We start from the raw sequence: 72089 nt of genomic DNA, 5'->3' as shown, positions 1-72089 counted from the left end.
GTGTTGTAGACTGCCACTAGATTGTCTTTTTGTGTCTTGAAGATGGTTAATCAACGCTAAATGTCACTTTCCACCTAGATGTATTTGTAATTATTTTCATCTACCATTGAGTGCTAGTGAGCATAGCTTTGTTTAGCTTTCGTCGGCATTTCTGGCTCTGAACGTTGTAAATTTAGCTGCAATATGTGAGCCTTATGATCATGAATAATCCAACTGGTTCCAGTAATCTCATTGAAGTTTGTAAAGATGCATCAATGTTTAGTTTAACATAAGGGACCACGATAATTTGATCAATGACATGTTTAGGTGAAACTATTGTTTGCTGAAAGCAGTAATCACATCGGGCTTTGCGGATGACATATAGGATATTCGCATGAAAGTTGATTTGATCGTTATTACCATCAAACAATGATTTACAAGAAATAATCGTCCCTCTTTCATCAAAAATAAGAAAAGAAATAATCGTCCCTCAATGGACGTGATATTCTTAGAAATAATATTAAAATAGAGCCATATATTTCTTGTGAAAGAGCAATGAAGTAAAGCATGTTCAATGGGACGTAGACACCTTGAACACTCTTAGGTTATTGTCAATGTATTTTCCAATATGTTGCTTTACAGATAGACTAAAGAACAACATGTCCAAAGAAAAAGGTTAATACGAGGAACAATTCTACTATTCCAAAAAAAAAAACGGTTGGACTTCTATATGTTGAGTTGGATTTAATTCGATTGCTATTTGATGGTACATATAGGGGTGGGAAAAAGATCCGGAAGACCGCTATCCGATCCGTTCGACCGAGATAAAAAGTGTCCATGGACACCCGATGGTCATAACGGTCAGTGTCCGACCGGCCCGAAAGAATTGGCGGACGGTCACGGTCAAAATTATATGTCGAAGGACCGACCGTTGACCGACCGGTACGAGTGACCGAATAGGTTAACTGACTAAACTGTCCTCATTTTTACAAGTTGACCGTTGAATTTTATAGACATATAAATATATGATGATCGTTGGCTATAGTCATATAGTCCTCTGGAAGACCAAACATTAGTGAATGACTTAATTATATCTTGTCAAATGATGATCAACTGTGTTTTTTCTTTTTTATATTACTTTTGATTTCTTGGCTAAACATCTTCATTTGTAAGTAATTTTGATTGTGGTAATAAAAATAAAGTTCTGAATTAAGTAAATTTATTGGAAAGTCCGGACCGAGACCGTCCAGTGTCCGACTGGACCGGTAAAATAAACGGTCTTGGACGGTCAATGGACAAAGAATTCTTGAGAGTGACCGTCCGAGTCCGCCCGAGTAAATAGGTGGTCACCAACAGTTTATGTCCGAGTCGACCGGTTCGATGAAGTTAGAGTCCGATACCGACCGGTCCGGACCGATTCCCACCCCTAGGTACATATTACCCATCGTGAACTTGTTAGATTTTGTGATCGACTTATGACCAGTATCCTGACCTTTAGTTCTAATATTAATGGACCTAATGTAATTGAAAGGGAAAACGACTATTTGGGTTCAAAATATTATCATAATAACCAAAAAAGCCATCATCTTTTTCAATTAACTAAAAGTTGTCATAATAATATTGATAATGATACATAAGATTTCAAATAATATGAGTAATTATGGATCAGGTCATTTTCTATTCTTTTAATTCCCAAACTACCCTTAACCTTAAAACCCTTTTTTTTCTCTTAAAAAAATCGAGAACCATTTTAGTCTTCTTCTCCTTCCGCACTTCACCAATCTTCTGTGGCATAAACCCTAGAAGAAGAACACTTCATTTTCTTCTTCTTCTTCCAGAGGACAATTGCATTTCACTAAACACAACAGTAGGAGCAATACAAGCAGCAATGGTATCCACTCCCCTCCAAACCCTAGAACAACTCTTTCTCTCTCTGTCTGTAAAGTTGTGTTTATGAATCGCAGGGTATTGATTTGGTCGCCAGAGGCAAGAGCAAGAAGACCAAAAGGACAGCCCCAAAGTCCGATGATATTTACCTCAGCTTCTCGTCAAGGTAATTTCAATTCTCTTTCTCTCTCTACCTCTCTCATCTTTTGAATATGTTTCCAATCTGAATCTGAAAAACTTATCCAACCATACATATGATCAACTCTACATATTCCCAGTAAGAAGAAGCGGAAACAATTTCAATGCAGTGATCTTTTGACTTGCATACTAGTGTTCTGTTTGCCTCTCTTCAAAAGGGATTAGAAAAAAGGAAAAAGTAGTTACTTTTATCCAAGATATCCCAAATTGGAACCCAACTTATCTATGGATTTCAGTCTTATTTCAACATTACTGCTTCTTTTTACACGACAATCCTCGTTTTTCTTAATCTTTCCAAATAAACTCTCTTTATCTCTCTAAATTTGTTTATGAACTCTTAGTTACCATTGTTGCCGCATCAAATACAAAGAAGCCGCAAACAGTTTCAGTTCTATTCTAGTAGCATCGTAAAACTTTCTCATTAGGTATTTGAAATCTGGGTTTTCAATTTTTGTTGGAGATGATTTCATGGGTTGAATTAACTTGTAGCTTGAGTGTTGTTGCACTCTATCTTCTTGGTAGGAACAGTGGAAGGTCATCTCTCTCTCTCTCTAGGCTTTTGCATTGATTACAGTGGCACTTCCACTCATTTTGGTAATCTTGGTGACCTTTATGTTCCAGGGATGCTGAAATTTTAAGATCAATTACTAAGGTTAACCCATTGAAAGACTTGGGTAGGTGGATTCTTTCTTCTTTTTCTGGTACTCATTAGAATTTGAAATTTGGATTTGTATCTTGGTCTTATATGTTGACTTCTTTCTGTTATGAAGAAAATTTATGTGCACTTTGCACAGGTATGCCACTGTCATGTCATCCCTATTCACCGTTACTATATCTGCAACTTCATTGTCGATTGTTTTGTTTCCACGAATTATCGTCTATATTAGTTAGTGATTCTTTTAGTTAACCATGTAAGTTTTTCTCATTAGAAGATTTATTTTCTTGTCAAATGAGGATCGAAGGATTCATGATAAAATTATGCAACCTTGAAGTCGAAGGCAAAGAATTTGTGAGCATTCCATTGATAAGATTTTAGATAGCTGTCTCCTTCATTTTAAGGAGAGATGTCTCTAGTACAAATCAGGTAAGAAGAAAACAAGTTGAGGTTTTATCTGCAAGACTGAAGCCTCCAACTTAAAGCTCCTGAAAAGGGATGAATTGAGGGATCTAATGAAATCGAATCTGAGTTATGATTGTTTGACTTGATAAGAAAAACATGAGATTTGAGATGATGAAATATAGATTGTAAACTCGGTGATATGGAATATGCTCATAAGGTGTTCGATAAAATGCTAAAAAAATGCAGTTATAGGGAATTGAATCATGTTTGGAGATATGAAACCTTCTAAAAAGAATTCGATAAACAGTGAATGGCTCCATTATTTGCCTCAATTTTGCATTGACTTATTATTCATTTGTTTCTTGCTTCTTGTTGTGTTTCTGTATATAATTCATTGATCAAGTTTTTCTCCCTCTCTCTACATTATTTCATCTTGAAGTATTAAAAAAACAATAAGAATTTTGAAGGTTTGATTTTAAAGTCGACCACACAATTTCTTCATGAGTTTTATATGATGAATGATGAAATCAATTCCAAACTGAAGATTTCGTAGACACATACTCGTAGTTTTTATTCTTGATTTGCAAACCGAGTTTGCACGATATGCAACTCATTTGTAGTTTACATTATGCAACCACACGTTTGCAAAACAGATTGTTGCAAACACGTTTGCAGAACAGATTGTTGCACACACGTTTGCATAACAGATTGTTGCAAACACGTTTGCATAACAGATTGTTGCAAACACGTTTGCATAACAGATTGTTGCAAACACGTTTGCAGAACAGATTGTTGCACACACGTTTGCAGAACAGATTGTTGCAAACACGTTTGCATAACAGATTGTTGCAAACACGTTTGCATAACAGATTGTTGCAAACACGTTTGCATAACAGATTTGTTGCAAACACGTTTGCAGAAAAACGTAAAGGAAAAAAAACACCGTTTTTTTGAGTTTTTTTGTTTTGAAAAAAAAGTATTGAAAGTGGATCTTGTTAGAAAGCTAATGAAAAATCATTTCTAAATATATAATTTTTATAGAAATCCGACATCTCAAACAAAAGTTATATCGATTTAAAGTTTTAAAAAAATAAAAGAATTTAATTACACAAAATGACAAAAAAGGGTATTTTAGTATTTGTACACTTTTTGACCTGAATAATAATTTTCAAATGTTTTGTACTTTTCTACTCATTTTCAATATTATTTTGACCTTTCTAGAAATTACCCCATTGAAATGTTGGGATCAAAAGTGTTAGTATGGATAGACTCATTCCAGTGATTTGTTCACAATTAATTGCGGAACTCCAGTGAAGTCACAATGGTAGTAACTGTGAAGAGGGGAGGATGATTTTTCTTGGTGGAAGTGGGGGCCATGATTAGGATCTAAGTAAAACTAGTTTTACTTTTTTTTTTTGTTGAAAGAAAACTAGTTTTACTTGTCAAGGCAATATCAAATACTGAAAATCGTCTCTCTATATATAAATACTATTTAATATGTTATGAAATTATTATGGTACTTTCAAGCGGTAATTTTGAATTATCAAATCTTTTATTAGACGCGTAGTTTGCAAGTACGTAGGTCTAGCATACTATTTAATATGTTACGAAATTCTTGTGGTACTTTCAAGCCGTAATTTTGAATTATCATATAATCCTAAGTAATACGTAGAATTAACAATATAGGTAACGTTTATTTTTTTGTTGAATCGCCTTAAACTTACCTTAAGTCTGATATAAAAATGTTTGTTTCGTATACAGTTTGAGTTACTGATTTGGGTTGATTTACTCAATATTAGTAGAAAAATTGAAGTTCAATCGAGTCAGATTAGACAATAATGAAAACAAAATCTATAGATAGATCTACGAACTATACATATAAGTTGAATAAATGTTGATTGTTTATTGTAGCAAACTGATATGAAAAATAATTGTCTGAAACATAGAAAATCTGAAGGTTTTGTAGATTTGAAGAGTCGACAACTTCACATAAAAGAATGGTTTAATGAAATTAAGAATTTCAGCGTAGATCTCACATTACCATACGGTGATTTCATAGATTAAGGAAAAAAATGCTTAGACTAAGCTCGATATAGACATATTTCTTGGAAATAAAATCTCCAGCTTAACTGTAAACGAGTCTTAAGAATTAGATTTCTCATTAACATTGTAATTTACAAAGAAAAACTTCCAATATGGAATATCGAATTCCACAAAGAATTTTGGGGCTTATAGCCCAAAAAACGGGTCCTAATAGCAGATATAGTCCTCGCTAATCCTATAAAGGGTTCAAAACCTAAAAAAAATAATATAAATAGATATCTAGTCCATTTGGTCTCATCTAGAGAGAAAACACAAATCCCTAGATTACATATTAATTTATAATACCTATACTAACCTTCTTTATATATAAAATTTGATTTACATTCTAAAATCCAAAATATCTTTTTCCCATTTTTATCTCCACATTCTCTCTCCAATCACGTTTAAATTGAAAGTAAACACTATCTTCAATATCTTCCTTAACTAAAATCTAGAAACTTTCTCTTTCTCTCTCTAAAAACGAAATCTCCAATAAACCTCCACTGAACTCAGCAGCAACAGTAGAAACCTCCATTGTTTCATCTTCATTACAGCAGCAGTAAAAATTTCCATTGTTTATCAGGTTTTAAACTGTGAAACTGTTTGTTCAAACCATTGATAAGATCTAATATTGCTTCTCAAGTTAAAGAATCATATTCTCTCTCTCTAAAACATCACATTTTGACAAAAGTCTTGTTTGAATCTGTTTAACTTTGATTACTATTTTCATTAACATACTCGATTTGCTGTTTATTTTTTTTCTCTAAGATATTCATAACTGTTTATGATCTTGATGTTTAATCCTTCTTTACTGATTTCTTCAAATCGATTATATTTTGTTTTCATCCGATTACTATATCATTTTTCATTAGATCTAGGTTTAAGTTTCTTGATTTTCTGATATTTCTTCACCTCAGATCTTTGGTTTCGTACAATTTTATGAACCAGGTGTTATTTCGTACCTTTATCATAACAAAATATACAATATAGGTAATTTACAGTAAATTTTCATATTTTCTAGTACATTACGCAAACATCTTCCGAACCATGTTTTTATAAGACTATGTAAAATACGCGTAATTGTTATACATTATATATAATTTATAATAAATTCTAAAACATCGTATAAGTGCATATAAATTATGTATTATTTATTTACCGTTACGCGTACTTTTCACACAAAACAGTAGCCTTGTTAAGCTTACCAAACTACTCATAACCTTCAAACATTGTCAAAATTTGACAAACATTATACATAATTTACGGAACTGTACATGTAGTTTATAATACAATATATGATTTTTTTTTTAATGTATGTGTATTTATGTGTGTAGATTTGATATAACAGATGAAATTTCAAACATAATCATCAAATTAAAGTAAGTCAACGAAACTAAAACCTGATGGCTCGGATAAAATATTTACTGAAGTTGGTCAATTGTTTCCTGGTGGTGCAAAAGCATTTGGATATGCTCTTCGACAATGTAACTGTTGTTTGTCCTGCTCAAGACTACAAATGGAGAGTACATGGATGAGCACCATTTTTGAACTAGAGAAGATTTTGTACATTTTTTTAGTAACAGAATGTAAACGATGTATGATGTAAAAGAAATTATGTGTAATTTATTGAACAAGACCCACATACATTTGATAAATTACGTTGTATACATGACAAATGATGGTTTCCTCGTCACAAATAACACATAATTTACGTATTTATTTCATAATTTGCATTCGATGTGTATTTATGTATGAGTAAAAACGAAAACAAATGCTGCTTTAATTTTCCCAGCAAAAATATACTATTTCCAAATCTGAAAGTTAAGTAAGAGAAAGTATATGTTTTGTATATTAACCCCCAAATCACGCTAAATTGATTCCAGAAAATATACTCTTTCCAAATCTGAAAGTTAAATGAGAGAAAATTGATTTGAATCGAAATTTTTTTTACATAGTAAGATTGAGAAAATTGATTTGGTTTCCAAATCTGTAAAGAAGGGAGAGAAAATTGATTTGAAAATATTCGTGGTGATGGCCTTTTGTTTTGATTAGGATTTTGGTTTCTGATTGATTCGGATAATAGGAAAAAGAAAATTTGATTTCCAAATCTATTTAGAAGAAAGAGAAATTATGATTTGTTTCAATCCATTTTTTTGCTAATAAATCCCCCAAATCACGCCCAAATCTATCTTCCCAAAATGCGCGAGCGTGGGACATTGACGGTTCTGTGTTTAGAAAGTGAGGGTTTTTATGTCCATAATGTAAAAGGACTAAATATCCATATTTTGGGAAGATTGGATCATAAACTTTTTTTGAACATTATTTTGGTCTATATACTCATGGACCCTTTCATAAACATGATACCAACAAAATATCAAATTGAGGGTTTAACACAAGAAAAATAAGGATATTACATATTCAAATTATCTGGGCAACTAAACAAACCAAGATAAAAATATACTTAAACCCCCCATTTTTTTCTCTCTGTCTGGCACAGATTGGTAGAAACTACTTTAAAGAATAAAAATAAATCCCCCTTCAAGAAAAAAGAGAAGCTTACCATAGGATGTTGTCGAGGTCTTCCACTTGCAACTTTTTTTTGTAGACTAAAAACAAACCGCCATCTGAATCGATAAGAGGTACAATATGTAGACTTTTTAAAAAAACTTGCAATTATCAGTTCATCACAGGTGGTTTGATGGTCATTGAAAGCTATTCTCTTTAAGTATCTTCCCAAGATTCTGAGTAATTAAAATTTTAGAAGGATTCAATTTTTTCCAGTTTCAACAAACAAAAAGAAGAATTTAAGAATTTAAAATAATTGGAGAAGATTGAGATTCGTTTAATTAACATGTAATGTTTTGCTTCATGGTTTTTTCTTTTGTTAATTAAGAAGAGAAGATAATTGGAGAAAACAAACCTCTCCAAAAATGATTATTTGTCTTGTTGCATTTATCAGCTTCACCAGCCAAATTCATGAACATGAATCAAACCTAAAATTGAGAAGAGCCCATCAACTAAATCATAGAAATACATCAAACAAACAAAAAGTAGTATCAAAACATAAAATTTAAGAGAACCCATAAAGCAAAACATTAGCCCTAAATAAAAAGAGGAGATAACAACCTTTTCATTAACTGAACCAAAGAATGATATCCAGTTCCAAAGATTTAACTTAAAATTGAGAAGAACCCATCAACCATATCACACTAATACATCTAACAAACAAAAATTATTAAAAAAAACAAATAATTTAAGAGAACTCAGCAAGCAAAACATTGGAACTTAATAAAAGAAAATATAACAACCTCTTTTTGAACTGAATCATAGAAGGACATCCGATTCCAGTTGACAAGAACTCATCAACAGAATCAACTAACACATCAAACAAACAAAAATTACTATCAAATAAAAAAGGGATATCCGAATCCAAATTTTTTACAACCACATATAAACTAAAATCTGTATCTTCTTTTCTTCTTCTTCTCAATTTTGTATTGTTTGGGGAAAAAATTGGTGGGGATTTGAAACTGAAAGATGGTGTTATTGTAATAGTAAAAAAAGAGATTAATGAGATTTTAATGAGGGGTGTAAATGGGGAAAAGAGTGTATTTTTCCTAAGTAAGAGTAACGGTTAAATTCTTTCATTTGTGGGTGATTTTTTCTTTTTGTTTAGGTATGTAATAGATCAAACGATCAATATTCAATAATAAACGAAACGAACGGGTGGATTTATTTACTGGTTTTGTCTCAGTCAGCACTCATCCACATATTTTATACAATAAATGATAAGTTTATAAATTTTGGATTATACTTTATATTAAATTTATTAAATAAATTTAATAAATTTATTAATAAATTTAATTAAATTCAGCTTTATATTTAGGTTTATACTTTCGGATTATAGAAACCACTTTTGAATCACTCTCCACGTCCTTCATGTCAACTTAGAAAATTAAATTTAATAAATTTCTATTATAAAATGATAAACTTGAAAAAATAATTAAATAATAGATGATAAATTAATAGATTTAGGATTATACTTTATATTAAACTTAATAAATTAATTAATTAATAAATTTAAATTCAGCTTTATTAAATAAATTTATACTTTATTAAATAAATTTCTTAATAAATTTAAATTCAGCTTTATGTTTAGGTCTATACTTTCGGATTACAGAAACCAGCTTTATTAAATAAATTGTAAAAATAATTAAAAAAATTTAAACAAGAAAACTATACTTCCATTAGTTAGTAGGCATTTTCTGAAAAGTGAGTACTAAAATTCACTATCATAATATCTTATTTGTTTAGTTATTTAACTATGTCTTCAGTAAAATCGTCAGACCATCCAATAGCTTATAAAATCTATCAAATCAATTACTTTACTTAAAAACCTCATTACACGCGCATCATTATAAAATAGCGGGTGTCTCAGCAATTTGTAAGCATTTACGTTTTTAAATACAACTATATCACAAAAATATGAATTATTTCGGAAAAAATTAATAAAAAAAACTACATTAAAAATTATATAATTAAGACAAAAATTTAATAAAAAATAAAATTACTATCGTTTGAAAAAATCAACGACTTCTCTCATTTGTATCTTTTGAGTCTTGAGGTCGGGGATGAAGACTACAGTTGAAAATAAACTTTAACATTGTCCGAAGTTCCGCGACATCTAAAAAAAGTAAACAAATTAAAAGTAAATATTCAATCTAAATAACGGTTAAATTCTTTCCTAAGTAAACAAAAAGATTAAAAAATTTAGGATTATACTTTATATTAAACTTAATAGATTTATTAATAAATTTAATAAACTTAAATTCAACTTTATATTTAAGTTTATAGTTTAGGATTATAGAAACCACCTTTGAATCACTCTCCATGTCCTTCATGTCAACCTAGAAAATAAATTTAATAAATTTCTATTATAAAATAATAAAGTTGTAAAAATAATTAAAGAGATTTAAATAAGAAAACTATACTTACACTGCCATAACATCTTATTTGTTCTGCTACTTTAAAACCGTCTAATAAAATCACCATTACAGTTACATAAAGAAAGGGTATTACTATAAGTTGGATCGAAATACGAACTAGTCGCTGTTACATGTTTAGAAATATTAATACTCAAATGCAAATAATAATTGTTTGGATCATATGAAGCCACATTTCCAGCTATTAGCTTATAAATTTTAAATTTAGAATCTATAAAATCTACTAATTTACTTAAAATAATATAAGACGAGTATCATAAAGTACCAAGCCAATGAGTGTCTCAGCAATTTGCAAGCATCTATATTTTGAAATACAAATAGATTAGAAAAATAGGAATCATTCTTGAAAAAATTAAAAAAAAACTACATTCAAAATTGTTTAATTAAGACGAAAAATTTAATAAAAATAATATTACCATCGTTTGAAAAATCAACGACTTCTCTCATTTGTATGTTTTGATTCTTGAGATCGGGGATGGAGACAACGGTTCTTTCTCTACTGAAAATAAACTTTAACATTGTCCAAAGTTCTGCGACATCTAAAAAAAATAAACAAATTGAAAATAAATATTCAATCTAAATAATAACAATATTTATTATATAAAACGCAAAGTTTTTTCCGACTGGGACAAGTCGAAAGACAAATTCGGTCGTTCGTTGTGTTTTCCATTAAGTTTTGACCATTAGATCTATTACCTACCCTAAAAAATCATAATTGAATCACCCACTCAATAAAACAAAGTAAAAATACCTAATTGCTAATCCACCCACCCAATATTTTATCATTTAGTTGTAGCCATCAGATTTTTAATCCAGAAATGCCCACACCTTTGATTTCCCCGTATTAAATATAGGCCATTAAAACAAAATGAATGATACCCCCACCCCACATGCTTGAATTTTTAGAGAAACGCTTAATTTTAAGAGAAACGTTTTAACGCAAAGTTTTTTGCTGACTGGGACAAGTCGAAAGACAAATCCGGTCGTTCGTTGTGTTTTCCATTAAGTTTTGACCATTAGATCTATTACCTACCCTAAAAAATCATAATTGAATCACCCACTCAATAAAACAAAATAAAAATACCCAATTGCCAATCCACCCACCCAATATTTTATCAGCTAGTTGTAGCCATCATATTTTTAATCCAGAAATGCCCACACGTTTGATTTCCCTGTAGTAAATATAGGCCATTAAGGAAATGTGAAGGAGTTTTTTTAAGAGAGAGAAGCTCCAAGTTGACGTCATTAAGGCGATTTTTTCTCTCTTCTTTCTCGAGTAACTCTAACCCTCTTTCACCTTCTTCAACACTTTTCACACTAAATTTAACTCCAATCCCTCTCTATTTGTTGATGTAGAGACTTCAATTTCCACCTAAACCCTATAATAATCATTAACCCTAACCCAATCTAGAAGATAACTCGGAGCTACTCTCATCTTGGAAATAAAATCAAGAAGAACAACAACGATCGGAGTTACATCACAACATGAACAACACGCGAGCTTGAACTGATCATCCATTTCTGGCCTCTAACACTCGGATCTGAGAAGTGACGCTTACTCACAACAAAGATAAGGATCAGCTAAACCCAGGGAAGTCCTCTTAAACTATTTGGTAGTTTTCTAGGGCTTTTGGATATAACATATCTACTGTTAATTTCACTTGGTTCAGGTTCTTATTTATCAAGTTCAAGCTTAACCCTAAACCCACTACCAAACTTAGAATTATCTGCAATCAAAGTCAGATTCTAGCAAATCTTGAATCACAGTCTCACCACTAGCATATATAACCCAGGAAAAGCAATTTCACCTATATAATCAAACACCCAAACCCGATAGTTAGGTTTCCGTCCCACTTCACTAGTACCGTCGAAGCGGATTCCGATACTTTCAATCGCCAGCAACCTTTCTCCAATAACAAACAAAGGACCACAACTTGAAACCAATTGAAGCAAGCAGCAAGCAGGAGAAAGAAAGAGTTGAGTGAAGGGGACGATCAAAGACATACACTAAAGATGTACATCTTGCTGACTTTTCCTTTGACCGACGATTAGGAAATCAGTAGAAACAATCAATTGGAGGCAGCTGCGGGAGGAGATCACTGCTAAAATCTTCAAAAATCAAGGCTTATTTCAGATAACCAGGGAAGTACCCTTACTTTGCTTTAGTTTCTTCTTATTAGTAAAGTATTTTAGTTGCTCTCCTTCCCTCTATCAGCACATAATATTGTATCCCCATCTCTTTGCCTTCCTCTCAAATTTTAGTTGGGTAGTGTGTGCCAGGTCTCCATCAGATTTACATGTTCACCTTAATCCTCTTAGCTGTACCTTAGTTAAGTTCTTTTCATACTGCATGAATCTAAAATATTTATGAGGGGTAGGCGATTTAGTTTCTTTGTTGTCTTTGCTTTGATATATATGTTATAGTTTAATATATATGTTATAGTGTTAGTGATTGTCTTCTTTCATTGTAGTTTATGTATCTATCTCTTACTTGCTTCTCATTATAGTTTGTCTGCTTAGTTTATGCTCTTTATTTTTCTATTTGTGGTGCTCTTGGGGAGTGCCTTTATACTTTTGGTCTCTTGGACTTTAGGTCTGCCTCTATACCTCAGTATGCTGAATAACACCCCCACCATGGATAATCCATCCATTTTAAGTTGGAACGTGAGAGGAGCCTCAACTTTCCTCACTAAGAAACACACCCTCAATATTATCATGAAACACAAGCCGGACATCATTTTCCTTTCGGAAACCAAAAATAAATCATACAATATGAACAAACATATTCCCATCTCAAAAAACTACTCTAGTTACTTTGTGGACCCTCTTAACAAAGCCTCGCTATTTACTGGAAGCACCACCTCAACCTCAAAGTTATATACTCGGACAACAACATTATTCAAGCTGAATTGAAGAATGCCAGTTGGCCCACTCCCATCATGATTACTGGTTTCTATGGGTCCCCTTACCACAAGAACAAGTTCAAGCCTTGGAAAACTCTCAGTCAGCTGAATCAAGACCAAGAGAACCCTTGGGTAATGATTGGGGATCTCAACTCTATTCTTGATCCCATAGAGAAGAGTGGCGGCTCTAAAGGGTCCTACTCTAATATTCCTAAAATCTTAAAGATTATCAATAAATTAGGTTTATTAGATTTAGGCTATCAAGGTAATCCCTACACTTGGAGTAATAACCAACTTGGAGAGAATCTGATTCAAGAGAGGCTGGATAGGGCATTGGCCAACCATCAATGGCTTCGCCAATTTCAATCTTATGAAGTCACTCACTTGGAAGCAGTCAGATCAGACCATTTGCCCATCCTTCTTGACAACAAAGATCCTAGTCAAACTACCCCTAAACCTTTCAAGTTTATCTGAACGTGGATGACCCACCCTGACTGCTATAACTTCATTGCTGACAATTGGGAACACATAAAACAATATTGGAACCCCAACAATATTCAACAAGACCTTAAAAAGCTTAGCAAGCAGCTATCTAAATGGAATAAAAAGGTCTTCGGTAGCATAGAAAATAACATCAATCACATCAATCAGATTACAGAAAGCCTTCAGAATAGTAAATCAAAAGAGGAAGACCACAAACTCACACTTGCCTTGGAGGAGCTCTACAACCAGCAAGAGAGTTTATGGAAAGAGAAATCAAGAAACAACTTTATCACCTTAGGCGACAAAAATACCAAATATTTTCACTCTCAGGCTATTCAACGCAACAGGACCAACAAAATTAGTGCGATCAAAGATAAAGAGGGAGTTTGGCACGAAGATATAAAAGACATTCAAGATACCTTCACTTCACATCTCCTTGAGATTAGTACGACGATCAATCCTGGAGAAGATCAGAATACTCTCAACCTTTTCACTCCCACTATCACGCAAAATCAGAACAGAGACCTACTAGCTATTCCAGATAAGGAAGAAATCAATTGGGTTATTCAAAGTCTCAAGAAAGAAGCTGCCCCGGGCCCAGACAGTTACCCTCCTTTTTTCTTCCAATCTAACTGGAAGACTGTCAACGCAGATATTTATGACCTGGTTCAGAATTTCTTCAAAAAAACCTACCTTCCTCCTGATATAAATCACACTCACATCTGTTTGATCCCCAAAACCCCTATCCCCCAAACCCCGGCGGACTATCGACCCATCAGTCTCCTGAACACCACTTACAAGATCATCACCAAGCTGTTGGCTGAACGTTTCAAACACACCTTAAACCATATTATCTCTCCCTTTCAAGCAGCTTACGTCCCCGGTCGACAGATAACAGACAACATCATTATGGGACAGGAAATTGTCCACTCTTTCAAGAAGACGAAAGGTTCCGCTGGATATTTTGGTCTTAAGTTAGACATGTCCAAAGCGTTCGATAGAATAAAATGGAAATTTCTTACAGACATCATGAGAAAACTAGGCTACGACGAACATTGGATTAAGATGATCCATACTTGCATCTCTACTTCATCAATGTCAGTGCTTATTAATGGTCGACCAGGTAAAGCTTTTTACCCTTCTAGAGGTATTCGGCAAGGTGACCCGCTTTCCCCGTTTCTCTTCACTTTAGTTATGAAAGGCCTAAGTCGTAAGTTGATGATGCATAATAATCAAGATAGGTTTTTGGGTTTTCCTACTTATCATGCAGACTTTGAGATCTCCCACCTCCTATTCGCCAACGATTGCATTATTTTTGGTAAAAACACAATAGACAACATCCACATCCCCAAAAAGATTCTTCAGGACTTCTGTGATAACTCGGTCAAATGATTAATTATGCTAAATCTAACATCTTCTACTCAAAGAATTCACACCCCAAGTTCAAAAGACTGATTATGCGCACTCTGAAAGTTAAATATGCCTCCGCCTCAGAGAAATACCTGGGAGCCCAGCTGTTCATTGGAGCACAAAAAACCAAAGTATTCAAGGATATCCTGGAGCACATCAAGAATAAGCTCAACAAGTGGAACCACTCGTTCCTATCTCAAGCTGGTCGCATTGTGGTCATCTCAGCCATAGCGGCGGCCGTACCCCGATACCAGATGCAGTGCTTTGCAATTCCTAAAGGAATAAGCAAAAGCATCAAGGCCGTTCAACGAAATTTCTGGTGGGGTAAGTCGAAAGGTATTTGCACCAAAGCCTGGTCTTATATCTGCACTCCTAAAAAACTTGGAGGGCTAGGGCTTCATCTGCCAGATCTGGATAATACATCTCTCCTCTCTAAGATGGCCTGGCGGCTAAAGACTGAACCAGAAGCAATATGGGTCAAACTCCTTAAAGCCAAGTATTTCCCGCACTCAAACACCCCAGACCCTGCTAAATCTCATCACTCCTGGAATTGGAAGACGATCAGAAAGCACTATAGCCTTCTTGATGATCTATCAACTTGGGAAGTGCAATCGGGTAATGACATTAACATCTGGACTAACAATTGGATCCCTGAAATCAATGAAACTATTCAGAACAACAATCAATCCGATCTTACCAAAGTAGCTCAACTTATCTCGAACAACAATTGGAATAATGAAGTGCTCAGAGCCAACTTCGACGTTAATACTCAAAATCTTATCAAAACTACCCGGTGAACAGCGAAGGTAAAGACCAACTCAAATGGAAACTTACCAAATCGGGTAAATTCACGGTTGCTTCCATGTATTAGCACCTCAGCAATAATAACAGTAATCACAACCCTAACAACCATAACTGGAATTTCATCTGGTCTCTCCCGACTGTTCCGCGCATCAAAATGTTCATCTGGAAAATCTGCACCAAAGCTCTCCCTGTTAGGGAAAGAATCGGAAAATACATCGACAATAATACCACTTGTCCCAACTGCACTAGTATAGAATCTATTGAACATGCTCTTTTACACTGCGCTTTGGCTAAAAACATCTGGTTTAACTACAATATTATATCTGAAAATATTACGTCCATATCTGACTGGATCTTCTCTTGGGAAAATCATATTCATCTTTGCTACACTAGAGAAAATATTCACTTTTTGACCATTTTATGGATTTTATGGAAAGTGAGGTGTGACCATTGTTTTCAATATGAAATCAATGACCTGAATAAAATAATCAGAATGATCGAAAACTTCCCAAAAATCAATATGAAACAGGAGAAAATCAAACATACTTCTAGGAGAAATGGCAACCCCCGCCCCAGAATTTTATTAAGGTGAATGTTGATGCATCTTTTACTAATATAACATCCAATGTGGGAATTAGCATGATTGTTCACAATGCAGAATCGAAATTCATAGAAGCGAAAGTAAAATCCGCTAGAGCCAGAAACAGTGAAGAAGGAGAGGCGATGGCAATCTTACTCGGCCTCGAATGGGCGAAAAGTAATCAACTCAAGAATATAATTGTAGAAAGCGACAATATTAATCTCATCAAACATCTTCACAATAAACATCACACGTTACACTGGCAATCTTTAATCCAGATCCGGAGAATTTGAGAAAATAGAAAAGAATTCGAAGAGGTGAAATTCAAGTATACGAAAAGAGAACTCAATTCCAGCGCAGACAGATTAGCTAAATGGGCAAGGAAGAAAAACGTGAGCAAAAAGTGGAAGAATGTACCTTGTATTTTAGTTAATAAATATTGTAATAACGTTGTTATTTAATCTATGAAAGCTAGTTCAAAAAAAAAAAAAAAAATATAGGCCATTAAAACAAAATGAATGATAATCCCACCCCACATGCTTGAATTTTTAGAGAAACGCTTAATTTTAAGAAACGTTTTTTTTATTTAAAGTTTAAGAGAAATTAGTTCAACAAAAAAAAAAGTTGAGTTAATTCCTATATGGCCCCCTACTTTGTGACCAGCTTCCTTTATGGCCCCCTTTTTTTTTCGTAAATTCAAATATGGCCCCCTATTTTCAAGTAAATGTCAATACTACCCTTCTTAATTCTAAATTTAAAACATTTAAAAAAACTTATTTCCACCTCACCCCTCTCTCTCCACCTCATCTCTCTCTACAACTCACCCCTCTCTCTCTCTTCAAAGGTCTGCTCCTGAACAGACCAGATCTGGTCTATTCACGGCTCCGGCGAAGGGAAACCTCCTTCGCCGGAGTTTTTAGAGAGAGAGAGAGATGAGAGGAAAATTTTTTTTTTTTTTTTGGAGGTTGCCGGCCGGAAAATTTTCCGGCCGGCGACATTTATCGGAGAAGATGAAGGTGAGTTGGAGAGATAGAGGAGTGAGTTGGAGAGAGAGAGAGGTGAGTTGGAAGAGAGAGGTGAATTGGAGAGAGAGAGAGAGGTGAGTTGTAGAGAGAGATGAGGTGGAGAGAGAGAGAGAGGGTGAGGTGGAAATAAGTTTTTTGAAATGTTTTAAATTTAGAATTAGGAAGGGTAGTATTGACATATACTTGAAAATAAGGGGCTATATTTGAATTTACGAAAAAAAGGGGGCCATAAAGGAAGTTGGTCACAAAGTAGGGGGCCATATAGGAATTAACTCAAAAAAGTTTAAGAGAAACGCTTGATTTCATGTTCTGTTTTCACTCCACCCTAACATCAACCAAAATAGGGCATCCCTCTTTGACGATCAATTACTCCCTTTGGAGCGTTAAAAGGATGCAAATCACTTCTTCTCCTCTGGTTTCCTCAAATCAACATGAAATCCTTCCTCTCTCTTCAGTTTCATCTTCCTTCGGCAGGACCACGAATACCCTCCCGTCCCTATGTCTTGGATACTAACTCAGTCCTCAGTTCCATCTTCAACTCATTTCTTCTTTCTAGATTTACTGCATATGTATGGGTTCACTTAATTACATAATTGTATTTATATATTTAAGATTACTCATTTGGTTTTGTTCTTCCTTCTATTTCTCATATTTCTACTGGATCTCTTCAAGTAAGTTTTACTTTCACTTTCTTCTTTATGAGTTTACTGCATTGTTATGAGTTCAGTTAATTACTCATTGGTATTTACTTAATTGCTCATTTCGTATTTACTTAATTGCTATGGGTTTAGGGAATTTCTCATTCTCTTGTTTGGTCAAGTAAGCTTTTTCAATTTAATGAAAATATTGGAAAAAGTTCATATATGCTTCATTCCTGTTTGATGAAATGTTTCACCCATCTTTCGAGTAAGCAGACTTAAGCTTTCTGTTGGAAATAAAACCGCCTCTTTTGAAACCTTTTGAAACCGCCTCTCACACTTTCTCCATTTTGGGTTTACTGAATTTCTCATTTACATATTTGCTAATGCCACTAACAACTACTGTATATGCTTTCTACTTGAAAACTATAACCCACTTGAGTCGGTATAGGTTAGTTTTTTATTTTGTTTGCTCACTTGCATTCAACATGCTAACTATAATCTACTTGAATTGGTTTAAATGAATTTTCGGTTTTGTTTGCTCACTTAAATTCACTATGCTAATAGTATAGGTTTGTTTTTCATTTTGTTTGCCCACTTGAATTCACTATGTCAACTATAATGAACTTGAATTGGTTTAAGATGAGTTTTCGATTTTGTTTGCTCACTTGAATTCACTATGCTAATGCACCTAACGAGTATATCTCACATTCTCACTAGAATTATTGGTCTACGTATAGCCTTGACCTTAGGATTAGATTGAGTAGAATTAAGTCTCATTTGTGCTCATTTCCTCTTTAAAGAAATGTTTCAATGAAAATGAAGAAAATTTCTTAGATTAATATGTATGAAGTAACTCTGATTTTCTTTTCAATCTTCTCCGTTCTTGCGTTTTTTCATCATAATCTCTCTATCATTCTTTGTATGATTCCATCTCTCTCTCACACTTTTTTTTTTTTTCTTGTTGAGTTTCAAAATTGCAAGAGTGGAGCGGCGAAGAATCTAAGATATAGTCAATATATCGGAAAATATTGAGGTAAATAATCTTATCTCTTGTATATTGTATCTCATATAGTTATGTTCTCTTCAGTTCTTAATGAGAAAGGCAAAAATGAGTGTTCATATATAGGTAATAAGTTTTTCTGAAAGTTTTTCATGATCTAAAGTTAGTTTCTTATGGTTGCTTAATGCTTAGATACTTCCAAGATTTCAAGTTACCAAAAAAGTATTAGTACATTTGTAGCTATTGTATAGGAAGAAGCCTTAAAAGTTTAGAATGTGTTAAAAGTTTAGAATGTGTGCAGAGCTAGAAAAATAGGTAAACATTGATTTTATTGTATGATTTTTTGCTTCAGGTTTCCATTGTGGTGTCAATGAGGCATAAGTAGATTTGATTGTCCCTAAACAGTCTTCAATCTTCATGTGCTAAAATTGGTAAGCTTCCTACTTTCCTTCTCTAATTGACAAATTCACATTCATGCATATTTAATATTAAGTGGTGGGTCGAGGAGAGAAGGCAATTGATGTTCATAATAAATCATGAAAAATCGTACCCCTTTAAACCTATCTCCAGCTTAACTACTCATGTGTCTCCTCATAAGATATATCCGTATTCTATTCCTTAACGTTACCATCCAATTCCTCCAGACCACTCATCTCCCTCTCTCACTTACCGTTAGGTTTCACCACCCTCCCCCGAAAATATGTCCATAAACCGTTTTTTTTTTTACGTTTGCCTCATCAGTCTATAATCTTTTACTATAAATCGAGTTATTAATTCCTCCCACGAGTCAGTCATCTCTCTCCCATAATGTCAGTTTTCAGGGAGTAATAGGTATTAGGTCAATTAGAGCTGCTGTTTGGGCGATTCGAGTTGCGGTTTAGGCAATTTGACAACTCAATCTTCATGAATTTTGAATGGTTGGAACCCTACACTCCTTACCCATGTGCATTGGAGTAAGTGATCAAGCGGGGTAAGTGATCAATCTTTTATTTGTACTTCTCATTGTTGTGGTTAGGCTATAATATAGTTTCCCTCGATTATACCTCATATTTTTTTTATGGTTTTTTGCATAATCTTTGAGTACATCTTGAGGAATCAACTGGTTTGAGGTTTTAATATATTAGTTTATTAGAGTACAGTATGTGTATTGTTAGGGATAAATCTAATTTCAATTAATTTATGGTAGGCTCGGGTTTTAAAGAAGATATCTGATGTTTTGATCTATAGATGTTAAGTTCATGTGGCTGGTGGCTTCACAAAACCAATCTTCTTCAAGGTAAAGTTCTGAATACTTACTCTCTTCTCAACTTTTTTACACAACCAACACAATTCTGAGTTCGTATTAACACATCTTTTCCATCTTACTTCCTACTCTCAATGTATCAATATCTTTTTTTTTCTATCATAATCCTTTTATTCTTTTTGTTATATTTACAGATTTTCAATTCATGTGTGATCTCTCAAACAAACAATTTTAGATGGTGTGAATTTATGGTATTAATCAATTTTCATTTGGATCTTTGGATTTTTATAATTTTGTAGCGTTGTGCTTAACAAAACTGCATGGGCACGGGTTATTCCTAGTTTATATATAAAAAGTAGCATACTAATATTGAATTGTTCTTTAGATCCTTCTTTCTTAGTCACCCCCAATAAATTTTGCTCTCAAACTATTTTTCAATCCATTAAATACTGAACAATTACTATAGAATTTCTCCTAGGGGGGGCCACCTCCCGGTGGTAGTTTCCAGCCAAGGATCTTCAGATTTGGAATCTTCATCCTTGTCTGATCATTTTTCTCCATCAATTTTACTCTTATTCTGTTTCTCTCTCTAGAAAGAGAAATGGATCAACCGGATTAACGCCTCTTCGTCGTCTTGGTGGACCGATTTCATTTCTTTCACTCCCCATTCATGGCGTATAGAAGAAAACAAGGGATAACGAGATCTTCAACCTTTAAAGAACAATTTAGATACCAACCAACAACAGCAAATCTACCTCTCCTTTTCTCTGTTTAATCGACAGGACAAAGAACCCCCAATTCTTTCTCCTGCTATCTTAAATCTAATGCTATCTTCATCCCAAAACCCTACTTTCTCTAATTAGTTGGTTTCTCTTCCAGATCTATCACTTATTGTTTTGAGATTTTGTTGGGATGGGTTAAAAATTGAATTGGGTTTGATGATAATTATGGAATGGAATAATGATTCTGAAGGGGTTAGTGGTCATGATGAGGGATTTCTGTTGAATGATGGAGGTCTGCGGTCTTATGCAATCGATAGTTTGCTACAATCTGTTCCTTGGACTTGTTATTGTTATATGGTGGTGGTGTGGTGGTGGTGACGGTTGACTCAGTTTCAGTGGTGGTGCGAGGGCGTGCAGTTATTAAGCAAATGGATGTGATTATGGCGATGGTGGTGTGGTGATGGTGAGCTCTGGGATTCAGTGTTGACGGTTTTCCTATGGTGGTGGTGGTTTTCCGGCAACAGTTTTCCGGTGACGGTTCCCTGTGACGTGGCGGTTCTCCAGTCTTATTTCTTAATGTTATTGTTGTAATTTTCTTTTCGTCAGACCTTTAGGGTCTTCTTTCACGGATCTATAGGATCCTTCTTGTCAGACCTTTAGGGTCTTTTTTCACAGATCTTTAGGATCTCAATAGTGTCTGTGTCTAGTCCAATTTCTTTCTCTTCATGAGGCACTTTGCATTTAAAGGTATGTAACTCTCATGAAGTATTCAGAGGAGAGAAATAAGAATTCATCCATGTAAACATTGTGATTCAATCACTTATTAATGGAATTTGTTCCTTTGGTTTCAAAAAACAAAAACAAAATTACTATAGAATTTGCAGCAATAGTACCATGATTAGGGCCGGCCCAAGTTGATTTGAGGCCCAAAGCCAATTTAAAAATGGGGGCCTTTTTAGGTACAAAAGGAAAAGTGAAATACAAAACTTCATTTTGCTTGAGGGCGCTTTCGATCCTCTGCCCATCACCACACAAACTAAGTTCCAACCAACTGAGCTATAGGTTGTTCTAATATCAAGAAATAGTTCTAATTCTATCTATTTCAGTCGGACAAGCCTATTAAACTTAGAAGTAAGAGGCCCTCAAGTATGTCGGGGTCCAAAGCAGCCGTTTTGGCTGCTTTGGGCCTGGGCCGCCCCTGACCATGATGAAGATTCTTATTACAAAGAAAGGAAAACTCCCTTCAAGATGCCAACTATTATCTTAATCATTGTGGTTGATGGGTGTTAGGAATCAACCCATAATTGATATTCATCACAATGTTTATCCTTAGTTTGAATATCATACAAAATCCACTTGTACTCTTGGAATACTTGATAATAAATACTTTGGAACTCGAAAGTTCCCTTAAAGTTTAAAAAGTTGGTGTGGTCAAGATAAATAAGTTCTTCCCCTCGAAATGCAATAACTCTTTCTTTGATATTATCATTCTCCTAGGAAAGAGTTCCCCAATACCCTCATCTTACAAAGTTCTTCCTCAAGATGTTTCAGCAAAAGAAATTTCTATATTTGTAGAGTTTTGAGTTTGGATTGTTCTTGAGAGGAGTGGAATCGAGTGAACAGTGACGGGAAAGACAAATCTAAGGTTGTAGATGAGGTTCTAGAAATCGTTGGTTTTATAGAGAGAAAATGAGAATTGAAAGAGAGGGAATCTTCCAAATTCAGTCTTCAAAAAACAAAACAGAGAATATGAGAGTTGAAAGAGAGGAAATATATGGTCCAAAAATCAAAACAGAGAAAATCAGAATTGAAAGAGAGAGGGTGTCTTCCAAATTGAGTATGCAGTCCAAAAATCGAAACAAAAAATGAGAATAGAAATAGAGAAGGAATCTTCCATATTCACAAAATAAAATACTGACAGCCATAAGACAATACAAAAAGTTTCGATTTTTCTACCTGAGACTGAATTTGGAAGATTCGTTGTCAGTTAAGACTTTAAATGATAATTAATACAACATAAAAAGTGATACTTTATTATGATTATCTTTGTGTATTATTATTAATAATTAAAATTAGCTAAGCTCGAGTTGCAGGGTAGATGAAAACCTATAATAGGAGAATCCCAAAATGATTTCTAAAATTTTGAGGGTCACATATGCAATTTGGGAACAAGTCAAGTAATGTGATTCTAGTTTATTTGTTTATTACTTAATATTATCTAGGTAGATTAATTAGGTTGAACATCTTAGCCTTAGAGATTCTTTTCTTTTTTGTTGTTGTTGAAATATATAAACCAATATTGACTTATGTAAATTCTTTCATTAAACCACATCACCAGATGCAATCATGCATAGAATGAATGGAATTCAAACCTTAATTTATGAAATTGGAACCTAATTCCTCATCAGCAGAAGCAGCAGATTTATAACCTAAAAGAAAACAAAACTGAACTGGGGGATAAAGTAGTAGAAGAAGAGGTCCATGCATATGGTACCTAAAGGACTTGAAATCTTTTAATAATTGGTAATGATTATTCATCATCATCCATGTTTTCTTTACAAAATATAATTGACTTTGTTCATTAAATGCCAGAACCAGACATGTGTGACAATATTTTTATTTACCATTAGCCACAACAGGTTTATTGATAAAGCATGTTCCTTTTTAGAGTTAAGTACTGATTTAATTGATACTGTCTAACCTGGTTGTGAGATGAACTTCGGTGCTGTTTGCTTTTTATTTATTTTCAGATCTGAAATCTGAATTGGTTATTTATCATTAGCCACAACAGGTTTATTGATAAAGCATGTTCCTTTTTAGAGTTAAGTACTGATTTAATTGATACTGCCTTACCTAGTTGTGAGATGAACTTCGGTGTTGTTTGTTTTTTATTTATTTTTATATCTGAAACCTGAATTGACTCCAATTCAGATTTCAGATGTTTGTTTCTCTTATTTAGAAAAATCTGAAGTATTAGCTGAATTAATTCAACATCTGAATTGACTGAAAAAAGACCCACATTTTCCAGACTTCAAAACAAGTTTGAAACCAAGGCCAAAATCTGAATTGTGTTCATTTACACTAATAACCCCATGAATTAAAAAAAATTCCACCACCACCACCACTATAAACCACCACCACCACTTCAAATCACCACCACTTTAAATCACCACCACCACTACAAACCACCACTATCACTTTAAATCACCACCACTATAGACAACCACCACCACTTTAAATCACCACCACCACCACCATCACAAACCACAACATTACAACATGAAAACACCACCACCATCACAAAAAAAATTATAACAGGAAAACACCACCACCATCACTGTCTTTTTACTGCCGCCGATTCGAGAGAGAGAGATAACGATTGAGAGGGAGGAAGGGTTTAAATTTGCAGATTCACTGGGAGAGAGACGAAGGGTTTACCTTTGCATATAAATGTTAGAGAGAGAAAGAGCGATAGAGATAGAGAGTGACTGAGTGAGAACGCCACGGAACCTTCGTCGGATCCGGTGAGGTTTAACTTCGTCGATCTACTTACAGGTACAGAAAGAGGGAGAAACAAGTGGGAGAGATGGGAGATATGACTGCCGGTGAGGCCGTAAAATCCTCATATTGGACACCATTGACTTGGACATTAAATCCAACAGTAGTTATGCGAGATAAATAAGTGTTAGGTTTAGGATACTACCCCTAAGTCTTGTAGCTAGAAGGACTAATTCAAGATATTGTCAATTTATACAGTCATAAGCCTTGGCCATGTCAATTTTGAGGGCGAAGGAACCTCTCCGGGCTTTAGATTTATGCATCGAATGGACAAATTTTGTGTAATAATGATGTTGTCCAGAATTTGTTAGCCCCGGACAAAATTATTTGGGGACCACATAATGAACTCCTCTAGATAAGGTCGAATTATGTTTGCTATTAATTTCGTGATGAATTTATAAACTGGGTTGCAATGAGAAATCAAACGATAATCCAAAGCGGAACTCGGATTTCTGACCTTTGGTATTAATGCAATGATTGTGGAGTTTATAAAAAAGAATTCATACTGCCTTATCTGAAGGTGTCATGTATGTATAGTTTAAGTTTCGGCCCTATAATGTCCCAATTATGCTGGTAAAAGAAGCAGGCCATCGGGGTCTGGACTTTTAATAGAACCCATTCCATAACCACTGACTTGATCTCATCCATTGTCGGAATCCTTGAGATATCGCTCAGTGCATTGTCTAAAAGTATCTTGAATGCTTGAAGAATCTTAGTTGGAGGTTAAGTGACAGGTTCAACTATTAATAAGTTTTGAAAATAAGTAATTAGCTCATGAGTAATATCATCATGATTCGTGGTAGTAACACTTGTTGTCAATTTAATTTGGTTGAATCTATTTTTTGTCTTCTTTTAGACATAGCAGCATGGAAGCCCTCAGTACTACGGTCCCCACTGTGACCGTTGTTCTGCCTTAGTCCGTTTAATATCTTCAAGATAAATGAGTTCTTCTTGAATTTTACTCTCGACATGTAATATCACATCACTAGATTCTAAAGCATGTGCATCCCGTAAGCATTTTCGATGCGACTTTAGTTTATTCTTAATAATTTCAAATACTTGGTTACTCCAGGTTTGAAAAGAATTATTTACCGAGGTGACCTTATCGTAGAATTGACCTGAAGTTGAATTCTATGAAAGTGGACGAGAAATCCTCATGTTTGGTCCAATAAACCTCACACTTTGAGATTGTAGATAGGACCTGGCCCTGGACCTTGAGTTTCAACATTATTGGAGCATGGTCACTGTTGTATCTACGGAGGTGAAAAACCCTCGCCTTTGAGTGATGAGTTAACCATTCAGAGGAACAAAAAACTTTTTCAAGGCGTTCTATAGTGAGATGGTGACGAGCTTTACAGTTGGTCCAAGTGTAAGCACGACCGTTAAATCCAAGATCCATGAGGTATGCATCTCTCATGAAATTTTTAAAATGAGATAAAAAAAAATGAATATAGCTACAACCTCCCCATTTATCATGTCTTCCATTTGTTTCCTGATAACAACATGGTCATCGTCGTTCTCATTGTAATCAGCCAACTCTTTTTCGTCAAGATCGGTTGTCCATGAAACATATTATATATATATATATATATATATATATATATATATATATATATATATATATATATATATATATATATATATATACTAGGTATAACCCGTGCCCCATGGGCACGTGCAATTGTGTCTAAACCAACTATAAAACTCATTGTAGTTGATCTTCGGAGTATCTCGAGTCATTATTAGATGGTCGGTCAAAAGTCGTCCCTAAAGGATTAAAATCCGTCCCTAATATTCATCAGGGACGGTTCTGTGTATGTAGTTACTACTGGCGTCACAGATAATATTAGGGACGAATCAAGGGACGGTTTTTGTCCGTCCCAATTAATTTTTAGGGTCGGTTTTAAGGCGTCCCAATTGTTTATTAGGGGACATCTCTTAGGGATAGATTTGGGTGTCACTAAATTCATTGGGACAGACGTGGCTCGTCGCTCTAGGACAAAGAATATTTGGGACGGTGGGAAAACCGTCACTAATATTTTTTGAAAAATTGAAACCAGCTACGCATTTTTTATTGGTCCAGCCAGTTCTGCCTATTACTATTCCCTCTACGTGGAAACAAATCACTTCATAGTTCATCCATTCGACATAAATTCTAAAATAGAATAAAAAAACCTGCATTTTATTGAAATAAAATCAATCAAACATCGAACAGTGTTCGAACTAACATTTAACTTCCTAATACACTAAAGAGAATAGTACTTTCAATACTCAAGTTTTCATTTGTCTAATGATAATACTACTTAGCAAACTATATAGCTATATACCAAAACTAGATCCATAGTCGTCTCCCCCTTAAAATCTTCGTATCCAAATGATATTCTCTGACATTCTCTTCACAAAGCAGCTTCATCACGCACTGAAACAAAACACATAGTAACTAAAAATCAATGAAAGATTATCATCCTTAATTTGTGTAACATACTACTAATACATTCAACATCAAAGTCAAACAAGTAATTAGAGTCTCAAAGAATATAATAGAACCTAACATGTAAGCACCTGACCAACACAAGTATATATTACAAGAATTCAAACAACAATAATGGAAATCGATGAAGTACTAGTTATCAGGTCTAAGTCAACAAGAAACCAATACATTATAGAGAAGAATGTGCAATAACTCTCTAATGAGCATTCGATGTATAAGATAACAAACATTCGGTGACTCAACTTTACTACAATGATAAACTATACGAAATAGTAAGAGGTTTTGGTGAATAAGGTAAAAAAGTACAACATAAGAAAGAAAAGAGAAATATGTCGTCTTTATCATTCTAGCTCTAAGTTCAACTTCTTATTCAGTGAAACTTGTGGACAATCATACACAATGATGTAGAAATCAGCTATAAATACATTCATGAAACTTGTTCAAGATCATACGCAACAACACTAAAGAGATACACAACTAATATGTCTCTTACAACTCTAATTTGCTACATGGGGCTTACTATTTTCTCCTCGTTACATACTTCATCGAACACAATGAAGTACTAGTTCATCAAGTCTAACTCAACAAGAAATCAATACGTTATGGGAACGAAGATCACCTCATATCAATCGCATTGGGTGGTGGAATTTGGACTAGTAGGAGAACTTCCAAATGAAATGTTAGGTGAAGAAGTGTGCACCTGCGAAAGACATGAAATTTTACTATGGCATCTTGTAACACTAAATTCAATGAAATTAATTTTTTTAAGATAATACCTCTTGGTTGGCAAATCGCTTGAAATAAGCTTTCATCTCTGCAACTTCATTATCCATTTGCTCGACTTTCCTCTTCAAATTCAAAACCTCTTCGCTGTTCTCATGGGATTTAGTTTTTGGAGATTCTCCCCAAATTGTTTTAGGAGTTCCTTTTCTATAACAACGAACAAAGCCTCTTCTTTCAGGTCCCATGACCTTAGAAAATATGGAATCTGGTCCATCATTGTGTATATGTGTATAGGTAATCCGTCTTGCTCAGTTTTATTGACCAAGTCCTTTATTTCGTCCTTAAAATATTTGAAGTTTAAATTAGTGTGAAAAGATGTTTGCATGCAAAAGAAATAACATTACTTAACATCATGATTACCATCTTCTGAACAAAGGTTGAAGAACAAATATCTAATGTATCTTTGGAAAACCCTAAAGAAATAAGGTTTTCAATTTTTTATACACGGCCAAGTTAGTTAGCGCCTATTCGACTCGGGTCCAGCCAGCAAATAGAAGGTCCGACCTTTAATCGATCGGCTTGATTCGGCCTAGTGAGTAATCGGCACCTAGAAGCTGTCCAACCATTGATATTTAAAGCTAAGGTTCAAATTGTAGATTAACCTTTCTAGTAAATCCCAAACATTCAAATATTTGCACCATTCTACCGCTTAGGATGGTCGAAAGAATATTCAAACCACGTTAAGTTTTACGGATAATAATCCTAGTAAATTCTACTCTATTTTCTTCCAGAAATTCAAAAACTTGTAGACTTAAAACTGCTTTTAGTTCACAAAGTGGCAAATCAGAAAATCTCAGATCCTCATTCTAATGAGGGAAGTTAACAGGGAGCAAAAAGAATTAAATGTAGGAAATTAAGAGCATATAAAGTCCTAAAATCACTATATAACTACTAAATTCATCAATGCAAAACCATAATCCCCAAATCAAAGATAACAAGAACACCAATAAGTGAAACAATAAATCAAATGATTATTTGTGTGAAATTATCTAAACCACATCACAAAATTCATCAATTTCAATCCCAAATCTAAATTTCATCACTATTCTTTGAAACCCACATGAAAATCGAAAAAAAAGAATAGTAGAGAGAGAAACCCACTAACCTTTCACCAATCTGAGCAGAAGAAGGATATGCTGCTATCCTTCACTCTCATTCTCTCTCTTACACTCCCGTTCTCTATCTTTCACTCTATTTCTATCTCTTCCGCTCTCTTTCTATCTCTTTCTTTCACCCTCTTTCACTCTCGTTCTCTGTCTTCCACCCTCGTTCTCTCTCCCTCTCTTGCTTTCCCTCTCTAACTGGTGTTAGGGTTTTGGACGTGGGAAAGAGTGTGGGTCACAATCTTACTTTTGGCGAAAAATTTGGCGCAAAATTAAGTTCCCGCGTTGTCTAGCGTGATTAATCCATTTTTTCCTTAATATACAATACATATTAGGGACTAACAATCCTAAAAAGTCCCTATTGTAGGCTAACTAGGGACATACGGAAGAAAACGCGTGTCCCTGATAGACCTTTTTTTTGTAGTGCCACCACCATCACTGTCTTTTTACTGCCGCCGATTCGAGAGAGGGAGATAGCGATTGAGAGAGAGGAAGGGTTTACATTTGCAGATTTACTGGGAGAGAGACAGAGGGTTTACCTTTGCATATAAATGTTAGAGAGAGAAAGAGCGACAGAGATAGAGAGTGACTGAGTGAGAACGCCACGGAACCTTCGCCGGACCCGGCGAGGTTTAACTTCGTCGATCTACTTACAGGTACAGAAAGAGGGAGAAACAAGTGGGAGAGATGGGAGATATGACTGCCGCGAGGGTGAGAGATGGAGAAAGAGGGAATAAGGAATTAGGTTTTCTTTTGGGGAGAGGCTTAGGGTTTGTTTGGCTGAAGAGTAAATGGGAGTATAAATGTCAAATTTTTAATTTAGATTCAACAATTCAGATTGCAAAAACAAACATCTAATTTCCAAAACAATTTGATTAGCAGATGTGATGTATCGAGTTTCAATTAAGTTAGAGTTGATACGCTCTTGAATGAAATGACAGTCAAGTTCAATGTGTTTTGTTCTTTCTTGAAAAATTGGATTGCCTGCAATGTGCATTGCAGCTTGACTATCACAAAAAACCTTAACTGGATCAGAGAAAGGAATACGAAGATCATCAAATAAGTATTTCAACCACTGTATTTCAGCAGTCAGATTCCCTGGAGCACGATATTCTACTTCTGCGGAAGAACGAGAAATGGTAGGTTGTTTCTTAGATTTCCAAGAGATAGGACTATCACCAAGGATTGTAAAATAACCCGTCGTAGATCTACGAGTCGTGGGACATCCTGCCCAATCAGCATCTGTATATCCACGGAGATGTAAGGAACTAGTAGCGGATAATAAAATACCATGACCTATGGTTCCTTTGAGATATCGTAAAATACGGAGGGCAGCATCATGATGAGCAAGGTGTGGTGCCTGCATAAATTGGCTTAAGGTATTGACGGCATATGTAATATCAGGACAAGTAACCGTTAAATATAAAAGACGCCCAATGAGCCTTCGATACGGGCTCGGATCGGGTAAAGGATTTCCACCTGTTGGTCGCAACTTAAGATGTTGCTCCACGGGAAAAGATATAGGTTTTGCAGCGGTGAGACCCGAGTCTTTTAAAATGTCTAAAATATATTTTATTTGACATAAGAAAATGCCCTTGGCAGATCGAGAGACCTCGATCCCGAGAAAATATTTTAATTGCCCCAAATTTTTAATAGAAAATCGATTTGCAAGATTTTCTTTGAGACTTGTGATGGCATCAGCGCTGTTGCCAGTAATGATAATGTCATCGACATAAACAAGAACGAAAAGAGATACAGAACCTTTATGATAGGTGAAAAGGGAATAATCGGCTAAGGATTGTTTAAATCCTTCCTCAAGGAGTGCAGTAGAAAATTTTGCGAACCACTGTCTTGATGCTTGTTTTAAGCCATATAAAGATTTATGAAGACGACATACACGGTTATCACCAGATTTAGCAAATCCAGGAGGGATCTTCATATATACTTCTTCATTGAGGTCCCCTTGAAGGAACGCATTATTGACGTCCATTTGATGGAGAGGCCATTCTTTGATAGCGGCAAGTGAAAGGAGTACTCTTATTGTGACCAATTTTGCAACCGGAGCGAAAGTATCATGGTAATCTATACTTTTTACTTGAGTATAGCCTTTCGCCACGAGACGAGCTTTGTATCTCTCAATGGAGCCATCAGGTTCCTTTGTACCTAGGACATTAGTCAGAAAAATTTTATGAGTAGGAGAAAATTGATCAAAAGAAATAAAATGATTTAAAGGGTATTTAGGACCCTCCATGATTGATGTTGTCATAGTAGAACATATATAATCGTTATTTTTGACAGGGGGATGACAATTTCGTGTTGGTCGAGATCGTGGAACAACCGTAGTGGGTAAATTAATATTCTCATTACTAGAATTTGAATTGGAGGATGTGGCAGGGCTCTCACTGTTTGAAATGTTTCCAGAATTAAAATGTGGAGATGATGTGAGATCCTTAGAGATAGGGGAGTCATGACCACTAATGGGTGACATATCATTTTCTACATGAGGAGAACTCTGGTTTGAAGTACCCAAAAATTTGGAAGCACTTGAGACATCTAAAGAGTGTGATTGAAAGCAAAACTTGAGCTTTATTTATTAATCGGTTCTATTTATACATTCAGATTATAGAGAGAGAAAGTTAGTTAAGGAGCTAATTGTCTTAGTAACTAACTTTATCTTCTTAACCGACTAATTACATACACACGTGCCACTCACTACATATGAAATGTGTGTCGATAGAATTCTTGAGCCGAGCCCTTTCTAATCCAGAAGCCCATGAGACAACCCTATTACAAAAGTAGTTAATTCTGTTAACACCCATCTCCTTCTCCTTTCTCTTCTTCTATCTTACAACCCCCCTCAAACACATGTTTGGAAGATGGGAGAAACATGAGTTTGTTGCGAATATACTCCAAGCTGGAAAGCAAGATTCCCATATTGTCATTTTTAATAAGATCACATCAGCCAGGTTTTCTTCAGAGGTAACATGTGTGACCAACAAAGTCTTCTTAACCACCAGGTCTCTTAGAAAATGAAAATCAATTTCAACATGTTTTGTTCTAGCATGAAGAACAGGATTTGATGCAAGGTATGTAGCTCCCATATTGTCACAAAATAAGGTGATAGGTAGTTTAATCTGCACATGGAGTTCTTTCAAAAGATAGGAAATCCATAGCAACTCAGAGGTGGCCAATGAGAGAGCCCTATACTCAGCTTCTGTGGAAGACCTGGAGACAATATTTTGCTTCTTGGAAGACCAACATACAAGAGTAGAATCAAGAAACACACAATATCCACTAGTGGATCTCCTAGAGTCAGGACAACTTCCCCAATCTGAGTCTGAAAAGGCAGAAAGAGAAGACAAATCACTTGGACTGATGCTAATTCCAGCTCCAAAAGTACCCTTTAAGTACCTAAGAACCTTCTTGAAAAGCACAAGATGTGATGTTCTAGGTTGATGCATAAATTGGGCCAGGTAATTGACTGCATACCTTGTCATAGTAGCATATTGAAGGCCTCCTACCATACTTCTGTAGAAGAGCGGATTCTCAATAAGATCACCATCTAACTTGGAGACTCTCTTACCATGAGATACAGGAACCAAGCTTGGTTTACAATCAAGGGGTGCAGCTTTATGAAGCAATTCAGCTATGTACTTGGTCTGGGTGAGTTGAAGTGAGGAGGAGGAATGTGTAACCTCTATACCCAAAAAGTAACTAAGAGAACCCAGCTGCTTCATAGCAAATTCTCTGCCTAAATCACCTACTAATCTACCCATCAAGGCTTTACTTGAACCAGTAAGAATGATGTCATCCACATAAAGGAGAAAGATGAGCATTTGATCACCTGCATGATATAGGAACATAGATGTGTCTGAGGAACTCCAAAGAAAACCCCATTTAAGAAGATAAGTAGCAATCTTGGTGAACCAGGCTCCTGGTGCCTGTTTAAGGCCATAGAGGGCTTTGTGGAAGCGACAAACCCAATCAGGATGATGGGAATCTTTAAAACCAGTAGGTTGTTTAATATAAACATCCTCAGTTAAATCCCCACGGAGGAAGGCATTTGACACATCAAGTTGTTGGATGAACCACTGATGTGTAACTGCAATTGTCAAGGCTATTCTTATTGTTTGAATTTTAACCACAGGACTAAAGGTCTCTTGGTAGTCAAGACCTTTTTGCTGATTATATCCCATGGCAACCAACCTAGCCTTGTACCTTTCTAAGGATCCATCAGACTTATATTTGACTTTGAATACCCATTTACACCCAAGAACATTCATGGAAGGGAGCTTGGGAGTGAGAGACCAAGTATGATTCTGTACTAGAGCTTGATGCTCTAAATGCATTGCCTGAACCCAATGAGGAGATGTGACAGCCTCTTTATAAGACTTTGGTTCAAGGATAGGAGAGATAGCAGCTATGAAAGTAGTGGGAAGGGCATGTGGAACAGTATAGTGAGCCACATGGTCTGGAATACCCTTGGGTTTGACAATACCACTTTTGAGCCTAGTTTGCATAGGATGGACATTTTGACCAGTACAGAAGGTGGAGACAGCCTGTGTGGAAGTTGATGATGTGGTGGGTGGAGAAGGTTGGGATGGTTCATTGAGAGATGTTGAACCAATATGAAGATCAGAGGGAGAAGAAGATGAAGATGGATGAGAAGGTGTGGATAACTCTTGATCATGTTGGGAATAGTCAGTGTGGTAAGATGGAGCATGTGGTGAGGGAAGAGAGGAAAAGTTGGGAAATGGGTGGATATGATAGGGAAGGGAAGATTCCTGTGTGGATGAAAGAGTGGAATCTACTGATTCAGCAAATGGAAAGCAATTTTCATCAAAAATTACATGTCTAGATACATATTCCTTATGAGAAGAAAGGTCTAGACATTTATAACCCTTATGAATAGGACTATAGCCTATGAAAACACATCTTGCAAATTTTGGACTTAGTTTGTCACTTCTAATGTCACCTAAATAATGATAACATACTGACCCAAAGACCTTAATCATAGAATAGTTTGGGAGTTTATGAAATAAAACTTCATAAGGTGTTTGAAAGGAGAGTACCTTGCTTGGTGTCCTATTTATTAGGTAAGTAGCAGTCTCAAAGGCATGAAACCAGAAGCTCTTAGGCATAGAAGCTTGAATCAGCAAGGTATTACCCAAAGAGGTGATTTGTGTGTTCTTCCTCTCAGCCTTTCCATTCTGTTGTGGAGTATATAGGCATGAACATTTAAACAATATACCACACTTGTTCAAGTAAGCCTGAAACTCTCCTTTAGCTAATTCAGGAGCTCCATCACTCTGGAAGGATTTGATGGATACAGAGAATAATTTCTTTGGAAATGTTGAAAACATCTCAAGCAATCTGATCTCTGTTGCATTGGATAGATACAAAAAAACCTGCTGAAGTCATCCATAAACAGAATATAGTATGTTACTCCTGTTTTGGTAGTGACAGGAGAGGGACCCCATACATCACTTTGAATCAATTCAAGAGGACCATGAGTGATGCTTTCAGATTGAGGAAATGGGAGTTTCTGGCTTCTACCTAATTGACAAGAGGTGCATAGAGAGTGGAATTCCTTGGAAAACAACTTGATCATCCTTTTCTTTTCCATTTTCATAATAATATCTTTTGAAGGATGCCCAAGTTTATTGTGCCATGTCTTAGCAGTTGCACTGACAATATAAGCTTCTTCATAGACATCCTGAGTGCTATCATAAGGACTGATAGTAAAATCAATACTACAAAGGTTGTTGACCATTGGTCAATCAGCAAGAGTTTCTTTAGACCACAAATCCTTAATAAGAAAACCCCATGGCAAGAATTCCACACTACAAAAGTTTTCTTTTGTAAACTTAGAAATGGACAGTAAGTTCTTTTAAATCTTTGGCACATGAAGAACTTTCTTGAACTGAAAGGAGGATGTACCAGCACTAACAATAGATTGTCCTATATTATCAATGTTCAAGGACTTACCATCACCTATCATAACACCATTACTGCCTTCATAGGTTGTACTGTTTGTCAAATTTCCTTTTGTATGAGTCATGTGACTTGTTGCTCCTGTGTCAGCAATCCATTTCTTGTCTTCTTTAGTTTGACAGGAGATATTTGCTTCTTCAAATGTGTGTGTGGATTCATCAACACTGTAGTGAGCTTGCTCATCTTCTTCAATGTGTTGATCTACAAATTCATCTTCCTCTTCTTCTTCTTCTTCTTCCTCAACCTCTTGCAAGTGTAGATTTGCAAAGTTTGTTTTAGGAGGTTTGCTAAAAGAAGGTTCAGAAAAATCCTTGAATCTCATTTTGCACTGTCTTGCTGTGTGTCCCCATTTATAGCAAATTCCACAAGGAATTTTAGTATAGTCAAAGAAATTGTTTCTTGGTTGAAATGTACTTGGTTTTACAAGTTGTCTATTCTGACCTCTTGATGAAAACCCTTCATAGAACTGATTTTGACTTGTCATTCTCTGATTCTGAAATGGTGATCTTATAGCACCTTTATTTTGAATTTTCTTGACCCAAAAGGCCTCATTCTCATCACTGATTTCTTGTTCTTTCAACCAATGTTCATGATGAGTCAATCTGCTTCTAAGTTCAGCAAAATTCAAAGGCCCATCTCTATTTTGAATAGTAATAACAAATTGGGAGTATTCCTTCCCTAGGCCTTGAAGTGCAATTCCTGCTAACTCAGAATCACCTACTCTATCATTTACTGCTATGAGAGAATCTGCAAGATTCTTTATCTTGCTCAAATATTCAGAGATTGAAGATGAACCCTTCTTTATATTTTGAAGCTTATTCCTCAAGGAGGATTTCTTGGCTTCAAATTCTTGGGTATAGATTATCTTGTTTAATTCAAGATAATTCCAAACATCTCTAGCAGTTTTCAATCCTAATATATCAGAAACAATTGATTGATTTATAGTGGGTTTAATGAATGATTCCACAAAGCTATCATTTTTTCTCCATTGGAGATAAGCTGGATTAACAGTGTCTCTACCTTCTAAGACAACAAGTTGTGGGGGTTCTTCATATGTTCCATCTATATAGCATGTTAGATCATTTCCTATTAGGGCATTTTCAATTTGGTCTTTCCAAACCAAAAAATTGCACTACAAAAAAACGTCACATTTGTAACGGCTATTTGTAACGGCTTCCCAGAAAGCCGTTACAAATAAAGCTTTTGTCACGGTTTTGCTGAAGGCGTTATAAATCTTAGCTTATTTGTAACGGCTCTATGCTAAAAAGCCGTTACAAAATACCTAATTGAGTTGGCGCGGAATTTGCCGCTCACAATTGGGTTATTGTAACACCTTCGTTAAAATAAGGCCGTTACAAAAACTGAATTAATGGCGCCACACATTTGCGCCTAAAACTTTTGTTATAACGGCTGCCCTGCCGATACAATTAACTCTTTTCGTAACGGCTCTTTTGTATTGCGACCGTTATAACAAAACCTTGTAACGTCTTTTGCGTGGTGGGTCGTTATAATTCTTGGAAGCCCTAAATTAGAAAACAAACCCTCCATCATTATTTTTTCTCTCTAACTCTGCTACTCGTTCTCCCCGTCGTTTTCCTTCAGTCTGAGCTCATTCTCCTTCACTCTCTCAAACTCTAGTAAGATCTCTCTCATCTTTGTTTCTGTTCGACTTTATCTTTGAGTCTGATTCGTTCTCTGTCTCTGGTCTATTAGTCAAATCGACAACAGCAAAGGAGCCAAGCAAATCAGACTCTCATTCGTTGTCTCTCTCTCTCTCGCTCTCTCTGATTTGTGGTAAGATCTTCTCTCATTCTTGTGTCAATTTGTAACCACTTTAGTTATTTTTTATTTCTTCAATTTCTCACCACTCTGATGGGAAGTGAGCAACAACAAAGGTTTTGAAATCTGGATCAACAGAGACTAATATTTGCTGGGAAACCGCTTGAAGGTAGGCGAACTCTATATTTCTACAACATCCAGAAGGAGTCAACCCTTCACCTTGTTCTTCGTCTCCGTGGTGGATATCTTTAAGTTTATTCGCACTTCATGAAAAAATGAGATAGTATTTCTGATGTTAACTTGTAGTTAATTCAACACTTTATGAAATCTTTCCATGAAACACTTTTCTTCCCTGTTGGATCCAAGATCTGGCATTTTACTGAGTTGGAAATTAGTATCTTTGTTGCTCTAGTTACTTACCTATATCAACTTAACAAGTTGGTATCTTTTATTTCCTGCAGTCACAAGATGTTGCACGAGCTTTTGGAGCTGTCTGTACACCAGATTGTGTTCTAAGTGGCCAGACATTGTCATCTGTACAAAAACCAAGGTAACTAGTTAGCTCTTCTTACCAGTTCTTCCAAACTTGTGATCTAGGTTTGTACATGTTAGTTTTTTAAAGCTTTTTTTAAGCTGAAATATTATATTTTGTTGGCTTAAAGTGTTGGATGCAGTATCAAGTGGCACCCTAAAGAAAGTACCTAGTCCAGGATGACACAAGTCTTGGGTTCCTCTGAAGTGATTTTGCTTTTTCTGTTTGATTTATTGTATTAGTTTAAGTTATCTCGTTTGTGTAGTTTTTTTTATGTTCAAAGAGGGAAAACAGTGCTTGATTTCACAGATTTGATTTTTTTTATTTTTTTAATTAGTTATTTGTAATGGCTTAACCATCTCAAGCCGTTATAAAAAATCCATTTGTAACGAGTTTCCTTTCCTAAGCCGTTACAAATAGGGGTCAGTATTTGGAATTTGGCTGACTTTTTATAACGGCCTATAGCCGTTACCAACGGGGTTTTTTATAACGGCTTAAATTTTTTATGTAACGGCCTTTAACCGTTACAACAAACTATTTGTAACGGGTTTTCTCGTATTTGTAACAGTTTCGGCCGTTACAAATGTGACGTATTTTTGTAGTGTTGGACCCATCTAACCTAGCTGAGATAAGACTAGTGATGTTTGCATTATGAGAAAACTGACCTTGATTTTGATTCATATTGTGGGGAATTATCCTTGAATTCGCCATGGAGAGAGATTGTCACTTTGATTCTTTGATAACAGAAGCTTAAACTCTTTTCTAACTTTGAAGATTGATTCTCTGATTCTTTGATTACAGAAGAGTCGATCTCGAATTCAATTGTTTCTCTAATTCGTTGATGACAGAAGACGCAATCTTGAATTCACTTCTTTGCTCTTTTAGTATTCAGTCCCAGTTAGGTTTTTTTGATCTTCGGTTTCAAGATAAACTTTCTAGGTTTTGGCTCTGATACCGTGAAAGCAAAACTTGAGCTTTATTTATTAATCGGTTCTATTTATACATTCAGATTATAGAGAGAGGGAGTTAGTTAAGGAGCTAATTGTCTTAGTAACTAACTTTACCTACTTAACCGACAAATTACATACACACGTGCCACTCACTACATATGAAATGTGTGTCGATAGAATTCTTGAGCCAAGCCCTTTCTAATCCAGAAGCCCATGAAACAACCCTATTACAAAAGTAGTTAATTCTGTTAACACCCATCTCCTTCTCCTTTCTCTTCTTTTATCTTACAGTGATTATGTCGTGGGAATGGGAGAATCAACATATTGATGATTTTTGAAATCCATAAATGGGTGAAATTCAATTGATGTGGGAGTTGGTGATTTTATATCGTGATATGGAAATGAATTCTCATGAAAAGTGACATCTCGCGAGGTGTATATTTTCTTTGTTTCTACGTCAAAAATATTATACCCCTTCTTTCCATATGGATAACCAACGAAGATACCCGGTTTAGCACGAGCATCAAATTTATTTTTAATAGTAGTATTACGGCCGAAACAGAGACAACCAAATACTTTTAAATATGAATAATCAGGAATCGATCCAAAAAGAGCTTCATGGGGAGATTTATCACCTAAGATTGGTGTAGGCATTTTATTTAAAAGAAAAGTTTCCGTTAAAATGCACTCACCCCAGAATTCGAGTGGTAAATTAGATTGAAATCTTAAAGCACGAGCAACGTTTAATAAATGTCTATGTTTCCGCTCCACAACACCATTTTGTTGTGGCGTGGAAGGACAACTTCTTTGGTGCAAAATTCCATTTTTAGTGAACCAAGATTGTAGTTCTTTTGATAAGAATTCGCTACCATTGTCAGACCGAAACTTTTGAATTGGAGAGAGGAAAAGATTTCCTGAACCAGATGAGATAGTTTTGATCTGGTAATGATATTGATTAAGGACAAAATTAAAGAAATAATCAAGGAATTTAAAAGTTTCAGATTTTGTTTGCATAAGGTAAACCCAAGTACACCTTGTAAAATCGTCAACTATAGTAAAAAAGAAACGTGAGCCATTAAGTGAAGTAATGGAAAATGGTCCCCATATATCGCAATGAACCAATTGAAATGGAATTGAACTTTTATTTGAATTTGAAACATATTGCAATTTGGTCTGTTTTGCCATAGGACAAATATCACATGGATGATTCGACGATGAAGAAATATAAGAAATATTATTCTCTAAAAAATGAAAACGACGTAAACTAGGGTGACCTAGGCGCCAATGCCATTTATCATATGACTTATTTGTAGAAAACGATAAAGCTAAAGATGATGCACCCAAGTGGTAGAGTCCATTAACACATTCAGCCCAACCAATCACCTCCTTCGTCGACGGGACCTGGAAAATACAACAAACAGAAGAAAAGAAAGCAACACAAGAAAGTTTACTAGTCAATTTACTTACTGAGATTAAATTGAACTTGAATGAAGGGATATGATAAACATTATCTATCTTATGAGTAGGAGAGAATACTATTGTCCCAATATGTTTTACTATTGAGATACTGCCATCAGGTAGTTCAACTGATAAAAATGGAGGTGCTTGTCGATATGTTGTGAAAGAAGACAATGAAAAGCTTACATGTTGAGATGCACCACTATTTACTATCCAAGTAAAGGATGTAAAATTTAATATTTTACCTGCTAAATGGTAGGTTCCATGTTTGAACCATTTTGTCCAATGAGATTGATGATTCCGTTATATTGGTCTTGAGTGAGAGGAGGAGGAATGACTTCGGCATGTTGCTCTAGTGGTGCTATTAATGCAGTACCAGTTTTGGGTTTGGGATAACCATGTATTTTAAAACACGTCTCTTCAGTATGACCAACTTTATTGCAATTTTTGCAAAATGGCCTTGGACGTTTGTGAGTATTGTGATGATAACCCGATGAACCAGATCCATGGTTATTGTTATGATTTCCAGATGAACCAAACCCATGTCTATTTGGTCCTCTTTGAACATTAAGTGTTGCAGCCTCAACAGTGGTGGATATTGAGTATGAATTGATCTCTTGTTGTTTTTCTTCTTGTCGAACAAGATTATAAATCCTAGTCGTTGATGGGAAAGGATCCATCAAGAGAATTTGACTTCGGATACTCGAATACCGATCATGGAGTCCTTGTAAGAACTCCATTGCACGGTCTTGATTGTGTCGTTCGACAATGATTTTTCTTGCACCACAAATACATGTTTCTTGTGGAAGGATCAAATCGAGTTCGTCCCATAAAGATTTTACACGCGTGAAATAATTAGAAATGTCACTACCTTCCTGCTTGAGACTTGATATTGAGTGTTTCAGTTGATATACCCTGGGTGCATTCGATTGAGTGAACCTATCACGAAGGTCGGTGAACCTATCACGAAGGTCGATCTAGATTTCGTGTGCACTTTCTGCATAAAGAACACTTGAGCGAATATCAGATCCTGTTGAGTTAAGGATCCAACTACTTACCAGATCATTGCAACGCTTCCAACTTCGATATTCATCCGAAGAGGTTGGTTTGACAATTGATCCATCAACAAACCCCATCTTGTCCTTAGCACTTAACGCCATAGTTATGCCTCGAACCCAAGTTCCATAGTTGTCGCCTGTTAACAAAGGAGAAATGAGAACTGAACTTGGGTTGTCCGAAGGGTGAACAACATAAGGTTCATTCATCGTAGGTGGGAGATTAGCACTGGTTTGAGAGGAGTCGGCCATAGGGAGTGATAATAGGTTTTAGGCTCTGATACCATATAAAATTCTTCCTCAAGTTGAGAGAAGATTGATTAATTCATTGAGTATATATAGATACATGGAGTGCAGAGATCTCTCTGTATTGTTACATAAGATAACTTAAAATCTAAACCAAAACTAATCTAACCTAATTTAATTTAAATAAGTCAAAAGTGAAATACAATAATAACAGTTTAGATACAATCTTCATCCCATCCGTTGGCCAAGATCTAGTTGTGATGACATGGAGAAAATCATCCGCCACTCTTGCATTATGTAGTCCCAATAATAAGAACCACTTTGAATAACATTGCCAGGTGATACATTCCCTTCCATTTTCTCACCAAAATATCACAATTTTGAATCAAATCCATCCAAAATCTTCAACTAAAATGCTAAACTATGGCTTTCCTCCCAGTAGTAGTAGCTCCTGTTTGACAGATTAACAGAAGAAAACCCTTAAAAACTCAACCAAAATCCTCTACAGATGCAGACTCTTAAACAACATTAGGTAATTACCTTAAAAACCCTTGCCAAACACAAAATCCACAATTATATTAGTAGTGGTAGAGTACTTCACCAAATGGATAGAAATCAAAGCAATGGCTCGAACTCAAGTCTCAGATGTCATACAATTTCCGTGGAAAAATATTTTTACACGATTCGGGATCCCGAGAGTCTTAGTAATGAATCACGAGCCACAATTCAACAATGAGAAGATGAAAAAATTCCTGGGAGAACTCTTCGAAGAATACACAATAAGGTCAGCGTGCGTCAACGTCAATCACCCTTCCGGCAATGGACAAGCAGAAGTAATTAACAAAACTCTTATTTAGTACATTAAAACTAAATGTGTAGAGCATGGAAAGAATTGGTTAGATGGATTTCTGAATGTTCTCTGGGCGTATCGTACCTACCTCGAAGAGCCACAGGGGAAACACCATGTAAGCTGGTATACGACATGGAAGCCGTGTTGCAGGTAAAAATAGGAAAACCGAGTTTAAGGATAAAATACATCGATCATGAAAGGAATGAAAAGCTCATCGCAGAGCACGTAAATCTCGTGAAAGAAGTATGAGACCAGGCCGAAGGAAGAAATCTGGCTTTTGAAGATACAATTTGAGATAACACCAGGCCCATACCAAAGAAAAAAATTCACGCTTGCAGACATAGTATGGTGAAACACCAAGTTCGTGAAAAAGCCATCAGCGACAAAGCTCTTTCCAACATGGGAGGGTCCCTACAAAATAATTAAAGTGTTTTGTCCGGGAACATTCATCCTAGAAAACACCTCGAGGTATATCCTACCGCGACCATGAAACGCATAACACCTCGATATAGCGTTCACCAGGAAACCTGACAAAAATGCATAAAGTATCTTGTTGTATTCCGAATTACGAAAAAAAATTATCTTGCTTTATTTTCAAAAATAACATTTTCTATAATGTTTTTAGGACGAAACAAAGATGAACCTAAAATTTCGTCCCTCTACCCAAATTAATAGGATAAAAAAAAGATGAATATAAAATGAATGAACACTCCCTAATGTATAAGTATCAAATTTAAATAAAAAAATATTAAAATATACTTTCAAAAAGTACAAAGAAAAAGCAACATACGGTAACGAAAAACACTTAATGTTCGGTAGTATATGTCGAAAAATCACATCTTCTACACTATGGATGTAATGAAAAATACCGGCTTCCTCAATCTATTTTTTCACCATCGGCCCAAGTCTAAACTTCACATAACAAAAAAAATTAAATTAGAATCTTCATACAATGAAACCAACAACAAGTCAACAATACACCTACACAAGATATTCTAAGGCTTATTAGTACAACGAAAAGAACTTGAAGAAACAAAAGATTTTGATTCATTGAAATCTTAAACATGAACCCTTTCATTTGATTTTAATTGCAATTTCAATTTTAGCTATTAGGTTTTGGATTTTATCACATGAGTTATTTTCATGGATTTTTCTCTAAATTTAAGCATTTAATTTTAATACAAAATAGTTTTTGGGTTATAACTAAAAGATAAATACCAAAAATAATCTCTCTAAATAACAAGATTTGTATATTGGTCTTAGTTGTTATGTAAATACCAGCTTCCTATGCTCTTAGTTTTATGTAAATGAGAAATTTTTTTTTTTTTTTTTTTTTTTTTTTTTTTGGAGTAAACCATACTTCCATTCATAAGTGAACAACACGAAGATACATGGTATAATTGTTAAATGAGAATTAATGTACGTAAAACTGTAAAAGAATAAAGAACAAGAAGAAAAATAAAAACTTATATAATATATTCTACGCGCCCAAACACATTTTTGTGAAGAATATTTAGTCGTGTAAAACATGAAATTAGGTATTTCAAATATCAAACCACAAAGAAACCTTTAAAGGAAAACACAACTAACTCCAAATCAACAAAGTATATAAATAATTGCTCTTTAGTCAATTGACTAGGTTATCAATTAAATAACACGATTTGATTAATAATAATGGTAATGAACATTAGTTTGAATGAAGTGAAAGATCATAGGTTCAAAACTAATTCTTGGGTCAATTGTTTTTTATAGATGCCATTATAAAATTGTAACATTTAAAATGAAAGGTAGAGACATCAGTTTCTAAAACATATTTTTAAGTATTAGTCTAGTGGTTTAGATGTCGCTTAGTTTCACAGTGACAAACACAACTTTTTTATTTTATTTTTTGATAGTGTAAACCAACGGAAAAGAATGTGTTATCCTTAGTAGAGTTCTTATATCTTTTAACAAAAAAAAAAAAAGAGTTGTTATATATTGACATTAGTTTGAATGAACTGTCCACAATATAAAAATCTTACGAATAAAACGAGGGTATAAAAAAGATATCCTCTTGTTTTATAATATAATTAGTTTGATTATATACAATTTGACCAGTAATCAATCCTATTAGCATGATAAAAAGGATTATATATGTGTAGATGACAAGTATAAACAAGATAGAAATTGAAAATTAAGGAAAAAAAGTGGGGAAATTGGGAGGTAACCAGGAAATGCCTGATAAGTGGTAAGTGATAAGTGATAAGACCAAGTCCTCTTGTGAAAGGTGTGAGTTTAGTCCAAGTTGAATAGCTTTCCCACTTCAAGTCCAAGGGTGTGAAACTAATATACTTAATTACTAAAGGGTGTTTAGTCAGAAAAGTTCACTTATAAATACAAATCACCATCTCAACCTTTCCCATCATCTGGCAAGAATAACAAAGAGAGTTCAGTGAGAGATAAGGCATTACAAAATTTAGAGAGGGAACAAGATTTAATTACTCTAATTAAATTGAGGATTATGGGAATAATTAGGGGAGAAGATGAGGAATTAAACTCAAGTTCAAGTCTACCATTGTTATCACTCAACCATGTGTCCTACCTCTGCAAATCAGTGGTTGAATCAGCTAAATTTTACCAAGAAGTTCTTGGTTTTATTCGTGTTCAAAGACCTTCTTCTTTCACTTTTGAAGGAGCCTGGTAATTAATTGACTAATTACCCTAAATGATATTAATTTAATTATGATTACTTCATTAATAATTAAAATTCTTTAATTAACTAAGGAGTAAAGATGGAAATGAAATTGTAAAACAGGTTATTCAACTATGGGATTGGAATACATTTGTTACAGTGCAATTCAGTTAAAGACTTCCCACAAAAGCCATCAATCATTAACCCAAAAGATAATCACATTTCCTTCCTAGTAAATTCACTTTCCTTTGTTCATTTATTTGGTTATTTTTTCTGATTTATTTGTAAATTGTCTAAATAATTGATTATTATTGTTAATTTTGCAGTGTACAAACATAGAATGGGTGAAGAGAAAACTCGAAGGGATGGGGATGAAGTATGAGACGGCCTTAATAGAAGAAGGAGGGATGTTCGTTGATCAATTATTCTTTCATGATCCAGATGGTTACATGATCGAGATTTGCAACTGCGAGAACATCCCTATTGTTCCCCTCTCTTCAAGTCCCCTTAATAATCCTACAAAATCCTACACTAGAGTTGATTCTAAGAGTAAGTTATTTGCATTTATCAGTTTTAGATTAAAACAAATACGTGAAAATATAAAACATGGGTAACTTAAAAGGCACATTCCTCAAAGCTTCATTTTTTTGAATTGTTCAGCGTGCGCCTCGAACCTTTGACCAGTAGGTGAAAGATTATACCTCTTACCACTCCAATCAAGGGTTGTCGGCCCTCAAAACTTTATTAGTCCCTCCTTAATGCAAATTTTAGAGGGGGTGTGGAGGAAAGAGGAGCCTATAACACTCTGGGAGGCGCTTTTAAAATCAACCATTTATCATTGTCTTTTTGTTCAACTCTTTTAAAATCTATTATATAAAACAGAAGGGAAAACGGTGACTGGGACAAACATCCTTTTTTAATAAAGGATATTGTCTAGAAGCCCTTCTCAAAATTTAATTTATAGTCCTTCGTAGAAACAAAGTTACCTATTTAAAAAACAACAATTTTTTCCTTCTTAGAAATAAAATAACTAATTTAAGAAAAAAAGAAACAAATAAATTTCAAGGGTTAAAAAAAGAAATTAAAATCTCTCTCTCACTCTCTCAATAAAATAATAACTAATTTAAGAGATAAGAAACAAAAAGATAATACAAAAAATAATAATTAATAAAAAATAATAACTAATAAAAAAAAATTAAAATATCTTAAAATAATAATTAATTTAAGAGAAAAGAAACAAACAAATAATAACTAATAAAAATCTCTCTCTCAATAAAATATAATAATAAATTTTGTAACATTTGATTGATACAAGTGTCCGTGCCCTAGGGCACAAATCAATGTCTTGTCACAACACTTTTAGTCCAGATAAAGAAAAATACATACGTGTGCATGTATATTTCTCCTTCTCTTGCGAACTCAAATATTGTTTCTTTCTACTTCAGTTAGATAAAGACTAATTTTGATGGCATTTATTTGTGATGAATGCAGGTAAAGGATGAGAACCATGCATGTTGGCCAACAATAAAGATTTCCATGGTGCATAGATGAAGACTCAAATTACGGAAAGTTTGTTTACAAACTTGGCCGACATTGCCTTGTAATTGCAACAAAAAAAAATTGATGAGTTGCAAAAATAATTTTTATTAATTTTTTTTTTTATGCATTTATTTTGATTGGAATTTTGGTACATTCTTAATAACATTTTTTGTGCTTCTAAAAACCAGCATGGGTTGATTTTATTTTCTCCTGTAATTTGGAATTTTCTTCTTCAATAAAAGACGTCCTCATATCAATCTATTTTATTCTAATCGATTTTTATTGACAAATGATTCTCTTGTATTTGATGAAAGAATTACAAAGAGTTTATATAGGAAATTTGGAGGAATAACTACCAAAATAACAACCTCTAACAAACTCGTAACCACCTAACAACCAATGAGTCATAATCCCATACGACACTAACTCTTACAACACTCCTATACAACATCAGTACTATTACCCCCCTTCAAATTGAAAGAGTGGAAGAACACACTTTCAATTTGGATTTGAGAAGTTGAAATCGAGGAGCACGGAGTGCCTTGGTGAGAATGTCAGCTGGCTGCTGTAGTGTTGGGATGTAATGAAGAGTAACTGTCTTGAAAGCCATTAACTCCCTAATGAAGTGAAAGTCCAGAGCTAAGTGCTTTATCTTCGAATGAAAGACTAGATTAGCAGCCAAAGCAATAGCTAGACATTATCACAGTACAATAATGGGGAAGAAGGCAAGTAACAATGCAAATCTTGGAGAAGATGACATATCCAGACCACCTCAGCGGAAGATTGAGCAAGAGCTCGATATTCTTCTTCAGTAGAGGAGCGAGAAACTGTTGGTTGTTTCTTTGCCGACCAACTAATAGGACTACCAGCAAGAAAGATAATAAAACCACCAACTGATCGACTATCAGAGGGATTACCAGCCCAATCTGCATCAGCATAGGTTGTGATTTCAAATTGAGAAGATTTGGAAATCCGAATACCATGAGAAATAGTTCCGTTGAGATACCTTAGAATTCTCTTAGCAGCATCAAAGTGCACAGAGGTAGGAGAATGCATAAATGGAGAGACTTGGCTGACATCAAAACTAATATCTGGTATGGTCCAAGTAAGGTATTGAAGAGCTCCCACCATGCTTCTATAATTTGTTGGATCATAAAAAGGGGTTCCATCAGATGGTAGAAGTCTGGTCTTGGCAGCAAGAGGAGTAGCACAAGGTTTAGCCCTAATCATATTGGTTTTCTTCAAAAGATCAATGATATAATTGGATTGAGTAAGATTAATTCCCTGATTATCTCTATGTGCCTCTAACCCCAAGAAATAGCTAAGAGGGCCAAGGTCCTTCATGGAGAGCTTGGTGCTCAAATCTGAAATTATTTGATGACACGGAACAGAATTGAAACCTGTAATCAAAATGTCAATAACATAGTCTAATATATAGACCACATCATACCCATTCGTGTAAATGAACAATGAAGAATCAACATTGGACTTCTGATAACCAAGACCAAGGAGAGAATCCACTAGTTCTTCATACCAAGCTCTAGGTGCTTGTTTCAAGCCATAGAGAGACATTTGAAGTTTGCAAACATAATTTGGATGAAGGGGGTGTTGGAAACCAGATGGTTGGGACATATAAACAGTTTCTTTTGAACTTCCATGTAGAAAATCATTACTAACATCTAATTGTCGAATGCGCCAATCATGTTGAACAACAAGTGTTAAGATAACTCTAATGGTGGTAGGCTTGGCAACAGGACTGAAGGTATCAGTGTAGTCAATACCGTCATGTTGGTTAAATCCTTTGGCAACCAACCTAGCTTTATACCTTTCGATGGAACCATCTGACTTTTGGTTGATCTTAAAGACCCATTTACACCCTACCAAGTTCTGATTTTCTTGAGGAGGTACTAAAGACCAAGTTCCAGCTCTTTGAAGAGCATTAAACTGAAGGATATATCCGTTCGGTCTGAAGGAGATGTCCTTCCAGAGGAGTGTCCTTCGACCAAGATGGCAATGCAATCAATTTGTCAACTAGGATTTCGAGGCAAAAGAATGAATTCAACACATAAGTGTTATTCATCAACCAAGAGTCATAGGTGCTGATGTAAAAAATTGGCCTTCCGTTAGATCAGCATGAGAAAGGGAGTTGATGCATGACAGCCTCCGTTATGTATGATTCCTCCGTTATGTTGGGGGTTTTTCAGCTTAATAAGGGTTCCTGCTTCCAACTCTTCTTCCGGTTCTGCTTACTGCTCAGCTTCTCTTTATTCCAACTCCTCGTTCCTAATCCTTGCTCCTGCTTTTTGCTCCTTGCTCCAGCTCCTTACTCTTGTTTGTCTGTTCCCGAGGGGGTAAAACATGCGAAGGGTTCGAAAACAGCTCCGACGCTCAAGCCAGTCAGGGTACTCTTTGCAGTAAAAGAATGAATATTGATCGATCTTTTTGGGGGCGATTTATGAGCACTCTGAGTTTCTTGTGATCTTTTTGGAGTAAAGAGATCATGTTTTGGCTTGTTAATAGTTATTAAGTCGAGTTGATCGTACTATCCGTTTGTTAAAGGTTTCTTCATGAATTTCGATTGTTGAGGTCGTTTGTGTGCTAGCCATGTGAGTACTACGGAAGTAAAGGGTATATGGTTCTAAGAGACCTAGATTAATCAATAGTGGAGATTTAACCCTTGTGAGATTTCTGAGCCTTTCTATTACCTTTGAGCCTACTCTTCTGCGCTGACTCTAAGTAGAGTGAAGAGCTACTCAACCTCGCAACTCTTAAAAAGAGCTCATTTGATCTCGTGTGCTCAACTTCCATAACCACTAGGAGTGACATCAGGATAACGAATAAACCTTACTCTTGTAGTCTATAAAACCCGATAATAGTGTCAACTTTAGGAAGACGGATACTCCACCATCCAGTCATCATATGACTCCCGAGAATGAAGGCATGAAAAGTAAGGAAAGAAGAATGTGAAAGCAAAGTGCGAAAGAAGAAAAATTGATTGTTGAGAATACTTGTAATGTTTGTAGTGTGTAATTCAAAAAAAAAATTGAAGTAAAAAAAAAAACCAGAAAGATTGGGTAAAAGTTCCTATGAACTTTAGTTTGATGTATTAAATATGTGTTCGAAGCAAAAAGGTTAAGTTTGAAAGTTGCTTGAAGTTCTCTAACATTGAAGGCGTCGACATTCTCGGGATCTCATCATGATCCATCTCATCACTTGTATTCGTTGACCTTTAGGAAACATTATTAGAGGGTAGAGTGGGTGAGAAGGGTAAGTGAGCTCCCCCATTCCATTTAGTGGTTACATTCATTTTCGTAGATCATTCGTTTTAAAATGTTGTGCTCACCCCTTTTTATGGGTTGAGTCTATATTACTGATCACACTCACACATACGAGCGAACCATTCTTGAGTGATTTCATTTTTAGAGCGTTAACTTTGACTGATTCCTATTAGCTTCCTAAAATTTTCTGTTTGGAACTGAAGTGATTCTCATTTGTGGCTACTCACGTACAATTCGAGTCTAGATTATTACTAGAGAGATTTTTAACGTCTGTATAGTGTTGTTAACTATGACTGATTCCTATTAGCTTCCGAAAATATTCTAATAGATAAACATTTTTGGTCCATCTTAGTTGACTTTGAGTGCTTTTGGACCCTATTGTATTTTTGAAATGTTTTTGAATTTTGTAGGTACATTCTCTTGAAACCCTCACGAGACAACACTCGTCCACTAGGACAACCTAGGTGTTTAACGGCTCGTTGCATATGCTAAATGCAACCGGTATTCCTCCGAAAGTGAGTTAGGTTTTTGTTTTGTTTTGTTCGGGGACTAGCAAAATCTAAGTTTATGGATGTTTGATAGGTCATGAAAATATCCCATCTGAGTCGTTTAATTTAGCTGAGTTAGTCCGTTTTAAGTCTTTATTATAATAAAATGGTTGGTGTTCTTGATTCGGTGTCTTTTGCAGAGGTAGGTATGAAATTGGTTAAAAACGAAAAAAATTTACATAAAGGGTATTTTGGTCATTTAGAGTTAAGGACATTCTGGTATTTTGGCCAAGGCGAATATATGGGTGCAAAGTAGAGTCCGAGACGAGCCAGTAGAAGAAAACGAAAGTCGAATCCGAGTCCAGATGAGCAAACTAGGCAAAGTCAAAGATGTAGTCAAATAAGGTTGAGTGGCGGGATTAATTCGAGAATATTCTGGCGCGCGGTACACGTCTACACACGTGGCAAACTGTTGAGGCCATTTCATCTATGTCCCGTGTTTCTGCTGAGTATGGAAATGAGCCCTAAAGGAGATGATCAAGTACTGACCGATGCATCTTAGTTTCGTAGCCCCGATCTCACCTTTTAATCTTGTACGTTGGGTTCCACATTTCTTTCATCTGACGGCTTTCGTTGATTCCACCCAAGGATGCCAACAGCCGAGCACGTGTCCAGCATCCAACTGCCAAGATCCCGCGCACTCCTTCATCTTACGGTCCATGTTTGCTCTTACGTCAATTGCTCGGTCGAGAAGCACTCTAGCATCCCTATTTCCCAGCACAAACCCTAAGAGCTCTAACACGCTGACACGTGTCTCCTCTATCCGTCCTTCAATGAACCCAGACGCCATACTTGGTGGTGAATCAGTTTTTGGGTTTTTAAAAGCATAGAACCCCGAATTTACTTAAATAACCCTCACATTTTCCCCTTCTACCATTTTACCCAAAACCCTAGTTGGCCTACCTATTTAATTCCTCATTGTCCTTTATTAACACTTAGACTTGAAAACCTTCTCTACTTTTTCCCATACTCTCCTCTTAGCATCTCTCTTCTCCTTCTTGTAGTAGTAAAACCCTAAAATCATTTCCTTCTCCTTTCTCTAGCCTCCATCACTTCTTCTACCCAATTTCTTTCTCTTTTAATTTGTAGATCTACTTTTTAATTCTATCTCATTTTCTTCCTTCATTTCTTTTCTACAACTAATTCCTTTCTAAATTTTTTTTCTAAACTTTTCTGCTTCCACCTACTCTCAAAGTGCTATTAATTAGATTTGGAACATAATTTGGATCACACTTGGGAACCATTAGAGCAAGGAATTGGGTGATTTCTTTTCTTTGTCTCATTTATTTCTATGTATTTTACTTTATGAATGTATATGCCTCTAAATTCAATGAGTAGTTGATCTTCTATCAAGGGTGGTAGAGGAAACCCATACTTGGGCTTATTTTAATAAATGTTATTAATGAATAAATCCTGTATTGAGCTTCAATGTCTATTAATGGTCATTTCATATAGATTTTGTAGTCTTGTCATTGTTCATGTTTCATAATTAGATATTTCGTGCTTTTGTTAAGTTATTATATGGGATATGCTTTTTAGATGGTGAATGATTGTTAAGGAATATGACCTTTATATGATAATCAATTAAAAATACTTCATTTTGAAATGTGTTATTAAAGAATATCTTCCGAAATCTAAATAGTTTATTATGTTAGATTTTGAGTTATATATATGGCAAAAGGAATTTGTTAATTGAATGCATGTTTTAGATAGTCGATTTATGTGGTGGAATCAAAACCCTAGATTTCTTTCCCATTTTGATTTCATTCTTCTTTAGTTTATTATCCTTTTCTTTTTAAATTAGTTTTCAAAAACCAACCAAAATCAATGAATGTGGTGTTAATTTAAGGTTTAGGTGAAATTACTTATCCCTTCGAACGATTTCCCAACTTATAAACTGACTATAACTTGATCCCGTACACTTGCGGGAATAGACCTATTTAGGCTATCAAGTTTTTGGCGCCGCTGCCGGGGATACGTTTAATTTTATTTTCAATCTTGAATTTGTTTTTTTATTTTGTCTCTTTTGATTACTTTGACTTGCTTTTCTTTTCTTTATGTAGATTCACAAAGAAGCTAAAGGGAGGGAGCATCAAGGAAGAGGACATCAAAGAAGACCTTTTTAGATTTTAGTTATTTTAGTTCTTTTATTTTATTTTGGTGAGAGAGTGTTATAACTTTTTTGTATTTCTTTATTTTTTTGTTTAGTTTTAAGGACTTTATTGTTTTGACCTTAAATTGGAGGACATTTAATTTTGTAACCGAAACTAAGAAGCCTTGGGTTCGTACACTTGTGAGAAGAGTGGCCCTATCATCTACAAAGGTCGTCGCCCGTCTTGAACGGGAGGTAACTTCTAGATCACCCACGAATCTCCTGTAAGTGGGTACTTGTGATGTTTTTGCTTGCCTAATTGATTGTCGAACTGTTAGTTTAATTATCATATTAGTAAGGACATTAACCCATTACAAGATAGGAGTCGGATTTCATTACCGGTCTTTTGTCCATCTAGGTAACAACATTGCGCGATCCCAAGCCTCACTTAAAATTAAGAATCGATTTAGACATTGGCCAAAGGGTAACGAGCTTATAGGACCCTCTTGACAAATCTAGAACTCGATTAGTATTTGGAGTATTCCCAGGAAGAGGGAACGACGCAAGCGCATAATTCTTTTCCACGACTGCCTCGAGAAGAGGAAACGTTGCCAGGGGGACAGTGATTTTCAACTTTCATAGTTGGCTGTCTCTTGGAGAATTACTTGATCGTTGTACTGTGACGGAGTAACTCCTCATAAGAATCATAGTTCAAGCTTTGGTAAGAAGTAGAAGCTGTCTAGATATACTTTTAGGTGAAAAAGACCACACAGTCGTCTAGATTGTGTCTAGGTTGCTTGGTTGAGTTGGCTTGCTTGCGTGTGTGTTTTCCTTAGGATCTTTGTAGTTTCGTTACTCTTTTAAAAAAATAAAATAAAAATGGAAAGATTCTTCTATGAGGATGATGGGCCTAGAAAGTTTCCTAAATAGGTCACCACCCGCAAGTATACGGGCGTCAAGTGATAATTCCGGTAAGACCGGTTCGTTCCTCAGAGACTAAGTGAAACCTATTCTAAGACTTGGAAGTAACTCGGTTTTTCTTTGAAATTTGTTTTGGTGATGATAAAATCAAATACTGAAACAAAAGTAAATAAAAATGAACTCAAATGGGGGAGGAGTCTAGGTTTTAGGAATTTACCACATAAAATCACCTTTAGAAACAAATACTTAAAATGGTTAATTCTTTTTTTTTTATAACTTAGAATTTTGGATAATGAACTATCCTAATTCCGGGAGATGTTTTCGTTAAAACCGAATAAAACATAACGATGTAATCGTTATATTTTAAATAAATAAATCTCTAAACTATTATCTATCAATTGGTAAGTATGCATCATCAAAGGATGCAACCTAAGTATGATGCATCAAACTAAAAGTATAGATAATGAATTGAAAATCTATTTATCAAACTAAAACGAATTAAACTATGAAGCATTAATCAAGAGTTAATCAAAAAGATATATCTCTAAAAGATCAAAAATGGGTTTCATCGTAAAATCCTAGATGGAGAGTCTTAGCTAATCATGATCGAGATTTAAATAAATATGAAGAATAAAAGAGAATGGAAGAAAACTAAACTTTTTCTCGCTGGAAATTATTTTTCCTGCCTGGCAGCCAAACGCACCCTAAGGAACAGCTTTCCTTCTGTTTTTACTGTTTTCCAGACAAACAGACCCTTAGGGAAAACGATTTTCTCGTCATCTCAGAAATATTTTCTCTGTGAGAAAATTATTTTCTATTCAATTTTCTCATCTTCTCCAACACTCCTCTTTCTCTTTCTATTGTTTTAATATCTCTCTATCTCTCTCTTCTTGCTCTGTTTTATCTCTCTCACTAATATAATAACAGAAAGAAGATGATATGAATATAAATCAATCAAAAACAGAGTTCATAACATGAATAAATTCCTCACTGTTTCTCTCTGTCTTTATTCAACAGTCTCTTTCTCTCTCTATTAATCTTTTTTTTCTCTCACAAAAAAGAAAAGATTACAGAGGATAAAGCAATTGATAAAAGAGGATGGTGCTCTCTGTTACTTCTTTAGCCGTATGGAGATGAACTGCTATTTCTCTCTCTCTATAACTCTTTCTCTCTCCTCTAAAGATTATAGCTACGAAGCTCAAGAGAAGAAGAGATTGAGATGTTGTTGTCCTCTGTCCCTCTAAAACCCAGATATCTCCCTCTCTGTTTTCTTCAATTATATAGAGAAGAAAACCAATTCGAAATCCTTCTTTCTTTCTTTGCTCTCTGAAAATCTTTCTCTCTCAAATATTCCTCATGGTCGGATCTTCATTTCAACTCTCTCTCAATCTTCTATTCTGTCTAAAGATATCTCTTCAAATCTCATTCTCAAATATGTGTCTCTCTCTCTATATCGTCTCCTTCCATCTCTTTCTCTGATTCTTCTCTAATTTAAAGGAACCCAATATTTCAAACTCTTTCTAATCTCTCTGTGATCTCTTTCCATCAAAGAAAAAAAGAAAAATACTTTCTCTCTCTACTGTATAAGAAACGAGAATAGCCGTGGAGAATAAAGAGGAGATCACGAGAGGGAGAGAGAATCTGAGCTGATTTGGGTAGTACCCCAAACAATATTTTCTTTCCTTCCCTGTAAAATCCATCTCAAGCTCTTTCAAATCTTCAATCGAATCTTCCTTTTCCCTTTTCTCGGTCTGATCTTTCTCCTTACTGTTTGGCCAAAACAGTTGGAGAAGATAAGGGATAAAGATATTTAAACTTCACTGACCTGGCAATTGGGTGATGCTTGCTGGTGTTATGAAGAAAATGATTTGGTGTATCATGGGACAATACAAGATGTTACAACGCGAGCTTAGATGACGACATGTGACCGGGTGAAATCCAAGCCGTTCAATGCGCCAGATGATCAACTCCAAAGAAAATCACGAATCAAACCCACGGGTCCCACCTATGTACCGGAATATATGCCCTGTAGTTTTCCAGCCGTGCGATCTGATTCTCTCTGAGCGCCACGTGTCGTCGAATGCCCAATGTTGACCTTTAGTCAACCAATCTTGACCTCAACTTTGAGTAACTACATTTCTCTCATCCAAACTCCGATTGGACTCCCGTTTTCACAGTTGGGTTCGTATTCGACCCCTTTTTTCACTCGAGCATCAATGTTGGCCAAAATTACCGGAATCCACAAATGACCATAGTACCCCTTAACAACTATTTCTCCCGAGTTCATCTGTTTTTCACACTAAGCCTTGTAAAGACACCTGAGAAAGAAAATCAAAGAAATCATCAGAGTAACCGCTCGAACTGGACTAACAAACCCGAGTTAAGAGATTCAGATGGGACATTTTCATGTCTTATCAGAGGACGAATTGGAAGAGAGACGGAAGGAACAATTATTGTTAAATGCACAAGAGATACTTTCACGGTCCATATCTAGGCTTGAGGCGACTAACGCTACTCTAGATAATTTTGACCGGTCCCGTAATGATAGTCATAACGTTGATAACTATTGGAATCATTATCAACCTCAACAAGGTTGTGTCCCTCAGTTAGAAAATACCAATAATTATCGACGTTTTAACAATCAAAATTATTTTGAGAATCCGAGGGCCAATGTCTATGGTGATAATTATTGGGAGTATTGTCAACCTCAAGAACGTTATGAGTCAAACTATGTCAATAGTTCATCCCATGGTGAATATCATGAAGAGTTTTATGAACCAAACATGTCCCAACCACCTTAATGGGATAACATTAGAACTAATGACTCTTCATCATCTTCATTAGACCAAATTTATAGTCGTCTTATAAGGTTAAAATCTAGAATTGCCCTTCAATAAGAAACCCAACATCATAGAAGATGAGTCCTTTGATAATATGGAGTACAATACACAATATAATGAGTCTTATGATGATGAGGATGGTAGTATAAATGAGGCGAATACTTTGTTTGATCCTACTCCATATTTAGTTTCTGAGCATAGTATCTTGCCAACCGTAGAGTCGCTGCTATCATCATATGAGTCCATTGGTGAGGAAACTCTTGAACCATCTTCAGAGAAACCAAAAGTTGAGTCTGTGTTGTCTCCCGAGTCTAAACCTTCTACTCATCTTGTCCATGATAATCTTTTGGATCAATCTAGATGTCTTACGAAAGATGAAGAACAATGGCTTGCAGAAATGTCTAAAGAGAGTGATGACTCATTTGACTTAGGTGAAACTTTAGAATTCTTTTAGGACACCGATGACATCATAATAAGAGAAATTTTAGAAAGTTTTTCAGAGTCTTTACCTAAGTCAGACTCAAACGAGCGAGAACCTAACTTGGAGGTGATTATACAACGAGCCAATGAGGCTATTTTAGAACCTCCTAGTTTTCGTGTCCATTTAGGTGAGTCAAATCTCTTAAATATTTATGCACCATTTTCCTCCTAGTTCGGTTTAAGTTTGGGGACAGGGAAGAACTTTTGCTAAGTCCTTCATTTCAAAAATTCACGAGGGTTCAAAATTTTTAAATTTTGGCCCGAAAATGTGAGTCTAATAGTTGTTTTTGGCTTGGTAATAGTTATAGAGTCGAGTTGATCGTACTATCCGGTTGTTAAAGGTTTCTTCATGAATTTCGAGTCTTGAGGTCGTTTGTGTGCTAGCCATGTGAGTATTATGGAAGTAAAGGGTAGATGGTTCTAAGAGACCTAGATTAATCATTAGTGGAGACTTAACCCTTGTGAGATTTCTGAGCCTTTCTATTACCTTTGAGCCTACTCCTCTGCGCTGACTCTGAGTAGAGTGAAGAGCTACTCAACCTCGCAACTCTTAAAAAGAGCTCATTTGATCTCGTGTGCTCAACTTCCATAACCACTAGGAGTGACATCAGGATAGCGAATAAACCTTACTCTTGTAGTCCATAAAACCCGATAATAGTGTCAACTTTAGGAAGACAAATACTCCACCATCCATTCATCATATGACTCCCGAGAATGAAGGCATGATAAGTAAGGAAAGAAGAATGTGAAAGCAAAGTGCGAAAGAAGAAAAGTTGATTTTTGAGAATACTAGTATTGTTTGTAGTGTGTAATTCGAAAAAAAAAATTGAAGTGAAAAAAAAAATAGAAAGATTGTGAACACGTTCCTGTGAACTTTAGTTTGATGTATTAAATATGTGTTCGATGCAAAAAGGTTAAGTTTGGAAGTTGCTTGAAGTTCTCTAACATTGAAGACGTCGACATTCTCGGGATCTCATCATCATCCATCTCATCACTTGTATCAGTTGACCTTTAGAAAACATCATTAGAGGGTAGAGTGGGTGAGTAAGGTAAGTGAGCTTCCCCATTCCATTTAGTGGTTACATTCCTTTTCGTAGATCATTCGTTTTAGAATGTTGTCCTCACCCCTTTTTATGTGTTGAGTCTATATTAGTGATCACACTTACACAAACGAGCAAACCATTCTTGAGTGATTTCATTTTTAGAGCGTATCTCTGTAAGGCCAAGGTCGAGGCGAAATGTATTAAGACAGATATCAAGGATCTGTTTGTTTGGAACTGAAGTGATTCTCATTGTGGCTACTCACGTACAATTTGAGTCTAGATTATTAGTGGAGAGATTTTTAATGTCTGTATAGTGTTGTTAACTTTGGTTGATTCCTATTAGCTTGCTAAAATTTTCTAGTAGATAAACATTTTTGGTCCATCTTAGTTGACTTTGGGTGCTTTTGGACCCTATTGTATTTTTGAAATGTTTCTAAATTTTGTGGGTACATTCTCTAGAAACCCTCACGAGACAACACTCGTCCACTAGGGCAACCTAGGGGTTTAACGGTTTGTTGCATATGCTAAATGCAACCGGGATTCCACCGTAAGTGAGTTAGGTTTTTGTTTCGTTTTGTTTTGCTCGAGGACTAGCAAAATCTAAGTTTGTGGATGTTTGATGGGTCATGAAAATATCTCATCCGAGTCGTTTAATTTAGCCGAGTTAGTCCATTTTGAGTCTTTATTGTAATAAAATGGTTGGTTTTTTTGATTAGGTGTCTTTTGTAGAGTTAGGTGTGAAATTGGTTAAAAAGGAGAAAAAGTGACATGAAGGGTATTTTTCTCATTTAGAGTCAAGGACATTCTGGTATTTTGGTCAAGGCGAGTACATGGGTGAAAATAGAGTGCGAGACGAGCCCGTAGGAGAAAACGGAAGTCGAATCCGAGTCCGGATGAGCAAACTAGGCAAAGTCAAAGATGGAGTCAAATAAGGTTGACTGGCGGGATTAATTGGGGAATATTCTGGAGCGCGGTACACGTCTAGACACGTGGCAAACTGTTGAGGCCATTTCATCTATGTCCCGTGTTTCTGTTGAGTATTGAAATGAGCCCTAAAGGAGATAATCCAGTTTTGACCGATGCATCTTAGTTTCGTAGCCCCGATCTCTTCTTTTAATCTTGTACGTTGGGTTCCGCATTTCTTTCATCTGACGGCTTTCGTTGATTCCGCCCAAGGATGCCAACAGCCGAGCACGTGTCCAGCATCCAACCGCCAAGATCCTGCGCGCTCCATCATCTCACGGGCAATGTTTGCTGCCGTACGTCAATTGCTCGGACGAGAAGAGCTCTAGCATCCGCATTTCCCAACACAAAACCTAGGAGCTCTAACACGCTGACACGTGTCTCCTCTATCCCTCCTTAAATGAACCCAGCCGCGATTCTTGTTTTTTTTTTGAAGTTATGATTCTATAAATCATAAAAAAAACGTCAATTACATGAAGTAAATACATTACAATTAACCCCAAAAATCTAACTAGATGGAGCCGAGGACCAATTCTTGATGCGCCAAGTCATGAGGGGCTTTATTGGCATCACGAGCACAATAGCTGGCTGAAACGTTTCTTTCCCTCATTCTGACACGGAGGAGCTCCACCTCATGTTTTAATCTCCACGGGATGGAAGGGGAGCCGTTGGATAAGAGGGTAACCATCACCCTCGAATCCCCCTCAATTTCCACTTCATATAAATTCAGCTCGTCGACCAATTCCAACCCTAATTGGAAGCCCTTCATCTCACTATGTATTGCCGAGACTGGTAAGAACGAGATTGATCTTGATTTAATGACTTCTCCATTAGAATCGCGTACAACTGCCGCTGCTACCGCTCCTTCCGATTTATAAGCTCCATCAACATTTACCTTTAAGCATCCAGGAGGAGGTGATTTCCAAAAGTGTACCTGCGATTCTGCAATAACATTAACTGATAAGAGTAAATTAGGGTTTTGGTTGAGTTCCAGCTTCGCAAGCATCCAAACTCTCTCCAACTCGGTGACTTGTTGTCGAAAATAGAATTCGTTTCGAGCTTTCCACCATGTCCATAACAGATAAGTAAATTTATACCATACTCCTGTCGCCTCTTCTCCTTTGTGTAAAATCATCTGCATGTTTGTGATTGGATCTAACCCTAACTGTAGTAATTCACAATCGTTAGTAATACCTATAAGGTTAATAAATTTAGGGCACGATCCAAATAAATGATGAATGCTTTCTATCTCCTGATTATTACATAATTTGCAATGGGGATCTATATGATGTAAACGTTTATTGATATTTTCCATGGTTGCCACTCCATTATGTAACAGTTTCCAAATGAAAATTTGGATTTTTGGATTCATATTTGTTTTTTTCCAAAAAGATTTCCAAGGAAAAAGATTAAGATTATCATTGAGTTGTGGAGGTTGTTTGATAATTGAGTAGTAAGATTTAGGAGAGAACGTACCTTTTTCTGTTGGACTCCAAATTAGGTTATCACATGAACCACTATGAGGTATATAGATATTGTTTATAGCTCTTACACTGTCTGGATCAAAATAATCTCTTAGTAATGATTGATTCCATTGATTTGTACCCTGAACAATTAAGTCTGCAACCCATTTCACATTAGTTGGTAAAGGTCTGATTACGTTTGGTCTTTTGTTTGTCATCTCAGGTATCCATAAGTCCCTTTCAATCTGTATATTGATTCCATTACCCACTTGCCAAATGCTATTCTCTTTTAGTACATCTCTAATATGGAGTATTGATTTTCAGAAATGAGAATTTGACTGTTTGCTTCTTACATCCCAAAAGCATAGAACCCCGAATTTACTTAAATAGCCCTCACATTTTCCCCTTTTACCATTTTACCCAAAACCATAGTTGCCCTACCTATTTAATTCCTCATTCCTACCTATTTAATTCCACATTCTCCTTCATTAACACTTAGACTTGAAAAACCTCTCATTCCTTCTCTACTTTTTCCAATACTCTCCTCTTAGCCTCTCTCTCCTCCTCCTCGTAGTAGTAAAATTAATCCTAAAACCATTTTCTTCTCCTTTCTCTAGCCTCCATCACATCTTCTACCCAATTTCTTTCTCTTTTAATTTCTAGATCTACTTTCTAATTCTATCCCATTTTCTTCCTTCATTTCTTTTCTACAACTAATTCCTTTCTAATTTCTTCTTTAAACTTTTCTGCTTCCACCTACTCTTAAAGTGCTATTAATTGGATTTGGAACATAATTTGGATCATACTTGGGGACCATTGGAGCAAGGAGTTGGGTGATTTCTTTTTTTTTGTCTCATTTATTTCTATGTATTTTACTTTATGAATGTATATGCCTCTAAATTCAATGAGTAGTTGATCTTGTATCTAGGGTAGTAGAGGAAACCCATACTTGGGCTTATTTTAATATGTGTTATTAATTAATAAATCCTGTATTGAGCTTCAATGTCTATAATTGTCATTTTATATAGATTTTATAGTCTTGTCATTGTTCATGCTTTTGTTAAGTTATTAGATGGGATATGCTTTTTAGATGGTGAATGATTGTTAAGGAATATGACCTTTGGATGATAATCAATTAAAAATACTTGATTTTGAAATGAGTTATTAAAGAATATCTTCCGAAATCTAAATAGTTTATTATGTTAGACTTTGAGTTATATATGAAAAAAGGAATTTGTTAATTGAATGCATGTTTTAGATAGTCGATTTATATGGTGGAATCAAAACCCTAGATTTCTTTTCCATCTTGATTTCATTCTTCTTTAGTCTATTATCCTTTTCTTTTTAAATTAGCTTTCAAAAAACCAACCAAAATCAATGATTGGGGTGTTAATTTAAGATTTAGGTGAAATTACTTATCCCTTGGAACGATTTCCTAACTTACAAACTTACTATAACTTAATCCCGTACACTTGCGGGAATAGACCTATTTTAGACCTATTAGATATCTTGCCGGTGTGATAGACTCTAAAGGAGAATTTTCCTCCTTTGGATACTTGGAGTCCAAACTGGCTTAAACACTTCGAGATGTGTAGCCGACTGAGGTCTTTCTGAAAGTTTCGGGATTAAGTCAGTAGGTCGTTGGGCGCTGCTGCCTCCCCAATTCTGGGCGTAAGACACTAGACGAACCTGTGGGGACCCTCCTTACTCCTTTGAAGACCCCAGGACTGATTTGTCCATGCCAATGGCGTTTTGCAGGGCTGGTGTCTTCTGGCCGACCTCTCAGTTAGGGGAATATTCGGTGGACCATCAGGGGATCAGCTGTCCTGCTGCCTTAAGCCGGGTTGACTCAGTTGACTTCTGGTCTGATCTTGACTCTTTAGACGTTAGCCAACATCTGGACATTTTATGCATCATCCTGAGTCCGACCACTCCTTAGTCGAAAGTAATGAGACTGAGGAGTAGAAGTAACATGTGTGTTTTAAACATTGAAGACCCTGAAATCAAGGATTTTACCTGGACCAGAGTTGTTTCATGAAGCTAGGTCTTTCTTTTGGTTTTCTAGAGCTGCATATTCCTGAGTTGATTTGTACCGAGCTGGTAGAGACTGTTGATGGTAAAACCTCTTTTCTCTAAGGCTGTATACGCTAGAACTGATTCCAGTTGTGTTTGCTGACTTCCAAGGCAAAACACAACTGGGATCAGTTTTTACAAACACAGCCTTAGCGAAGAGAAGCTTTATCACCAGCAGTCCCTACTAGCTTGGTACAAACTCGCTCAGAAATGTTTAAAACACACGAGTTACTTCTACTCCTTAGTCTCATTACTTTCGACTAAAGAGTGGCGGGACTCATGATGATGCATAAAATATCCAGACGTTGACTAACGTCTGAAGAGTCAAGATCAGACCTGAAGTCTACTGGGTCATCCCGGCTTAAGGCAGCAGGACGGCTGAGCTTCTGATGGTCCACCGATATTCCCTAACAGGGAGGTCGGCCAGAAGAAACCAGCTCTGCAAAGTGCCCAAAAGGATCAATCAATATTCATTCTTTTACTGCAAAGAGCACCCTGACTGGCTTGAGCGTCGGAGCGGTTTTCGAACCCTTTGCAGGTTTTCCCCCCTCGGGAGCAGACGAATGGGAACAAAAGCAAGGAGCAGGGAGCAAGGGCGATGAGCTAAAGTAAGGAGAAGCAGGGCAGGAGGTAGAGCAGGAAGCGGAGCTGGGAGCAGGAGCATATATCGAGCATTACTCAATCTAACGGAATAATCACACATAACGGAGGTTGTCATTCATCAACTCCCTTTTTCATGCTGATATAACGGAAAGTCATTTTTTGACATCAGCACCTACTACTCTTATTTCTCTTAAATCAGACAAAGTTAAAGAGAGAAGGAGGGAAAAAAGATTATAAACACTAAATCATCAAACAAAATCTCTTGAAACTCTTAATACATCTTTCATGGGGCGTCCCAAACAAGTTTCTTCATCCATTAATCCTCTCCAAGAGAGGTAAACACATTATTAATCCCTAGAGATCAGTTAACTTTGAGTTCTAAAATATATTTTTCATCATTTCTAAACATATTTGTTTTGTTCTCAATGTTTTTATGGTTTAGTGATAGAAGAAAGCAAAGCTTTGGAGAAGAAGATGAAGAAAATAAGAAACACATGGAAGGAGTTTAGGGTTTAGATGTATAGAAAGATTTTGTTTAAGTTTATAAAAGGTCCTTCTAAATTCCTTTATAGGATATTTTAACAATTTAATTTTTTTAAACTCCAAAACCGGAAGCCCTATAGAAACAAATAGAAATGAAAAATTCAATTTCACTCGATCAATTTTGTAGAAAAAATTTATTCTGTAGAGATTTTTCTTTATTCTCCAAAGTCGTGGTCAGAATACAAGTACTACCTCTTAAATACTAGTACTTACTAGTTACTAGGCTTGTTTTTTTTTTTTTTTTTTTGAAAGCTACTAGGCTTGTTTCTTGTTATTGGAAAAGGTAGAGATTATTTGAATTTCAAAGATCAAATTCCACAAAGATTGCACAAAAATCTTCTACCGTCAAGAGGTAGTTTCTTTTACATTTTATTATTTTATTGTATACTCTTTTAGATTTCTCATTCAACCTATCATAAATTATTTAGAGATTTTGAATGGGTCAGTTTTTAAATTTATTATTAAGTCTTGATTGTTTATTATTTATCAATTATTTAATATGGGGTAAATTTCTTGTTATTTAAATTTTTTGTTTTTTTGTCTAAGAAAATTTAGGTATGTAAAAGGCTCCTTTAGTATTTTGGTACCGGACTCCCAATTTCTCAGCGACGGCATGGAACTCAAATCATCTTGTATTTGTTTGTTATTTTCATGTAACTTTCTTACTTATACAAGGACATCCCAATTATTATTTGGGACCGGGCCCAAATTCTTACACCGTCCTCATTATTATAATATGAACAAAAAAAAAAGTTTTGTGATTCTCGTCCAAAACACTTTCTTACAGCAAAAGGTTGCTTTCTCATGGCACCAACCTTATTTTATCCACTGCCGTACAGACAGCTCCTCCACGTGATTTTAGCAGGTTAGTTCCACTGCCCTGACTTGGTCCTAATGTCTTATTCCATAATATGTAAAACGTGATATAATATTCGTCAACATGCATGAACACAATGTGCCAAATCTTTTGTAAGTTGGTATTTATTGTTGGCAGTTAGTACATTTTGTTTTTGTTGAAATTTGGCAGTTAGTAAATGGTAGTTGATACAATACGCGTTTGATATTCAACATTTGTGATATAAAATGAAGTAATAATATTGAGGGTTAATTCCAATTTGCCATTGATTCTTTTAGTTCAACCATAAATTTGACTCCAAGATCAATTCTATTAGTTCAACTTTACCATAAATTTTCTTTTGTTTGTTACTTTTATATTTAAAGTATTACACTTCTGTCTCTTTCTCTTATCTCTTTCTCGGACAAGGAAAAAGTCACCAACAGCGGTCCACTACCGATAGCCGGTGACTAGTTTCAGAAATATATAAATATTCTCTTTCCCCCTTCTACTCCGGCAAACACTACCACCACAGTCGTCGTCACTCTCTTCATCTCCATCTTTTCATTTCCTTCTCTTTTATCTCTTTTTATTTCTTAGTATCTATCTTTATCTCTCTTGCCTTTTTGTACCCTTTTCTCTCTCTCTCTCTCTCTCTCTCTCTCTCTCTCTCTCTCTCTCTCTCTCTCTCTCTCTCTCTCTCTCTCTCTCTCTCTCTCTCTCTCTCTCTCTCTCTCTCTCTCGCTCTCGCTCTCTCTCTCGCTCTCTCTGTATTTTTTCTTACAGTCCCAGTTGAGGGAAGGATCACCTAGTCAGAACCCTTCGTCTGAGAAACACAGTTGACCCTCCCTCATCTACTTTCTCTCTTATCCTCCTCGACTTCATCGATCTTCATCTTTTCTCTCCATTTCAACTTCATCTCCATGTTGATGGATGAAGAAATGATTACTTTCAAGTTTTGAGCTGTAACGATTGGTAACAAGGGAAGAATCAGTCGATTTCATGAGAAGATCCGACTACTTGATGTTCAGCCTAGATTGAGCTTCATCTTCTCCATTATTGCTTGTTGCGCGAACCTATTTACAGATTAAAAATCGATGAAGAACATATCAAAACGCGTTTTGAGATGACGGTTTGAAGATGAACTCAGCCTGAAGTTTGTTTTTGGTAGATTTCTTTTGTTTGATTTGGTTCGATTTGAAAGGTGTTTCATTGAGGATTCAAATTTGATTTTAAAAAAGTTTCTTATTGATTATCAATTTCTTAGGAGTTTGATTGTCAATTTTGTTGTTCATCTGGTTATGACTTCACAATAGACACAGAGTATCAACTTCTTGATCACCATGGTCGTGTGGTGTTCTTGATGCAACCGTCATGCGTCTCTACTTGGTTCATTCTTCTTCATTAAGTATACTAACGTTGACGAGCTTTAGAGTTTCCTTGGTGATCTTTAGGATCTTTAATTTGTGACCTCTTGGGTCTTTTTATTTTATTTTTGCAATATTGTACTCCTTTCCCTTCATGTTATCTTTACTTTTGTAAGTTTCATGTTGTTATTTACTTTAGTAAATCCATGTTGTAATCAAAGGACTCAAAACTCTCAAAACCATATAATGTGTTGGATTATATTCCTTTGTATGAATGAAATTCAGGTTTAACTCAAAAAAAGAAGGCAAAGGTTAGGTTAAAGTAGGGAACTTCCCTTTCTCTAAGTTAGAAAGAGAGAGGGAGTCAATAAGCGAATACTGACTTTTCAGTAATCTTTCTTTCAGATTAGTCGATATAGGCAAAATTAATGGAGGGTAAGCATAAGAATTTATGGAGTCGAGGCAAAAATAAATTCCCTTTCCTTAAGACGTTTTACACCCCGTAACAGTACCAACAGTTAGGGTGTGTGCCTTTAGGATACAACAACTATCCTTTCATAATTTAAAATGGTACTTCTATATTCTAATAGCGAACGAACATTCGTAAATAATATCAGCTCTTGGACTGATGTTAATAGATCTTCTAGACACTTTAATGTTATAACTTCACTCAGATACTTCTCTATTCGGAATTCCAGACACAATAGAATATTTTTTAAAATAAGAACTATATTCCAGACACACCTGAATATTGATTTTGAATATTTGTAAGAACAGATTTATATTCCAGACATACCAGAATATTGTTCTCAAAAGAGAAGAGAAGAAGAGAATGAATTGGACGAAAAATGAGATGGGTTTGGGTTGTTTTAATAGGATTTGAATAGGTACATGTGTCTTTTGGGGTCAATGGACATATCCCTTCAAAATGGCAGACTTAACTAGAAATGACTGCCCATATTAGAGTCAGTGGCAATCTGGAACGTCGGATTCGATTCAATAACTCGAGTGGAACGTCTGCCCTTAGATCCATACAGAATAAAGCCTAACAGATGAAAGAAACAACCGTTGGGTTGAAATCTAACGAAATCTCGCTCCTATCCTGAAGCGGACTTGGCGCGGGTCGTTGGATCCTTGATGATCCAAAACTCTTCGCGTCGTCCCGAGGAAATCCCAAAGCTATCAGCGCGCAGCCGTTAGATCTCCTTCTAACGTGCGGGTTGAAAGCGAGTCGTCCATATCTGGATGTGCTCGCTTCGCCTAGATGGCCCCCAATCTAACTTGTCCGCTTTGACATTTTAGTCCTTACTTAAATGATCATCGTCCAAAATTTAAACTTGAATTTCTTATTCATCAGAATCGAATTCGAGTGTTTCTTGGCTCTAAATTGAAGAGCTCAGCGAGACGAACGCAATGGCGTGCTTCGTTTCTGAGTTTGACAATCGGGTTGAGTCAAAATTGGCTCTGGTTCCAACAATCCTCCTCGTGAGTGAAAATTTAAGGTTTTATTATGATACCTACACACTGACACTAGCAGAGCTCATATGTGGAACTTTGTTGCATCGGAAGAAGGTAGTCTTTCGACTATGAATATTTCCTAGTGAGTAACTACAAGGTCTAGAAGTACGACAATTAACTTAACATCTTGAACTGAGTCTTGGGAATTGTAAACCAAAATAGGTATCACTGATAAAGTCGAGTATTCGCTTATCGTTTATCTTTTGTCTATCTCGGTTAATCCGAAAAAAGGAATTACTGATAAAGTCGGTATTCGCTTATCGTTTATCTCTCTATAACTTAGAGAAAGGAAGTTCCTTACCTCAACCTAGACTCTGTCTTAATCAAGACAGAACAAAGATAAAGTGAACTCAAATCATAACTAGAGGAACAACAATCTTAAGACATTTTATAACGATTATTTCTCTGGTTATAATAGTTTGATTTGCTTTATTTTCTGTGTATTTCAGAAAAATGGCAAGAATAAGAACAACCCTACGGGTTCTTCCGCCTAACACGACATACGTGGAAAATCCAGAGAAGTTCAAGGGAACTGACTTCACCGCCTAAGAAAAAAAAAAGTTTGGCGAATGCTACAACTGTGGCAAGCGGGGCCACCTAGCCAAAGATTGTCGCTCCACTTATGGCAATCGAGGGGAAAAGGTTAAGAACCAAGCTTCGTTGATAAAAGATACCGCAAACCAGAATCAATGTGTTATGATTACTAAAGCTAACAAAGTGTCTGAGAAACTTCAGAAGATGGACCTATGTGCAGTGGCATATGAAGTTAACTTGGTTAACAGCCAAAAAGAATGGTGGGTCGGCACATTTGTAGTAACAAAAGCCTATTCTCTTCCTATACGGAGGTAGCCGAAGGAGATACCTTATTCAAGGAAAATGCCTCGCCCCCCAAGTCAAAGGAAAAGGGGAGATTGTGCTAAAACTCACTTCAGATATAGAAGTGATTTTGACCGATGTACTCCATGCTCCAGACATTCGAAAGAACTTGATTTCTGGTTCCCTTCTAAATGAGAACGGGTTCAAACTAATCTTTCTGTCAGATATCTTTATACTTTTAAGAAAAAGATATATATTGGGAAGGGTTATTTATGTGGGGGGTTATTTAAATTAAATGTTATCCCTGTAATACCGAAGGCACCTATTATTAATGAAATTAATGATTATGTGTATATTGTCGAGTCCTCCAATATCTGCCACGAAAGACTAGGGCATGTAAATAATAAGTCATTAAAGAAACTAATGGACTTGGAGTTAATTCTGAAAGTCAAAATTAACTCAAGAAGAACATGTCAAACATGTCTACAGTCAAAAATGACTAAGACGTCGTTCAAGTCTTTAGACTTAATTCACATTGAACTCATTAACTTAATGACGATTCAAACTTGAGATGGCAAAAGGTACTTCATCACCTTTATCAATGAGTCCACTTGGTTCTGTTATATTACTTACAAAGGAGTAAGGATGAAGCAATCAAAAAGTTCGAGTTTTATAAAACCAAAATAGAAACTCAACTTTATAAAAAGATTGAGGCTTTGAGAAATAATTGAGGGGGAGTATGAATCTCCTTTTGCCAAGATATGCGCCAAGAATGAAAATTCATCAAACGGCCACTCTTTTGGTATAGCAGAGCAAAGGAACATAACATTAAAATTGATAAATTTCGATCAGTGGAGATTGTAAACCGATAATCAATCTAATCTCGCTAGGTCTTGTGAAGTATTTCACAAAAGGTTATCCCTAGTCGTGGGCAAGAATAAGGCTCAACACATAGTCGCCTTACAGGTTGACTTTGCTGATGGCTCTAAAATATCTTCTCAATTATAGAGACATCGAAGAGCTAAGCAACACCTTGACCACCAAGTATGACATGAAAACGGCTATAGAGAATATGGAGATGTTGGGTTATGGTGGTGTCTACTAATGTCGTATAAGCGGAATCTCAGACATCTAATGTCTTGACATTAGTATTGGTCCCATGATCATCATGCATAAACTAGCAATTAAACTAATGAGAGATAGTAGATTAACTTAATCGCTATTTCCCTCGAACTATTCCAATAGATTAAAGAAGACCAAGAGCTCCAATCATCGCTTCTTTACTTGGGACACCGAACGGTGTATTTAATCTCCCTCCTTGAAAGCTTGCTAGCACTCTAATGGTGGTTTTATAATAAGAAGACTTTCTTCTTGCTTGACTAGAAGATAGCTTGGGGATTAGCTCACTTTCTCCTCTCTACTTGATGTGCTAGAGTAAGAAAGCTTAAGGAGAAATTCCACACTTTATTCTTTGTCTTAAGAGTATTTATATAGAACCCTAATAAGAATCCACCTCAAATTAGGTTTCCTAAAAGACCCTTTAGAATAAGATTTAAGGAAATTATCGAAAATAGCAACTAGTTGATATTTTCTCAATTCCCTAAGGAGATGACGTCCAAATGCAGCTAAAATTATCAGATTTAATATTCATAACATAAGGAAACGTCCCTCCAAAAACCAGCCCAATCCGAGCCCTAAAAGTGCCTGAATCGGTCTAGCCCCAAAACCCCGTTTTTGAGTTTTTTGTACTATCTTTGCCCAAATTCTATTTAGGCCTGTGAGATATGTTTATGGGACATTCCCAATGTTATATCACACTCCCACTAGTCATATCATCCGATTAAATACCCATTCTTATGTGTAACCCGATGTAGGATCCAATCGAAGTTAGCCGCGAATTACTTCGTAATTCGACGATCGTAGTTGGTTCCTAGCATAAACTCTACGACCCCTAAATCAATCGGACTTGATGATCTTCTTCATCAATTGTCCTAGCTGACAAATTGCTCGCATTGCAATCTTGGTCGAAGGACATCTCCTTCAACTCCTTCAGACTCCCACTTGGACTTAGAATAAGTGCAATGCTCGATTCCCGTGTCAATTTAGTATCCCATCTGATACGTCACGTCATTCAGACTTTCTTGATCTTCGAGTACAACTGTAAAAGACAAACGATTAATTTCTAATCCGTTTGAGCGCGGCCACGCAAATTCAGTTGCTACTCATGAAGTGGCCTTGGGACACTTTTGACCTAATGTGATTAGGATGACACAATCCATTCTTACAGTCCCACTTAACTTCATGTCTATCCGGTCCTTCCCAGTATCCGCCTTTATAACCTCCTTTTACGGCGCGGCGTTTGACGGAACCAAAGTCTGGCATTCCTTACATAAGATGAGTGGAGCACTCATGTTTTGAGGAATCTCTCCAATCCTGTCTTTTGAGAAGTATTTGACGTTCATCAAGAGTGTTGTACTACTCATTTGAGGGTTATCCAGTGTATAAACCTTTTACACACCCACGTAGTCGAATTGAATACACTATTTCTATAGCCCATAAAACTGCACTATCTCATCGACTCCCGTGCTAGTCTTCATTAGTCGTTTGTTGTCCAAACAACGACCTAGACTAGGGAGATGATAATAAATATTCCAAGTTCACTTAATAGGGTTTCATTCATCAGATCACGTATCTGACAAACCTATTCGGAATGATTCACTATCTGTGGACTGTTGTTTAAATACTAAACCAAATTTAGACGACTGTGAAATAACTATATTATTTCCGATAACGAGGGTTGTAAATCTGAGCCTCTTCTGTAAAACTCCTTTTACCCACTCAGTTTTACTTGTCGAGGTTTATTCCAAATTTACCTCATGCCTTAGACTGTGTATGAGTCTCATACTATGTCTTAGGTGACAGTTTAGTTTGACTACGTATGTAGTCCGTTTTAAACTTTGCTAATTATCAATTAATTTGCAGATTGCTCTCTTCAACCTTGATAATTTCTAGTAATTCTTTACTAGTATTAAGTCTTTTATTCTTTATGTAGTATTTGCAACAGTTCCTGTCTTAAACACTTTTAGCCTACTTTCCTTCCATGTCTGGAAGTTTGCTACGATGACTCGTTTCAATCGTTGTACTACTTCATCTTTTAGCCTTCTAGGATGTTTAAGTAGCGTTTCGGTTTTCCAATCCGAATTTGGATGTCTAAATGCTAATCATGTTCAACATGACTTGACTTTATGTTTTCGAACATAAATGTCTCTCTCATATGTACTTTAGACTCCGAATTTAGCACTTATTAACATCTTAATTAGAAATAAACTTCATTATTGATTCTCCATAATACTTAGTACAGAGATGATGTTAAAAACTAGAAAAACATTTAATCTAGATTAGTGTCTAAAGTAGACTTCGATCCCTTTCAGCATCCTTAGCAGTCTAGGCTTCTGCTCCCTCTTGGATCTTGTCTTCTTTAGCCAAATACTCAGTCCCCAGCTGCACCTGTACATTCACAATGACAGGGCATTTTTAGGTATCATATACCAAAGTGTGGGGATTTTACGATATTTGATAAATTTACGATTTATACCTGAAGTGGAAACCACTGTTCCATTCTTCTTGTCCTCCAATAACTTAGGGCAGTTTCTTTTCTAGTGGCCCTTGCCATCACAATAGAAACACTTGGTGTCAGAAGGAGGACCTTTGTCTTTAGACTTGGCGATTCGTTTGCCTTTTCCTTTTGACGTGATTTTCTTCTTCTGTTTCCCACCTTTCTTGAACCCTTTGTCCTTTTTATACCATAAGAACATCTTTTTTTAGTCTCCACTATTGCTACATCCTTTTCGACCGTCAGAAGAAGGAAGTTCCTCCAGTGTTTCATCCCATCCATTCATGTTGTAATTCATCTTAAACTGATTGAAACCACTATGGAGGGAGTGAAGGATAGCGTCGGTAGCCGACTGTTGGCTATAAGGAAAGCCCAGTTTAGCTAGCTTGCCAATGAGCCTGATCATTTGACGAACATGAGGCCCAACTGGTTTTCCCTTTTCAAGGCGCATGTCCATTAGTGCTTTAGAGGTTTCAAACCTCTCCAGTCTCGACTGTTTCTGGAATATTTCCCGAAGTTTTCGAATCATGGAGCAAGCATCCATGTCTATGAACTGCTCTTGAAGAGTTGGTTCCATGGTTGCTAACATTAAGCACGTTACTGGCTCTGCCCTCTTCCGAACACTCCTTTCATGTTCCTTTTCTTCAGGAGTCGAAGCAGCATCCAATATAGGAATTGGAGTGTCTAGTACATTTTGCTTGCCTTCCATCCTCACAACTATTCCCAGGTTCCTCTCCCAGTCGAGGAAGTTGTGCTCATTCAGCTTTTCCTTTTCGAGAAGTGAGCGGAAGTTAAAAATTTCTTTCGTCATCTTAACTCTACATAAACGAATAGCAAAGTTTTAAAACTCGTTATCGTTTTTGAAAAACATTAGTTTTCCCACATTATTCAATAAAATTGTCCCCGATTGAATAAGTGATTCCAAGATCCCAGTTCTTCGGAGTAAAGCGGACGAAGGCCCTACCCTTTGACTCCGTCGTTCCGGGTGAGCGAACTACTTCACTGATCATACCTTATGACTGTTGGTTGATAGATTTCATTGATGAATGACTAATCTATCCTTT

At 35.8% G+C, this 72089-nt stretch overlaps 3 protein-coding genes and 2 long non-coding RNA genes across 5 annotated transcripts; 3 read left to right on the top strand and 2 right to left on the bottom strand.

Annotated features, from left to right (window-relative positions):
* The first annotated feature begins 12802 nt into the window (after window positions 1-12802).
* LOC147538561 (uncharacterized) lies at window positions 12803-13586 on the top strand. The gene is made up of 2 exons (XM_086642972.1): window positions 12803-13018; window positions 13114-13586. Exons 1-2 carry the CDS (start codon window positions 12823-12825, stop codon window positions 13584-13586), a joined length of 669 nt encoding a protein of 222 aa, XP_086499098.1. The 5' UTR covers window positions 12803-12822.
* Window positions 13587-18009: 4423 nt separating this feature from the next.
* LOC147538560 (uncharacterized) lies at window positions 18010-20025 on the top strand. Its single transcript, XR_015225969.1, has 3 exons — window positions 18010-19088; window positions 19408-19486; window positions 19870-20025. It is a non-coding gene; the product is annotated as an uncharacterized LOC147538560 (long non-coding RNA).
* A 6524-nt stretch (window positions 20026-26549) lies between these two features.
* LOC147538559 (uncharacterized) lies at window positions 26550-28002 on the bottom strand. Its single transcript, XR_015226285.1, has 3 exons — window positions 27846-28002; window positions 27689-27769; window positions 26550-26997 (listed from the first exon to the last, which is right to left on the bottom strand). It is a non-coding gene; the product is annotated as an uncharacterized LOC147538559 (long non-coding RNA).
* An 11914-nt stretch (window positions 28003-39916) lies between these two features.
* Window positions 39917-40843, bottom strand: LOC147538558 (uncharacterized). The gene has a single exon (XM_086642971.1). The coding sequence runs from the start codon at window positions 40406-40408 to the stop codon at window positions 39917-39919; it is 492 nt and encodes a 163-aa protein (XP_086499097.1). The 5' UTR covers window positions 40409-40843.
* Window positions 40844-44225: 3382 nt separating this feature from the next.
* LOC147538557 (glyoxylase I 4-like) lies at window positions 44226-46286 on the top strand. Its single transcript, XM_086642070.1, has 4 exons — window positions 44226-44498; window positions 44614-44722; window positions 44817-45039; window positions 45982-46286. The coding sequence occupies exons 1-4, from the start codon at window positions 44320-44322 to the stop codon at window positions 45990-45992; spliced, it is 522 nt and encodes a 173-aa protein (XP_086498196.1). The 5' UTR covers window positions 44226-44319; the 3' UTR covers window positions 45993-46286.
* The last annotated feature ends 25803 nt before the right edge of the window (window positions 46287-72089 follow it).

Source organism: Eschscholzia californica, unplaced genomic scaffold (assembly GCF_041429995.1).
Source record: "Eschscholzia californica isolate CP2 unplaced genomic scaffold, dmEscCali1.0.p SCAF_5, whole genome shotgun sequence".
Taxonomy (NCBI): domain Eukaryota; kingdom Viridiplantae; phylum Streptophyta; class Magnoliopsida; order Ranunculales; family Papaveraceae; genus Eschscholzia; species Eschscholzia californica.
This window is presented reverse-complemented; position numbering and strand designations above follow the sequence as displayed.

Coding starts and splice junctions, on each gene's coding strand:
- LOC147538558 (XM_086642971.1), bottom strand. CDS start 40,408: ATGGAGTTCTTACAAGGACTCCATGATCGGTATTCGAGTATCCGAAGT.
- LOC147538557 (XM_086642070.1), top strand. CDS start 44,320: ATGGGAATAATTAGGGGAGAAGATGAGGAATTAAACTCAAGTTCAAGT. Junction 44,499..44,613: donor TTCACTTTTGAAGGAGCCTG/GTAATTAATTGA, acceptor ATTGTAAAACAG/GTTATTCAACTATGGGATTG. Junction 44,723..44,816: donor ATAATCACATTTCCTTCCTA/GTAAATTCACTT, acceptor TTAATTTTGCAG/TGTACAAACATAGAATGGGT.
- LOC147538561 (XM_086642972.1), top strand. CDS start 12,823: ATGCTGAATAACACCCCCACCATGGATAATCCATCCATTTTAAGTTGG. Junction 13,019..13,113: donor CATCTCAAAAAACTACTCTA/GTTACTTTGTGG, acceptor ACATTATTCAAG/CTGAATTGAAGAATGCCAGT.